The sequence below is a fragment of the Pinus tabuliformis genome, chromosome 7 (genome assembly GCF_031772625.1).
Source record: "Pinus tabuliformis cultivar Carrire ecotype Pingquan chromosome 7, CPIR1, whole genome shotgun sequence".
In the NCBI taxonomy this organism is placed as follows: domain Eukaryota; kingdom Viridiplantae; phylum Streptophyta; class Pinopsida; order Pinales; family Pinaceae; genus Pinus; species Pinus tabuliformis.
The window spans coordinates 431,925,820-431,997,908 of NC_142293.1; the positions used below are offsets into that span (position 1 = coordinate 431,925,820).

The following is a 72,089-nucleotide window of genomic DNA, read 5'->3' on the forward strand; positions in this document are numbered from 1 at the left end:
TGGATACGAATAATCTCAATGGTATCATTCCTTCGTCTATCGGAAAGCTTGCCAATATTGATACAATCACCGCATACTCCAACAATTTCAGTGGCTCTCTACCGCCCGAAATCGGCAATTGCAGTCGGCTGCGAATTTCGTATTTCGACACTGCCGGATTGCAAGGAAAGATTCCACGGGAAATTGGGAATCTGAAAAACATTGTGGAGATGACGCTGTTCGGAAACCATTTGACGGTACCATCCCTTCTTCCATCGGCAACTGCAGCCGCCTCGAAGCCATTGCAATTTATGCGAACTCCCTAGAAGGTACGATACCATGGGAGATAGCCCTGCTGGAAAATTTGAGATTTTTTTGGGTTTATGAAAATCATCTTACAGGCTCCATCCCCCGAGGGTTTTTCAGTAGACTGCCTAAGTTGGAGGCATTTGATGCATCATACAATAATCTGAGTGGGGTTATACCATATGAAATGGGCAATCTGAAGAATTTGAGAGTCTTGCACTTAGATTTCAATAACATGTCAGGTTCGATCCCCTCATCCTTTGCCAATCTTACAAACCTGCAGGAGCTAGACCTATCTTCCAATAATTTTGATGGCACTTTGCCTGAAGGACTCGGCCTCCTTCCCAATCTGGTAAAGCTGTTTCTCAGTGAAAACATGTTCAAAGGTCCGCTGCCTCCTGCGCTTGGGATGCTCAGCAACCTCGAGGTTCTTGATTCATGGTCCAGCGGACTGAACGGATCCATTCCTTCGGGGTTATGCAGCGGTATGTCGTTGACCGTGCTTACCATCTTCGGCAATCGGCTCGAGGGGAACATCACCGGCCTTCTACAAAACTGCGTCTCACTACAACGCGTCCGGCTGCAGAACAACCTCTTCACGGGCTTCATACCAAGTAATATCTCTATGCTTTCCGCATTGTATTACCTCGAGATTTCTTACAACAACATCCATGGAAGTATACCTTCTTCCATTGGACGGTTGCAGAACCTTACAAATCTCCTCCTTGCCCACAACAATCTGAGTGGTGCCATTCCTCCCGAGATAGGAGAGTTGAGAAATCTGGGAAAGCTCAATTTGAGCCGCAATAATCTCAGTGGAACCATTCCTCCAGAAGTAGGGAACTTAATTAATTTGGAGGTTTTAGATTTGAGCGGAAACTCGTTGGAAGGAAGCATACCGGCAGCCTTGGGCCATCTTATGAATCTGTTGACATTAAACTTGAGTGTAAACGCATTAACAGGAAGGATCCCCAGTTCCCTGGGGTATTGCAGACAATTAAGCGAACTATACCTGGCTAGAAATAAGCTGAGCATGACCATTCCTTTGGAGATGGGAAAGCTTGCAGCCAGTCTCAGATATGGGTTGGATCTAAGCTGGAACAATCTATCGGGATCTCTTCCTCCTCAGATAGGAAACTTGAGGTTACTTGAATCCTTGGACCTCTCTCATAATCGCCTGTCTGGTAATATTCCTCAATCTCTCACAGATATGATAAGCCTAGATCATTTCAACTTCTCTTTCAACCTATTCACAGGGGCCATTCCTTCATTAAGGGCATTTTTACAAGGCCCGCAGAATGCATTTGAGGGTAATCCAGGCCTTTGCGGACCACCAACAAGGAACAATTGTTCGGATTCAGAAGTAGCAGGTAAAAAGGAAGAATTAAGCTCAGCCGAAGTGGCAGGGATTACCGTTGCCTGTATTGGGACCCTAACTATTCTCATGCTTGCGCTGCTATACATTTTAAAAAGGTCAAGGCAGAACATCTACAGGAAGCAAAATATTGTTTCATCTGTTTTACCCGAACTGACGAAGCAATCTACATGACCCCATACTTCTATTTTTATAATCTTTTGTAACATCTGTCCGAACAGCCTATAATGCTATTCTTGTGTAACTGCATGTTGCGTCATTGTCCACGAATGCTTATCTTGAAGAGCTTAAATAGTTATATGAGGTAGAGACATGTACCTGAATATAGAAAACCTTATGACATTACCTGAATATAGAAAACCTTATGACATTTTTCCTGTTTTTATTACATTTTTGTGTAGTTAAACTGTATGATGAAGATCACTTTAATTACACTGTTGTCTAACATTTGTTTAACATAATTAAATAGTGTTGTAATTAAAAGTGCATTTAATTAGCATAAGTATATCGTTTTATTGCTATTATGTTTACTTCAATATGTTGGTTTTTATGAAAATTTTATATATTAATTTTTTTTTAACTGCAACTTTTGATTTAATAGTGTAAAATTAAAGATGCCATCATATTCTCATAATACTCTCTTGTTAACAATAATGCAATTTTCACAATTAAATTCTTTACTTTCTAAATCATATATTCATTTAAATTATGAAATTTATAAACTTGATTATAAATTTACTAGGACATTTGTTAATTGACATGTATCACGATTTGTCTGGGCTTATGAAACGTCCTCTTATTGGCATTCTCCTATGTGCCCCCAGGGCTTGTGAAACGCTCTTCAGTTTGCATATGCAACAAACTCTCGATAGCGTTCATGTTTGCATATGCAACAAATGCTCAATAGCATTATTAACTATACTTGCAGTTTTTAATTGAGTGTCATACATGATTACAGATTGTGATGCATTTTAACAAAGTTTGACAACCTAGGGTTTTTAAATATGAGTCCCGCATAACATTACATCATTATTTAATGAATAAAGTTGTTGTAGTCATCGTGGTTGTTCCTAGAAGTTGAGCGATGTGTCTTCACCATCCTGTGATATCCTAGTCACTACATGTACAACCTCATCTCTTATGCTAATTTTGTTGCTAATCTGGATGGCTCCTAGAGTCCCGAGTGAAGTCAGGATAACCATAGTCACATATTCTTCCCAAATCCCAAGAGTCGTCAAAGCTACAATGAAAGGTACATGCATCAACCTCAACCAATGGAACTTAGGGTTATTATAAAATTATTAGAGCATAGGTAAGAACCTAGCTGATGAATAATTGCATAAACTTGAAAGAATTGAAAAGGAAAATTGGAAGAGAGAATGAATTCGACATCTCAATATTGATGAGAGAATCAATACATAAATCAACTATGTTAAGCTTAACTACATGCAAGCACTAACGTTCACTAAATCTAAGTGTGCTTTATGCTATGTTAATGTGCGTGTACACCACATATAAACACTAAAGCTAACTAATGTGTGTGACACAGAATGCCGGCTCTCAAGCTAACTAAAGCTAACTAATGTGCATGTACACCAACATGACCCCTTAAGCATAACTTAGTTGAGTATGATGCGAGATTGATGAGTCCCAACAACAAGGCCATTTTAGGTACCCATTTAATATGCATGAAACATGAAAGAGGGAAAACTTAGGGGAAGAAAACCCCCCCTCAAAATACAATGCAAAACTGAAAGAAAAGACAATTCTTATGTAGTTGTGTCATTCATCTCAAGATGATCTCACAAAAAGTGAAACTTTTTCTCAATGAAAGTCTTGGTGAAGAAGTTGGCAGTCTGCTTAGAATTGGAATAGTACTGCAAATCGACGACCTCATTGTGAATCAATTCTTTGATGTAGTGAATGTGGATCTCGATATGTTTGGTTCATTGTCGCTGCACTACATCTTTGTAAAACTTTAGTGTACTCTAATTACCGCACCATATGACAGTTGGATGATGGACAATGATACCAAGATCAGAAAGGAAATTCTTCAGCCAAATGGCTTGAATAGCGGCATTGACTTCTCCTCTATACTCAGCCTCTGATGATGATAAAGCAATGGCAACCTGCTTCTTGCTTGACCAACAAATGGGGTTGGATCCTAAACTAAGTACATAGATGGAGGTGGACTTGTGATCAAGGTTGTCGCCAACCCAGTCTAAATCTATGAACCCAATGAGATCTAAAGAACAATTTGCTGCATAATGAGTCCCATTGGTGGTTGCCACCTTGACATATCAAAGATGCACTTTTCAGCTTTCTAGTGTAACTCATATGGCTTATGCATGTATCGGGAAACTACTCTTACAACATATGAGAGATCAGGAGAGGAGTGCGTGAGATAAAGAAGATTTCCCACAAGTTAACAGTACAATGTGTAATCAACCAATGATGCGTCTTTTCCATCCTCAAACTTTATCCCTAATAAAAAAAGTGTGGTTGTTGGCTTGCAGTCACTCATGTGAAATCGTGCCAAAAGATCTCTAGCATACTTCATCTGAGAAATGGTAATCCTAGAACCATTCTAATTGATCTCTAGTCCAAGGAAGAAATTGAGCAAGCCCATGTCTATCATAACAAATTTCTTATGCAATACAGTTTTAATCTCAACAATGGAAAAAATTGAACTACCTATTATCAAAAGAACATCTACATATAGTATTATGATCAACATAGAGTCAATTTTCTTTAGAAAATAAACGTTGAAATTAGATTTGCAGCATACAAAATTTTGATACAAAAAATAGGAATCCATCTTTGCATACTAGGATCTAGGTTTTTTCTTGAGGCCATATAGATATTTCTTTAGTTTGCATATAAGAGATGAATATTGCATGTATCCTTGTGACTGCTCCATGTAGATTTCCTCCTAGAAATCACAGTGAAGAAAGGAATTCTTCACATTGATATGATGCACCTTCCACTGACTTGTTGTTGCAATGGAGAGAGCTAGCCAAATAGAATCCATTTTTCCCACTGGAGCAAAAGTTTCATCATAGTCAACATCATGTACCTGCTGAAAACCTTTGGCCACCAACCATGATTTATATTGACTAACTTGGCCATCTACTGCTTGATTAGTTAGGTAAACCCACTTGCATCTAACAAGTTTATGATTGGAAGTTAGGGGAACTAGGTCCTAAGTCTAGTTCTCAATGAGAGTTGTATTTACCATCCATAGTTGGTTCCCACACAAGATGCCCAGTTGCTTTTGCATAAGTTTGTGGATCAAATGCATGCATGGATTTGCTTGTGGAGCTTCCTCAAATATGGAGGCGATTAGGTCGAGGTTACTGGTGGGAATTATGGTGAACAACATAAGGGTTCCGGTCGGAGATCTTCGGCGGTTGGTCGCTTGAAAGGTCGGATGGATGGTCGCATGGGAATTGTGTACGGTCAGTTTTTATAGGGCATTAAATAATCGTTTGCTTGGTAAATAAAGCTTGTTAATTTTGTTTAGTTATGTTAGACTGATGTGATTAGTTATATTTGAGTATTTATATTAATTAATAATAATAATAAGCGATTATAATTAATAGAAGTTAAAAATATTAACTATTAAATATAGTTGAACATAGTTTACTATATTACTAAACCAATATATTTATGCCATAAGGTGTTTCCCCTATGAAAAGAACTCGCTCCAATGCCACTTGTCCCTTTGTATACCTTTGATTTAGGTGTTAGACGATCGAAATCACCTCTACCATCAGATTAAAAATAGTTACAATTTGATATTATTCAGTTAAATTCTCTAAAGAGATTTTCTTACCGCTTCCATAACCCGAAGTTCCTATAACCCGAATTTCCTCAAAATCCAGGCATTGAAGGCAGCGCTTCTGCATGTTCTTTCAATCTAGGCATTGTTGGTGCTCTGACTATTTGATAAAGACGACCTTCGTGGGAGACCGGAAAAGGCTTTCTTGCAGCGGTCTTGACTCGGTCTCTTCTGCAAATGAGGGTTTTCCTCTTCCTCGCCCGCGGTCTGCCCCAGAAGCAAGGGAAAGTTCAGCTAATGCGGCACCTTCTGAAGCAGAGGAGGAGCCATCGCGCCCGACGTCTGGAGTGGTGATACCAATCCTCGGCCTCTCCCTTGGCTTACAAGAGTGAAACCTTGCTCACCTGCTGTCTCGACAATGCTCCTCCATGTCGTCGTTTGGCGGGTAATTGGCTCCGCGAGGGCTCTTCTTCATTATCATCTTCCTCTTCCTCTTGCGGTTGCTCTCCTGGTTTCATGCCTCTTATGAAAGTGGTTCTTCTCCCCTTTTTGCTACGAGTTATCAGCTCTTATGAGACCCATCTTGTTTTCTTGTTCGCAGGTGAGTGAACGGTTCTCAATCCAAGTTTGAAGGTGGTTTGAAATTATCTTCCCATAAATAACCAAGTGCTCCCTTTCTTTTTCTAGGTTTTCCACCAAGTCTGTGGCTTATTTTTTTTTTTATTATTAATGCATGGACCCTGTTTAATTCCTACCCAACAGTTTCTTGAGGAGGGTTTCAGATTTAGCTATGGCCGCTTCAACAACGTTTAGACAGTTTTAACTGCTTATTGTTCTATGCAAAATTGATGTACTGTTATTGTTGTTATCAGACGGTTAAACCCTACCCATTGTATGATATCTATGATTTAAACATAAAATCTCTTAAAAAACACATATTCTTAATTATTACAAATATAAATATAATTTGGTATAAAAAAAATTAATATGAAAATAAACATATCATAAATATAAAAACACTCATTTTTCAAATTCCAAAATTAAAAAAAAAAAAAAACAAAAAAACCAAACATTATAACTAACTTGAAACATAACCTATAATGTAATTCCATTTTATATTTCTGTGAGAGTGGGAGAAAGATCATACTCATTCCCTCACAACTAACCAATTCCATGAAATTCATTGGTACAAAAAAATAGAGTTGTTTAGCACAAATTTTTAACATCACATTCCAAATGAAATAACATCATATATATATATATATAAAGATGATGATTTGGAATAACATGATATATATATATATATATATATATATATATATATATATATATATATATATATATATATATATATATATATATATATATATATATAAAGATGATGATTTCACTTATTTTATTTACATTATAGTATGGAGTTTAAGCATGTACATATATTTGATCTTTAAAAATAATGGTGTTTGTCTAATTATTTTATATCTTAATTCTTAAATGGTGGTGTCTAGTTATTCTTAGCTAAGTTTAGGAGTTGGTCTTTAATGTTTTTTATTTATTTATGTTGATTTATATATATGAAATTTATGGCTTTCTGTATTTCATTTGGTCTTTAATGCTTTTGATTTATTTATGTTAAATATTATTCAATGGTAAATTTTAACATGTTATATTGGAATTAAATTATACCAAGAGGCGTTCAAGCTCAATCTAGCTTGGTATAATTCTTGTGATATTGATATTATTTCTTGGAAATGTTTAGCTAAATGGTTGCTTTGGGGTTTAATGTTTTTGGGTTAGAAACATATCAATAATGAACATTCTCATACCTTTGATGAAGACATATATAATATAACTTTGTGGTAATGTACTCAGTGGTTGGAAAGATGGCTCTCGATACACATTTCCTCCATGTATTGTTGTGAGACTCTCTAAATGAGGGCTTTTATGTATAATTATAATGTCACTAACCACAAATATGCTTTGGTGGAGATGTAAGACTTGGTTTGATTTTTTGGTTATGTACACATCACACTTGTTTTGTCCCTTGGTTAAGGATTCATACATCTGTGTGGAAGATCTTGCTAGCTCTCACAAAGTTTGGTTCTTTTTTACTATTCCAATAAAATATAAATACTATCATAACTACCTAAAATTGGGTTGATATATTACTTATACCTAATAGTATTAACTAGACTTTTACAAAACATTTTAAATAATCATTATCTTTGCAAAGCTTAAAAATATAGAGCTCAAAAATCTCATCATGAAACTGGTCAACAAACCACTAAAGTAGTGATAGAGGTTATTGAGAATATGTAGCAAGCTCATAAATTACTATCAAAGAATTTATATGTAAGACAAACACTTCGTATCAAAGAATTTATATGTAATACGAACACTTTGTCTCAATATAGAAGATCTCCTGCTAATTTTATCAGATTGAAACATTTCTAATTTCAGAGTCTCTAGTTAGAAGACTCTATTTGATTTTTTGTTTGATTTTTTACCTGTTTTCTATACAAAGAGAGAGAGAGAGAGAGGGAGTTTGAGTGATTTTCATTTATTTCTATTCTAGGTCACAACATTGCTCATAATTTGGGGCAATGGGAAGAATATGTGTTAGAATATCAGAAGAATTTGGTTGCCAAGGCAGGCAACCCATTTTTTCATCTTGGGTACAACAACCTCTGAGCTTTTGCAACTATAAACCATCTACAATTCCACTTAACTCCAATATTTTAGTTGCAACATGTTGCCTTAAAAATGTCATCTTTTTAAGATAAATGCATATGACAAAACTAAAGCTTGTTAATATAGGAATTTTACTGAACAACATCACTTCCATTCCCGACAATGTTCACTGAGCTCTCCCCCATTTTTCCAAATATACATTTCTATGAAAATTACTGAACAACATCACTTCCATTCCTAGTAAGGACAATGTTCACTGTGTTCATTGAGCTCTCGCCCATTTTTCCAAATATACATTTCCCGACAATGTTCACTGTGTTCACTGAGCTCTCACCCATTTTTCCAAATATACATTTCTATGAAAATCACTGAACAACATCACTTCCATTCCCAGTAAGGAAAATGTTCACTGTGTTCATTGAGCTCTTGTCCATTTTTCCAAATATACATTTCTATGAAAATTCAGAAAAGAAAAAGCAAACATAGGAAATCATTAGGAGTACTCATGGGAGAGGATGTACAAGGTCTAAAAAAAATGTTCACTGAGCTATTCACCCATTTTTCCAAAGATACTTTTGTATGAAAATTCAATAAAGAGAAAGAAATTATAGGAAATAACTCACCCATTTTTCCAAGGATACATTTGTATGAAAATTCAGTAAAGAGAAAGAAATTATAGGAAATCATTAGGAGTATTAATGTGAGAGGATGTACATGGTATAAAAAGATCGTATTAGGTGAAGAAAAAACACATTGACGGGTTGCAAATACAATGTTGAAACTACTAAGCATTCCCTCAATTGACATAATGTCAATAGGATAGCGAAAGAGGAGTTCACTTTACTTTTAACACCATGTTATTTCTCTCACTCATATTGTAATATATCATGTTTACCTCCATCCATACTCTTTCTCCATACACTACTACATGTAGGGGGTTTTTAAGACAATATTTAAGACATTTTTCAAGTCAATTGTCTTAACTTGAGACAAAAAGAAACTTGTGTATTGTCTTAAATATTGTCTCTAAGCGGGTGTGGCAAAATTGAGTGTCTCAAAATTTTATTGTCTTAAAAATTTGTCTCTATAAAGACAATATCGAACACATATTATTATTGTCTCTATAAAGACACATGAATTATTGTCTCTTAAGAGACAATTTCTTTTGTCTTTCTAGAGACAATTTCTTTTGTCTTTTTAGAGACAATTACATTTTTGTCTCTTTAGAGACAATAGTTGAGATTAAAAACATAGTCTATAGAGATTATAGGTCCATAATTTCAACTATTGTCTCTCTAGAGACAATATGAAAAAATATATTAAAAAAAATTAAATAAAATCTTTTTAAATGTTCTACAATTACATTTTTGTCTCTTCGGAGACATTAGCTGAGATTAAAAACATATTGTCTATAGAGACTATAGGCCCATAATTTCAACTATTATCTCTTTAAAGAGAATATGAAAAAATATTTAAAAAAAAAAAACAAAATCATTTTAAATGTTTTTTTAAGGTGGTTTCAACATTTAAAGTTCCCAAATAATGATTCTAATTAGCTTAAATCTCTGTTCTTTATGGTAAAGAAAATATACATTTTTTTTGAAGTTAACAACAAAGTCATTTTAAATCTAAAAGAAAAACAATTTCCAAAACTTAACAATTCTCGAAAGCAACCTTGAAAATAATAAGGCAGCACACTTAGATTTGCTGAATGACTTATATTTGCTGAAAATATATTCATGTCATTGAATGTCATTGAATTTGAACATGCAAGATCCTCCGTTGGAATTTCATTTCATGATATATTATGAGGAAAAATAAAAGTGTTCAACATTTCTCCATCCTACAAGAGAGTTTACTTTCTCACATATAAAACCAAAAGCTTAAATCACATTAAATGGTGGAAAATTAAATTTATATGCAGTGGTTAGCTCCACAATTTCAATACCCGTGTATAATTGGAATTGGCTTCCTTGATAAGGAAAAAAATTTAAATTATAAAATGTATATTCATTTGAATTTACAAAAATTGTAAAATGTATATTCATTCGAATTTACAATTGATTGGCAATCCTGCGTTCATGAAAGTTGTCTTCATGAAAGTTTGTTTTACAAAAGATGGAAAATTGACACACGTGCTCGCAACATGATATAGTATTTCTTCATTATCACTTGATTTGCCTTTCCCCAACAGTGTCTGGTACAGACTCAAAAATGGTAGTCCAGAAGATATTTTGTGGAATATCCAAAGACACTTGCTTCAACAACTTCATGTCTACCTGTTGTTACTGCTGCAAAAAGGCCCAGAGCTTTTAGAACCAAGAAAAAATTTAGAATGTCAAGAAGTAACTTTAGAGAAAACTATCAAAAGGAACGTCTCTCAAATGATTTTTCACAATGACCATGAAACAAGTTGTTTCCTTTACTTGGGGGGATACATCAAGTTTTAATCTGTTGATCCGTCAACAAAAGTAGAGAGAAAGTGAACTGTGATCATTGAAGGAAAAATATTAATAAATTAAAAATCTTAAAATAATTTATTTTACTGTATACTTTAAAGGAAATAATTTTCATGACATTCTATAAATATTAAATATTAAATGGTTGCTAATTAATCCTAAATATTAAATGGTTTCTAATTAATCCTTTACTAATTTCAGTAATATAGATTTCTAAATAAAATTCCTAAACAAAATTTCAGTAACATAGATTTTTAAATAAAATTCCTAAATATTTTGTTTATGATGAGGACAGATAATTGAAGAGGATATGCTAATCCTCTATGTGAAAATAGGAAATCGTTGATTAAAATTGAAAAACTCTCAATTTTCTCCGTAACTATTCTAAATGCAAATAATATTGCTAGACTTGCACTTGCTCCCATTGCAAGTCCATTAACAAACGCTACGTGAATCAAACATGAAATTTTTTCTTTGCAATTAATTAAATAGGAACATAATAATTGGAGGAGAAATCCTCCTCTTCTATTTTTATAAAAAGTGTTGGAGGGAAAATAACAAGTTAGCGATGAAATCTTAACTATGTTTTAAATGAGAATTATGGAGAACTCTGGTATGTATACTATCTATTATAGTTTTAGATGGCAAAGAAAGCATAATATACATAATCTAATAAACTTCAATTATATTGAAAAGATCCATATAAAATCTAAGAGACATTATTCTTCCCAACGAGAATTATGGAGAACTCTGGTATGTATACTATCTATTATAGTTTTAGATGACAAAGAAAGCATATACATAATCTAATAAACTTCAATTATATTGAAAAGATCCATATAAAATCTAAGAGACATTATTCTTCCCAACATACTAGCACGAGTCTTGAATGACAAATTGCAGTCAATTTTAAAATATGAGAAATTAAAAATGGTATAAACAAAAAAGTGGCAGTCCTCACCAGATTTTTCTTGTATGTATGGATGTGATAGTAAAGCCAGTAGATTTTTTATATAAGCTCGATAATATGTTTGTTTGCAAAAATGTCTATGGATCATGATTGATAACATAAAAGCACTCATAAACAAAATCAGATAAATTAGTTATGTCAATGTGCAGTTGAATATTTGTTTTGAAGAAATAGTGTTGATATTTACTTTTATAAGTATTCTTTTAATCCAAATAGTTATCTTTTGGTTATATATAAGAAATGATGACATATTTTGGTGGTCATTTTCACATCAATGAATAAAATTTTAAATATTAACTATTTTATATTTCTAAATCCATATTTACTTTTTCACATTTACCTAATACAATTATAAAATTATTATGCGAATTATCTCATGAGATTAACCAAATAATACATTATTAAATAACAAATAACGTTGATCTACCTACATCAACCACATTTACCAATGTGGTTGTACTAACTGCCTTTCATATATATCTTTAACATTGGTAAACTTTAAAATAGAAAAACGAATTGGAAAATAGCTAACAACAAGATTAAAATGAGACATAAATGAACATCTTCTACTACTTAAGCTTGCAATATAACAGTCAACTCTTCTGAAACTATACCCAAGAAGTAAAGCTATCATTTTCAAAAATATTGGACACTAACCTGCCTTTACATAATACAATTCCTGCAAGTCTCCCCCAACACAAAATGCTTGCCCAACCCCCTGAAGGATATACAAAGATGTCAATGAATGTTTGAAAGTGGTACATTATTAAAAATTTGGCAATAAAACATTGCAATCCAAAAGAGTAGAGAGTTTTACCTTGATGATAATCAACTCTGCACCATTTTCTTTTTCCCATTTTTCATAGAGCTCAGCTAATCAGATTACATGAATATCATATTAGAGGATTTTTCAAACTAGTTTAAGAAAAATTTCATCTCACTCGATCTCAAATTACATACTTAAAAGAAAATAAAAGGGTGTAAAATCCCCAGTAATGTAAATAATTATTACTGTCAGCTCTTTTGTTTATTTAACTGAGACTTTGGAAAATAGTACCTGTCAGCTCTTTTGTTTATTTAACTGAGACTTTGGAAAATAGTACTTGGTAACAAGTCGGTTGAACAAAAAAAAATGATTAAATGAAAACATTATGTTTAATCAATAAATGAACAGACAATTTGAAGCTACCCAAAATAAGTATTTAAACTTTCTTTTGCAGAAAATGTTTCAACTCCTGATTAGTTTCATAAAGAATCTTCCGGTTAAACAAACAAAAATCGATTAAATGAAAACATTATGTTTAATGAATAAATGAAGAGACAATCTTAAAACTACCAAAAATAAGTATTTAAACTTTCTTTTGCAGAAAATGTTTCAACTCTTAATTAATTTCATAAAGAATCTATGCAAATAGCGTAAGAACTATCTCAGGGTAATGAGAAATTCTTAACAGTAAACCAGGGAAGAAATTATATAAACATTAACTGAACCATTCAAGAATTATTGCTTCTTTATTACGAGAAAAAAATATCTAATATTCATGAACACTACGCAGGGGAGGAACCAGAGGTGTAGTATTGAATTTATAAAGAAACCCCATTCGAAAATGAACAACTTAATCAAGAATTATTAAGGTAAGAACCAGACAATATCAAATATAGAGAGTTTATGCCTAATTAAGATAAAGAGTGCTCCATCTCCACACTCATTGAAAGCGTTGACCCCCTAGGATGAGACTCGTGTCCTGGTTGGGTTTATACTCATGTCAACAGGTGTTGTCAATGATTCCTCTGACTTGCGGATAGTTCAAAACAAAACCTACACTGTCGACCGCAAGGTCGAGTCTGTCCAGTGCTAATTTAATTTGGAAAACACCAATGACAATTATACTTTCTTCTGCTCAATATTCAACCCTAAACTCTGGTTGGTCAATAGTTCTTGACTCATAAGCCTTAGTAATCCTTTAAAGAGAACAAAGAAAATAGTTGCAAGACAATTCGAACCCTAGACCCAAATTAACAATGGGAATCGGTCAATGTGAATTTTGAACCATAGTAATTTCTAAGAATCAAGATCCAACAACAAAAATGAGCTATCAAGCACGAGTAGGCCTCTTAGAAGGGACTGAGTAAGAACCTGATAAATGAAGCAACGAAAACTATGAGAAGATGATGACGACTGTTGGGAAGAAACAAGATTAAAAGGAATTGAAACTGAAACCCCATTTCATACCTACAAAAAAATTACAAGTCAAGGGTCAGTCGCACTTTAAAATTCACAAATATGCTATTAATCAAAGATAACAAAAGAAAATTTAAGATGGGTTCAGTTACTTGAGTGCTGAGACCATTCCTGTAACTGAAACCCCTATTCATGGTAGTAGTAACACAGTTAGTACCCTTGATGATTACTGGCTCATAGAAGCGAAAGGTATCAAGCAAGGTTATGAGATACCTGGAGCCGCATTGGTTGTTTACCAAACGGAGGAAACCCATAACTGTGATGTTGTATTCAAACCCTCGACGAAGTCTGCTATTCTCAGTGGAATAATTAAACGAAGTGTACTCCTCTCCTAAATCAAATAGGAAAGGGAACCTGTGTCATTTTTGGGCTTAAACCCTCACTAGAAATTGCAGAGCTCTCACATCTCAATGGAACCAGCAAAATGAGACACAATTGCCCAACTCAGAATGATTGTGTGGTTACCCTAATCGTCCCTCTCTATCCACCATCAATCTGTGCCCAAAATTCTATAACCGTTCATCTATTAAGGAGTCTCGAGATAAGAGCTACCACCTGGCGATAGATCAGCTCCCTGAAGAACTTTTGGCTAGGTGAGTGGGAAGCCTCTTAGTTTTTTAATCAAAGCTCAAGATTGCAACCTATGGTTGAACTATGGTTGAACTTGGTTAAGACCCAGGACACGGTTACGGCATTAGTGCATTGAACAAATATCTAACCATAATGTATGCCCAAGCTATGTACGTAATTATTAAATATTAACATAACGTCACCCTCTAAGAGCTATACATATATAGGTGTGTAAAGAAAAAATATGGGAACTATATACTTCAGAACCTAGTCATGAGTGGGTATCATCAAACTATGGAAACAATATTCATCAAAAAACTAAGTGATGAATGTGTATAGAATAATATGCTTAGTAAGAAAGCATGCAAAATGATTCTTTGGAAAAAGGAACCTCAAAGAATTCAATTTACTATGTACTTTTACAAACAATTTATCAGTCAACTTGAGTGATCATTAATTTTTTATTTTTATTTATTTATTTATTTATTATGATGGGTTTGTCTAAATTACAAAAAGAAACCAACCACTAAAAGTAAGTCCATTTATAAGAATAAATATAGAAATTTAATTAAATATATTTGTCTTAAGTTTAACATGATTTTAATAAAATTTATAAAAATGATTTGATTAAATAATTAAATTAATTTAATCTAGCAATTTTTATTTAGTTTTGAAATAATTTGAAAAAAAATATATCAATTTGAAAAAATATCAATTTGACTTATTTTATTTTATTTTGATTTTTATTGAGAAAATCATCAATTCTAAAATTATCATTTAATTAATTTGGAAAAAAAAATTCATTATCTCTATTATTAACTACCAAGCCAAAAATGATATGTTTAGTTGAATATTTCTTCAACATTTATCATTCAATGGAACACTACTTAACATTTTGTCTATCTAAGAACAATACTGAGAAAAAAAATATTTTCAAAATGTGTGTTTTAACTCAATTTTTTAATTAAAAAGAAAAAATAAGCAATAAATAATTTGTATATATTCATTAAATTAAAAATTTAACTTGTAAAGTAATATCCATCATTTATAAACCATGATTTATAAAATGAATTGAATTTGAAAAATCCAATGTTATAAATATCTTGATGACCTTATCATCATCCACATGTGATAAATTTAAGCTGCTCATTATGGATGACGAAAGAAATATCATTCAAACTTCCTATATGTGCATCAATATGCAAAGTTACATGAATATGTGTCATTAAAAGAAATTTAATGCAGAATATAAATAAAGACAAAAAAATCAGAGTATAGATGGTTGTGAGATGAATAATTTTGATTAAGAATTCCAAATTTATCATATTTTGTTTTTGAGTTGAGGTTTCTAGCCAACTAATGTGACTTCTTATCATAATGTTTGGATGATAAGCCACACTGGTTGGCTCTAAATATTGACTAAAAAACAAATTGTTGAGAATACTTATATAAAAAAATGAAATTGATAAATCCTAAATACTCCATAACCTAGCTAAGAACATATAAGATAGTTACAAGAAGATCCTAACGATGTATATGTCCCTACTACCAACATTAAAATTGTGAAGTGTTTAAACTCCATTAATAAAACATCTTTCCAAACTTGAATATCAACCTCAAGGTGTTGTTGCAATTTGTCAACCTCGCTAGAATGATAAATGTGGACTATGTTCTTAGAAAATGTCACTCATGTAACTCATGTCAGGTTAATTAATATTAACTTTCATAAAAATAAAATGATGGATAAATATTGAGACACCTAACTACAAGATCAAGTAGCCAAATTTACATACCAACCCATACCCATGCATTGGATTCTTTTGAAAGGAATGCCTAAACAAATATAATAGAAAATGTCTATAAATGATCCAAAACTATATGTTCTTGAGAAAGTTATAGGAAACTTCACCCAAATTACTTGCTACCTTAAAGTTTTAAACTATATTTTGTTGAGATTCAACTTACAAAAAACTTCACCCAAATTACTTTCTCTTTAAAAATATATTTATACCTGCATAGACATTTCGAGCTTTGATAAATCGCAAATTCTGAATGATTTCTGAACTAATTTTTCACTTGATACCACTTCCCAAATTGAAATATCACCAAAATCTATTCCAAGTGAAAAATATTCATGCAAGTGACTATGTTCAGAAGTTATTTCATAGTTACAAAGCATTTAAGAGAAATTGTAGATATAGAAATTCGGTTGAGGACCCCAATAGAGTATAGACTTCTCATAATTGAAAGTGAAGATTACCTAATAAATTTGACTGATTCAAAGGATGAAAATCTATGCTTACTGTTAGGCCTTTATTAATATGTGTTGTGGGCTACTCAAATCCCTGCACATTATTCTGTAAAAATACCCCTGCGATTGCTTCTTCTGAAGAAATTTAGAAAATTTGAAACTCCTTTGAATATTTATAAATATAGGAGCTGAAGAAATAACTTCTTTAATTTGATTATATTTTGAGAAACCATCCAACATTGAAATCATTCAAGGCCCGATTATCCTTTGCAATAAATACCCCTTGTTGGGTAAAGGATCATTGTCCTTCAATGATAGTTCATTCAAATTATTGAATTTGACACATATTCTAATGTCACTATTCGTCTTCCTTACAGAGACTGAGTTTTCCACCCAGGTTGAATATCTTGTAGGAGAAATGATTTTTGCCTCGAGCATTTTCTACAACTCCTTCTAAATTATAGGTGTCAATTTTAAATTCATATGCCTTAGTTTTTGTCTAAATGGGTTGTCATCCTCCTTCAATGGGATATTATGTTGAATAATATCATCGTTGTATGCATTTAAATAATCATAAATATAGGCAAAGAATCTTTATACTTGTCGATAAGGTTTTCAATTGGATTTCTCTCCTCATGCAAACAACCCTTTCCAAGCTTGATTATTGTGGGGGTTACTTCGGATCCCAAATTGATTTCAATCACCTCTTCAATATTGTTGACATCTTTTTCTTTCTTATACAATATAACACTAATAAAAAAGATTCTCTAATGGGACAAGACCATTGGGATACTTTTTCTCCTAAAACTACCTAACCTCAGTTTCATTTGTATCTTCCCCTATCCAATTCATCTCATAGTTGGAAAACTCCTGCAAAATATTAAGGAACCTCACAATTTGAGTATCATAATGAAAGACCTGCCAATGCTAAAAACTATCCAGAACTAAAGGTCGAAAAAAAACCTCCATCCTATGATTGTTGTCAACTATTTCATCACAAATATATATACTAGAGGCCAAGCTAGTCCATGCTCATATTGTTCAGACTGGTTTCAAGGAAAACACTTCCTTAGATATGAAACTAGTTATCACGCATGCTAAGTGCAACAGTTTAGTTGATGCCCTCCTGCTATTGAAGGAAGTTTCCAATAGAAATATGGTTCCATGATCAAGTTTGATAGTGGCCTAGGCTAGCATGGACATAGTGACAAGACCTTGACTCTGTATCATGAGATGTGAGAATCAAACATTTCCCTAAATCAATTCACTTTTTCTAGTGTTCTCCAAGCATGTGTTTGCTTGGCTACTTTCAAACATGGCAAGAAAGTTCATAAAAAAATGATCCAAAGTGGGTTTGAATCCAACATATTCTTAGGGTTTAGCCTCATATGCATTTATGTTAAGGTGGAAGATTTAAGGATTCATGCCATGTGTTTTACAAAATGCCTCAAGAAGATGTTGTCTCATGGAATACAATGATTGCAGTTTATGCGAGATAGGGGATTTTCTAGGAGGCTTGAACCTATTTCACTAGATGCAACAAATAGTTATCCAACCAACTAAATTTACCTTTATAATGGAAAGAAAATGGCAGACAGGTTCATGCAGACATAATGAAAATTGGGTTACACTGTGACATGTTTGTGGGGAGTGCTCTTGTATACATGTATGCCAAGTGGTATCATAGAGGATACTATAAAGAAAAGGAACATATATGATGCAGCCTTAGCCACTAATACCCACATTATGCAAACAAAAATTGCATGTCTACTATGTACCTGTCATGTACATGTCCCAGGAATTACACGTATTCCATACTTAGGGAAAATTTCTCTTAGATCAAGGTTTTACCCAGCGGAAATATAACATTTAATGAAAACTCACTTTATCCAAGGTTAAGTCCTTAAGCAGAAATATTTCATCTAACTATGCCAAGTTTAGACTTTGGTTATTTTTCACCTCTACACATATTAACCATACCCTCTTAACTCTGGTCTCGGATTAACCCAATGTTAACTCTGGTCGCACCGATCCTCTTTTGGAAAGTTTTTTAAATAAGGAGCCAAAGCTTCCAGCTCTAGAAGCTTCATAACGGAAGTCTGGTAAATGGTTGGGACAGATGGAGTCGAGGATGTCAGTTTGGGCTCCTTTCCCCTATTAGGATGGAACTACCTCAAGAGATAAGACCTTGTCCCATGAGAAGAGGAACCATCTCCCATCCATTCATGCTATATAAACCTCCCTTTCTCCCAAGCACAGGCTGGTGTGGAAGGGTTAATGTGGGTGTGCTAGTGTTAATTAAGTCTGGAGTAATCAACAAGTTATTCATAGTTATAGCTCTCTAGTTGTGTGTGAGGGAGAAGTGTGAATTTGGTTTAGTATGAAGAATAAAGGGAAGAGCCTTAAAACTATCATTGTTGAGGCCATCATGGAATGCTAACGGAAGTGTTTGGGAACCCGGATTTGTCGGAGGAGAACAACAACGTCAAGACAATGGTTGTAATCTCTTCTTGATTTAATATATATGAAACTATCGATTGATTTCCTACATAATGTGTCATCTCACATGTTTATGAATTAATGCTTCTTGACTTGTTAAGTAGGTTGAATTACAATTTGTCTATTTCACGATTGTTGTTTGCTGTTGTTTACCTGCTTCAGGTGTTCGAAGAAGGAAACGGGAGATAGCTGGAGCGAGAAAGTAAGGTCATCACCAAACGGGATAAGCATACTAAGAGGTAGGCCCTCTTAATTGGTTCTAACCTAAGGAAATCTTCCATAGAATGTCTTATTAGTGGCTAGACCCGCTATCGGGCTAGAGGAATTGTTTGTGTCCGCACTTAGAATTTTACTTCACCACACCCGCCTACCGCCATCTCTCTGGTTACTTAGTAAACTAATTTCAAAAACCAGGAATTTTTTTTCCTGATGATATGCCCTCAAGGAAAGAAGAAGACAGTGGCCACGACCTCGAGACAAGGACCCTCCACACGACAACAATAGATGGACAAGGTCATGGAGGAGTATGAGGACATCTTCACTTCCCCCCATATCGGTGCCTCTGCACTGTCAGGTCAAGCACTCCATCGATCTGACCCCAGGTGCATCATTAACCAATGGACCAATCTATTGATGCTCCATTTTGGAGAACGATGAAATCAAGAGGAAAATTCAGGAGCTGCTATAGAAAGGTCACATTCGGCCAAGTTCATCACCCTGTGGGAGCTCGATCATGTTGGTACAGAAGAAGGATGGGACTTGGAGACTTTGTATTGACTATCGGGCACTGAGCAAGATCACTGTCCAGAATAGGTACCTGGTCTAATGGATTGATGACCTTCTGGAACAAATCACAGGAGAAAAATATTTCAGCAAGATTGACTTGAAGTTTGGATATCATTAGGTACCAATCGAACCCTCCGATGTGTGGAAGACTGGCTTCAAAGCCAAGGAGGGCCTTTTCGAATGGTTGGTTATGCCTTTTAGGTTGACGAATGCTCTTGCAACCTTCATGAGTCTCATGGATGACATCTTACAACCATTCACCAACTCATTTTTAGTGGTATACTTGGATGACTGATGAGCGCCAGTATTGCAGCAAGGATGCTATGACTCTTGGGCTACTAGCTTTACTTATCAACCCGGGGTTCAAACAAACTTGGAGGTGATAGTGCTATATGCACAAGTAAAAGTGAAGGTCCTACCTGTTGTCACTGTTCACCTGGCGAGAGACCCCAGGGGTTCCAAGCCAGACTTCTATAGAGTCAGAAGAAGATTAATTCTTTGATGGAAGAAGAGCAAATCTATTCTAAGAGAGCTACTCTACTGCAGAAATGAAGAAAACAACATGTAATTCTAAATCACACCATATCCGAATTAACCATTTAAATAGCTATGCTAAGCAGAATTTCTAAATCAACACTAACCTAATGTTGCTATCTAAGTTACAAAAGTAAAGAGCATCAAACCATACTAATGTGTAAGCAAGGAAACTAAACTAAATTTGTTTTCACTTTTTTTGGTGTTTGCGATGATCGGGCAGTGTTGGAGTCTGATTGAATAACCAAATCAAAGCTGAGGAGTGGTAGCGTTTAAATGATACACAGAGCAATGTTCGGGAAGGAGTCAAGCGGAAGAGCAATCGAAGATTGAAATCAGCGAAAGGAAGACGTAATGAAGCAGCAGTGCACAGGAACCGTTGGATCAGTCGGGAACAATATTAACGGGAGATGAGCGGTGGAGATCTTATCGCAGGAGATTATGTGAATAGATGGATGAACAGGATTAACGAAAGATGAGCGGTGAAGATCTTATCGCAGGGGATTAAGTGAATATATGGACGAACAGGATTAACAGGAGATGAGCGATGGAGATCTTATCACAGGGGATTAAGTGAATAGATGGATGAACAGGATTAACGGGAGATGAATGGCAGAGATCTTATCATAGGGGATTAAGTGAATAGATGGATGGATCGATCAACAAACAAGATTAACGAAAGATGAGCGGTGGAGATCTTATCGCAGAGACTAAGTGAATAGATGGATGGATTAATCAACAAATAGGATTAATGAAAGATGAGCGGTGGAGATCTTATCGTAGAGATTAAGTGAATAGATGGATGGATCACGTCAAGTCATGTGTCAGCAGAAGGGTGGAAAATGTGCGGAATGATGGAGTGGTCTTCATAGGTGGTAAGCAGTTTCTCGCGTGCCCTCAAAGGTGTAAGTGGAATTCCTAAATTTTACGCGATTAGCCTAAGTGAGTGACACGTAGCAAGAGAAAACCACTTTTCTCATGTGCTCTCGATCGGATATCGGCCGTGCAAGAATTCACGCAAGATTGCGCGATAGCCGTTGGATCATGCGGGATTGATCAATGGTGGAGATCATCCAAGCTAGTTGGCGATCAGGTGACACGATATTCGTTGGATCAAGCGAGCCAGATCGACGGTGGAGATCAACCAAGCTAGTTGGTGAGTGGGTGACACGATAGCTATTGGATCAAGCGAGGTAGATCGGTGGTGGAGATTTGGAGCGCATAAAGTCAAACATTGAAATGAATACGTCGGCTATGCGACACGCAGTTTAACGGTGATTGGTCAGGTTTGTTGTGGATCAGACGATAAGGAAATCTACAGGTATAATCCGATTAAGACGTGATTTATTAGCTTCCGCTTAAGAATTTCGTGTTGAAGGAAATGAGAATATGCATGAGATCGTATTACAGAAAGAGAGTGATGGAAAGAGATGACGATGAAATGAACCAAGTACTGAATCAAGACAACAAACTCCAAAGCTCATGCGATAACTAGAAATTTGTGTTTTTGGGGTTTTTGAAGGGTCTCTTCCTCAAGTCATGGTCCCAGAGGGAGGAGGTGAGGCCAAGACACCTGCTGACAACCTTATGGGGATCTTTTTCTCCTTGCTAACCTACGAATTGAAAGAAGGCACAAATGGAAGCAAACTAAAACACAACCAATCTACGCTACACTGTTGTAATGGAAATGCAACTACTTAAGCAAATGAACGATTAAACCATGAATCTACGCTAGCATACATGTACAATAAAGAGGAGCCTTAGCTGCTAGGGTTGGGCCCTAAACCAAGAGCTTCAGCCCTCTGAGTTAACTCAATGCTGGCTCAAAACAAAGCTCATTCTTATTATCAAAACAATGGATTACATCAAAAACTGTCACAAGTCTTGTAGCTCAAAAATAGAGTAAAGTTTTACAATCAAAAGTCTGAATCCTACTGAGGTCCTAGGCCTCTCTACTTATACGTCTGAAGTCTCCAACGACTTCCTTAAAATTAGGGAGGCTCGGCTCCCAAACTCGAGATAAACAGGTGTTTTGACTTTCACTTGCTCAGCTGCCTTCTAGTCCTCATGATTTGGTTGTTTGCACTTCGAGCTGATGGAGGAATATTTGAATGGAGGGTAGTAAATGAGGAGGATTTACCTCCTATAATTCCTCTCCCTTGTCCCATTCGATTTTTGACCAAGGTTTTTGCCAAAATTCCTTGGTTTTATCCTTTAATCCTGCGTTAAATGCACATTAGACCACAAAGCAAAATATCCAACTCTAACTCATCTCATAAACAAAATATAATCAAAAGTATGCAATAAGTTGTGAGAATAGTTGGTTTGAATAAGCTAGGAGGTGAATTAAGGCCCATATAATTACGCAATGATGAGGCTTATAAATGACATCCTGATCTTCAGCTAGAGTTAGTAAGAGCACCTTCACCACATCCAACAGGTTCTCCAAATAGTGTGGCAACACAAGCTATGTGCCAATTTGGAGAGATGTACTTTCAGCATGACCTAGGTTCAGTATTTGGGATACATTATTGATGAACAGAGGGTGCAGGTGGATCCAGCCAAGATTCAAGTCATTCAAGATTGGCCAACCCCAACCACTCTAACAGAGCTCCGCAGCCTTCTGGGTCTTGCTAATTTCTACTGCAGGTTCGTGTTGGGGTTCTCTCATATCACTTGGACCTTGAGTCAAGTCACCAAAGGAGGAGTGAAAGAAAAATTCTTTTGGTCTGAATCTCAATAGAAGGCATTCACAGTGTTGAAACATCGCCTCTACTCTGCACGAGTGCTCACATTACCAGACTTGCAACAACCATTTGAGATTGAGACAGATGCCTCTGACTATGCTATTGGAGTAGTCCTTACTCAACAGGGGCATCTAGTGGCATATCATAGTGAGACACTTTCAGACACAGTACAAAAGTATCCCACTTATGATAAAGAGATGTATTCCATTGTGCAGGCCTGCGGACAATGGAAGCATTACATTTTGGGGAAGGAAACAGTCATCCACACCAACCACTGATCCCTGCAATTCATACAGATGCAAGGGAAGTTGCAGAATGATTGCCATCAAAAGTGGTCCACATACCTGCAACAGTTCCATTTGAATATCAAGTACAAGAAGGGCAGCACAAATAATGTTGCAGACTTCCTCAGCCAACCACCGATCATGGTGTTAACTACCATGCTCAACTCTTGTGGGAATGAGACTTCTGATTGGCCACTTCTCTACAAAAGCAACCCAGAATTCAGACACACATACCATATGCTCTTGGGGGGTCAGCAAGTTCCAGGTTTTCACCTCTAGGATGCATTGTTATGCCATATGGGACACCTTTGTGTTCCTTCAAGCGAGCATGCGAAGATGATTTGGGAAGCGCACTACAGTCAGGCCACTGGGAATTTCAGGGTCGAGAAAACAGTGGCAGTACTGCAGAAGTATTTCTATTGGCCGAATATATGAATGCTTATAATATTTAATATATTGTTAAGGAGATTACCCCTTGACTAATTAGTGAAGTATTTAATATTGGATGAGAGAGTTGTAAGGCTGAAATTTTGGCTACCATGGGTTAAATTTGGTATGTGTATTATGTCAATGCAAAATTAGATTTCACACCTCTCCAGGAATCAATCAAAATCATTTATACATACCAATCAAAGGAATTCAATAGATGTTTAAAGCATTGGTTGGGAGGAGTTCATTGTCATATCCATCCAAGGGTTTCCAAACTAGAGAAACAAGGGCATGTGTTTGATTTATGGGCTAACGTTTGAAAAATTGCTACGAGGAGAGGAGTTGGTGGGAGTCCTTCTTATGGCAAGGCCCTGCACCTCTTCCTTTATTTCTTAAAGTATGCTTGAAATAAGTGATTATAGATATATGATACATATAATATGCAAACCACTCACAACACAACAATATTGAACATTTGCATGAGACATAACTTAATTTATTTTCAATATATTTTTGCTTTAAAAAGGAAAGATATGCTACCATGATGCAATGCAATGATTCACCAACATTGGGCACCAAACAAATGACTTGGACCACGGATGTTATGTACGATGACAGTCATCCACTATAAGCTATGATTATTAGCCACTCTGACACCCCTCATTTATGGTCACTCATTGAACATGCTCATGAAATTTGAGATCACTAGACATGGTTAACACAATCTAGTATGGTGTGAGGGTCTTGCCTACAATGCAAGCTTTCTAACACCCTTTACAACAACATTGCTTCATGAAAGGCATTTGACATTGATTCATAATTTTTCCTTTGTATATGAGAAAGAAACTAAATGTTACTTCTCCCTTATCCAAGATAATGCTCTTGATTACAAATTGAACAATGTATCATGACATTGCCTTTCTCTCTTCATGTGAACTTGCTCAATTAGCATCTAGATACCTTGTGAGATAAAACTCAATGTATGTATTGTATTTGGTATTGTGTCAATTATTCATTTTTTATGTCCTAATATTGTGTTAATGGCCTTCCAATGCATGGTCAATCTTGAATTAAAATTTTGACATGGAAAATCCCAATTTTGAAATTTTGGCAATCAGAGGCACAATGCAGGGACAACGTGTATCCATCTTGGTGGACAGTGGGGAAACCAAAATTTTTATTGATGCACAGTTGGTGGAGTGTAGAGGCATTCATAGATTGATATATATCCTAAACAACATGGGCGAGAGAGGATGCCCATGCTTCACCTCAATTGTCTTCTTGATTGTTGGTTCAATATGTTGAGGATATGGTTGATGGGAGAAATGTTGAGGATATGGTTGATGTCTTGATATTGAAGTCAAAATCCTTCCTTAACCCTTTAGCCAAAGAGGTGTCTCCTAAAGTATCTCCAATAATATCCTATGAAGAGTCATAACATTTAACTTGGAATCATGGCCCACCATGATCATCTAATAATTAATTGAAATAGAACTAAACCCCAATTTAGGGATTGGGTGGATCATATGGTGGGACTATTCTAGTGGGAACCCTAAATAAATGACTTGAAAACCCCTTGATTTTCTACCTTGATGTCATTCATCTCCCAAATTTCTTGTTGGCTACACAAGTCCTAGAAAACATGGCAAGGAAGATGAGAGGGAGTTGACAAGGACATTAGGTTGTCCTATAACATCATAAAGTGCATCCACATGGATGAACATGGAATGGGAATTAAGGTCATAAAGTAGACTAGAGTGTTAGAGAAATAGGGTGCATCAAAATATTATTTGAGTGTCCAAAAGGGAAATATACAATTCTTATCTCCTCTAAAATACAATATACATTTATTGTGGTGATAGTAACCACAAGATTCTTAGAACTAGTGGTATAGTGCTTGGTCATGAATGAATATGCGGAAAAGAAATCTAAAGCTTTTGACTCACTGGCATAAAATAGATCATGGGGCCGAATCAAAATTTCAAGGGACATGTCAAGGATCTCCAGTAAAATGGGGTTAGCAACCAAAGACTACCTTCCAAATAATTTAAGGAGAGTAGGGAATATTTAGAGGAGGCCAACTCAAGAAACCATAAGCAAGAAAAGGGGGAAGCTATCTAACAAATATGGTTAGAGTAGGCATCAAAATCCCCATCCTTGAATGAAATGGTGGTTTACACAGGGCTCGTGAGAGAATATGGGATGGAGGGTAGATTGGCATGGTCAGAAAATGAGAGAAGGGTTTTATCTACTAAAGGAATATGGGATGGAGGTTATGTCTAAGTTCAGGGAGGCTTTTAGATTTTTTTACAAGGATGGAGGTGGATGTATCACAAAAAAGGAGCTTGGGACAGTAATGCATTCTTTGGGTCGAAACCCCAATGTATATTGGAAGTTGTCCAAATGTTTTATATTCAATAATCCAGTCCTTAATACAATAAACCACAAAAGAGTAGTTCTAATCTGCCTGTAAATGCAACATATTAAATACACCATTCCAAATTGATTTTACTAAGGAGAATCAAAGAAATAGATGAGTATGGTCATCCATCACCTCCATACAGAGTAAACAACAACCAGGCCCACTCTGTCCTTTACAACACAAATTGTCCCATGCCAAGATGAAGCCAAAAAGATACATTTACTGATATTCTTAGGCAAAGCAAAAATATGAAGCCAATATACAGAGATGCTCTGAAGGACTGCTCGAACTAGAGTCAACTTGCCTCCTAGGGAGAGCCACCTGTGTACCCATGATAAAAGTATACATTGGATTTTCTCTATAAGTCAGCTCCAATCCTTAATTCCATAACAATTAGGTTGGAGTATAAATCTAAGATATTTAAAATTTGCATCCAGTGCAGTGGAGATAACACCAAAAATATGATAAATCTCTAGTACCAATGCACCATCTGGGTAAGAAGAAATCATATGAGATTTAATATTATTCATAAGGAGTCTAGAGACCGATCAAAAGAGGTCAATCTACCAAATAGTAACACATCATCGACAAAAATCAAAGGAGTAACTGTGACTTGTCTACCTACACACTTGCAGCCAAAATTACATTTAATCCATCTACCTCCACACCTGCAACCAAAATTACCGCCCTTGTGAATTTTGTGACTAATTCTTCCAAAATCCAATCTTTTATCCTCAACATCTTCTTCTCGCAAAAGTTGTCATAGATAATTTCCCTCCACCATCCTTGTAGAAATTATGGTGTAGAGTTGCAACTACTCATGAAGTTTTAATCAAAATCATAGGACACAAACCTACTCTAATGCTCTCTGGAAGGTAATTCACAATTTAGAACAAAAATTTCATACATGCAATAAGAAATAACACACATGCACACAAAATTTTTCCTAGGGAAAACAATATGCTAAAAACCCCAATGTATGCTTGCATTAATATGATCAATAGAAATGTATTGCAATTTATTTGCTCAACTGAGCACAACCTACAAGTGAATAACCTGTCTCTCTACTCACTGAGAAGCTCTAACCCAGACTTAGTAAATTTCTACCTCTGCTTGAGCCCATATTTCCTTGTGCAATTCCTTGAGAAATTAGGCCCCTATTATTTAGGAATTTTTACAAAATGGATTGCGAAATTCCAAAGGTTGATCATCTAACTACATGCAACACCTATACACTCAAGGCTAGTCTACAGTTGATGATACACTGCCTTGGAATCTCCACCACAGCTGGGGAACTAGAATTCTCCATGCATTAGATATTTTAGGTTGATTGATCAGTTAACTGGATGATCACCGAGTTTGACTGAAGTCCCACTGCACAATTGGCCTTCCACTAGTTCCTCAAGCAGTTGGAACTAGTTTAACTGAAAACAACTTGAGATATCTAACTTTGATTGCTACAAATTAGAAATCATACATGCTTAACTGAACTCTAACTCCTCCAACTCGAATTTACTGAGTAAACCAGGTGACACAAGCCATGTCACACAAGTTAACTGCATCCAAGCTGTCTGTTGATGTGGAAATTCAATTTTTCTCAATTTAATCAAGGAAAAATCAAATTGAGAATTTCTTGCTACACCTTTCAAGACTCCCTCTCTGCAAGAAAGGGATTATCAACCACCCCTATCCTACACCTAAGAAATTTGAACTTCCCTCTTGACAAATCTTTTGTCAAAATGTCAACATCTTACTCCTTTATTAGAATGGAGTGTAGCAACATCATCTGCCTCTAGACACAGTCTCGTAAATGGTGATATTGGATATCTATATTCTTGGATCGATAGTGAAATATAGGATTCTCAGAGAGATTGATGCAACTCTGATTATCACAATTGGATCCATCATCTGATCAAATAGTCCAACAAGTATCTTTCTCATCCATATCGCCTCACATGTTTCTTGACTTGCAGCCATGTATTATGCTTCTGTCTAGCTGAGCACCATAGATCTTTGCTTCCTATCGTACCAAGAAACAACTACGGACCCAACACTAAAAATTACACTTGATGTACTCTTTCGTTCTAATGGACTTCGTGTCCAATCTGCATCCGTGAAGCCACACAACTTCACTCCCTTTGCTCGTCTGTACCATAGTCCAAACTAGGTAGTGCCTGTGAGGTACCGTAAAACATGCTTAGTTCCCTTCCAAAATAGTTTGGTTGACCTAACCATAGCTTGGCTTAGCTCGTTGACTGCACATCACATATCTGGTCATGTGTTCACAAGATACATGAGTGGACCCACTAGCTGTCGATAAATGGTAGCATCCACTTCACCTGAAGTGGCATCCTCCTTCCTCTAGTTGTTCGTTAGAGGTGTTTCCATGGGTTTACAACTCTCCATGTAGAATCTCTGCAGTATCTCATTTTCATACTTGCCTTGAGAGACAAATAATTCCCCATCAGCTTGTCATACTTCCAACCCGATAAATTAGTGCATGAGACCCGTGTCCTTCATTTCAAATTCCCTTGCAAGGTCCTCCTTGTAAGATATGGTCAATGGCTCATCACTAGTTAAAATAAAATTATCAACATATAAGACAATAATAAGAAATTTTCCTTCTATCCATATGTGATGAGGTTCACATCTGCTTCACTTATGGTGAAGCCCAAACCGGTGAGATAACTATCGATCTTGGTGTACCAAGCACAAGGTGCTTGTTTGAGATCGTACAACGCTCACTTGAGTCTGCACACATGAGACTCTTGATCAAATGTCTCAAAACCTTTTTGTTACTCTATGTACACCTCCTCCTTAATAACCCCATTCAGAAATGTTGTTTTTACACCCATATGGTGGATATTCCACCCCATCTACGTAGCCAGACCAAGAATTGATTTAATGGATGAGTACCTTACTACAAGAGAAAATGTCTCCTGATAGTCAATTCCCTCAACTTGAGAGTACCCCTTGGCCACAAATCTGGCCTTATACTTCCCTATGCTTCCGTTTGTTGCCTGCTTCACCTTGAAGATCCATCTCAAACCCACTATTGATTTATATGTTGTTCTTGGGACCTTTTCCCAAACACGGTTCTTTGCAATGGATTCATATTCCTCCAACATTTCATCAACCCATACAGGTTGCTCTATTTCTTCCTCAAAATAGGATTGCTCAATCTCTATAAGCTCAGTCATAAGAGCCATGTAGCCAGTGTACCTCTCAGGTGACCTCCTTTGCTTACGCAAATTTGAAGGATATCCCACATTCTCCCTCGCATCCTGCACAAGTCTATCAACTTCCTTAGTTATTTTTCTGCCTTCTCTGGAGGTTTTGCTTTAGTGAATGTCTCCACTCTCTGCTCCACAATTTGTGGTTTCTCTACAACTTCCTGAGGTTCCTCTTTTTGAGCTAAAATCTCATCTTTTGGTGGCATCTAAATCTCCCTCTCAAGAGAGCACCACATAGATTTATCCTCATCAAAATTTACATCCGTTCACACAACTATCATTATGAGTGATGGAAAGTACACATGTTAGTTGTGGGGAGTTTCTGTGTAACCCACAAATACCCTGAATTATGCGGTCAACTAAATCTTATTCCTTGAGTCTTTGGAGACATGGTAGTAAACAGAGGCTCCAAAAATCTTGAAGTGCGACACATCCGGATTTCTTCCTTAGAAAGCCTCCTCCAGTGTAATCATGCCAAGAATCCGATGAGAACTTCAGTTCTACAAACAGACTGTTGTATTGCATGCCTCAACCCACAAATGCAAAGGTAGGCCTTGGTTATGCAACATCACCCTCGTTGCTCCAAAATGCTATGGATATTTCTTTCAACCACCCCATTCTGATGTGGGTTGTGGGGTGTTGTCAACTCTCGTCAAATGCCTTCTTTCACACATAAATTTTTAAATTCATTCAACACATACTCACCTCCATTATTGCTCCTGAGAGCCTTCACCTTCTTGCTGGTTTCTTTCTCAACCAGTGCCTTGAATTCTACAAACTTGGAGAATGTCTCATCTTTCTTCCGCATGAAGAGATCCAACACTTATGTGAGAAGTCATCAATAAAAAGGACAAAATATTTGTGTCTGGCAGTGGAGGCTATCAAGAAAGGTCCACAAACATCAAAGTGGATCCTTTCTTGGACTGCATGCACTTTGTTGTCCCAATCATGAAATGCGGATTTTATGTACTTCCCCAAGGTACATCCTTTGCATACATCCTGCTGCTCAAGTGCTCCTTTAGGGAGGCTAGTGGATATTTGTTGTATAATATTCGAGGTGCCATGATGCAAATGGCCAAGGCTTATGTGCTAAAGTTCACCTACATCATGGCCTTGCACTTTCTCTTCCTTAGTTTTTAATGCAACACAATCTTCCACATCTAACTTATATATATTCTTCACACAAACCTCGATCTTCTTCACCTGTCTCATGGCTATGTGTCTTAGGAATGTTTTTCCTTTGTTGAAGATCACGTCATAACCATGGTCTTCCAAAACTGCAATAGAGATGAGATTTTTCTTTAGGCCTAGAACAAACATGACATCCTTGAGCCTGAGAGGGGAGCCTGACTCCCTCTGAAAGGTGACTATACCAATACTGGTCATGTTGTACCTTCCATCATCCCCTAGCTTGATGTGCATCTTGAGATCTTTCTCCTCCAAGTCATTGAAAATGTCTCTACACCCTGTCATGTGGAACAATGCACCTAAGTCCTAGTACCACATGCTCCCCATCACTATTTTGGACATGCATGCGATAAGGGTAAAGTCAAGGTCAAACTATAAATCCAAGGCTTCACCCACTGCTCCTCCTAAGGTCTTCTTGATTGCCTTTTCTGTGGGCACTTCGTGGCATAATGCCCGTATTCATGACAATGGAAGCATTTAATTTTTGACAAATCTTTCTTCTTTCTCCCTTGGTTGGATTTTGGTTTGGTTTGAGATTTATTCCCCTTTTCCCTTCTTTCCCTTTTCAACCAATGCAAAGTTTTCTTCATCCTTGCCCTTGGATGAGGTCCCATCTCTGGTATTCTGCCTTATTTCCTCTTGTACCAAATCATACCATAAGTGTTCCCAATTCAGTAGTTTCTCCCTCCCGTTCACTTAATCTTGATAGCTATGCCAACTCTTGGGAAGGCCCAGAAGGGATATTCTTACCAAGTCATCCTTTGAAAGAGTAACACCAACTCCTGCAAGCTCATCATGAACTTGTGTGAACCTCCTCAGATATTGCAGGATAAAGTCATTCTTCTACATCTTGATATTTCAAAGTTTATCCTTGAGCACCAACTTTTTGTGGTCACTACTATTCTAGAATAGATTTGTGAGTGCCTACCACATTCCATAAGGATTTTCTTTCCCATGGAGATTGCTGACAATGTGGTCTCGTACTCCCTCCAATATTATTATCCACACCTTGGCTACAACTTTCTTCCACTGAGAAAGGTTTTGGGCATCAGATTTTGTTGGTTTTGTAACATCTCTCTTGATGTATTCTAGCAATCCATTTTCATCGAATACCTCCTCCATGTGATCCTTCTAGTCAATGAAATTAGAGTTGCCTTCCAAGGCATACTCTAGCCTTAGCCCATTGAAGGTCATATTTTCAGTTCTTAAGAGATCTTGCTACACTGAACTGCAAATTCGAACCTCCTGAGAAACAAATTCGAAATTCCTGCTCTAATGTGAATCCTGCTATGATACGATGTAGAAATTATGGTGTAGATTTGCAGCTAATTGCATCCAAGTTGTCTACTAATGTGGAAATTCAAATTTTCTCAATTTAATCAAGGCAAAATCAAATTGAGAATTTCTTGCTGCATTTTTTAACAATCCTTCAGGTGAATCTAATCCATGTTACCAATCTAGCACAACAACCAACTGATATAAGTAGCGTTCAAAATAAATAAAACAGTCAAAAAACACATATTAAAACACAATCGATGGAGACCCCGAAAAGTACTCCAACTATGTTACCATCTATTAACGTTCTTCGAAAGTGCCTCCATCACTCCTCTCACGACACACACCTCTGTTTTCGGCCTCCATTGCCCTAAATATCATTAGTTGTTGTCAACCTCCATCGCTCTACTTCCCGAAGAAACCATCAATAGCGTAAAGATGAACCCCTAATCCTTTACCTTTTTTACTAGCGCGTCATATTGAAAATTTTAAGACAAAAAAATTATTTTGTCTTAAAAAATTGTCTTAAAATTCCCCTCCATGTAGTAGTGTCGAATTCAAAAACATACAAGTTGTCTCTAATCGTATCAACAAAGATCAAAGGGACAAAAGAGTAATTAATGTTTGGGAAATCTTGCCAGGGAAAGTTTTCATGTTCTTCAGAGTTGGCTACCCCCACAAAACGAAGAGCCCAACAAGTCGTTGTCTTTATATAAGATAACATGAATGGAAAGTGAAATAGCAACGTTGGTATAGGCGCGATACAGTGGTAGCCCGCAATGTGGTGACTTAGGGTGCACTATGAGAGTCAATTTTGTAGTTGTTAGATAATATTTTCTTAAATTGTTATGTTTTTGTCTTAATTGTTAATTGTCTTAAATGGGTTTCGTCTTAAGTGACCATTGTCTTAAATATAAAGTTGTCTTAAAATATTTTTGTCTCAATCTGTTTTTGTCTTAAATATAAAGTTTTGTCTTAAAATAATTTTGTCTTAAACTATTTTTGTCTTAAAATAAAGTTTTGTCTTAAAATATTTTTGTCTCAAACTAATTTTGTTTTAAAATATTTTTGTCTTAAACTATTTTTGTCTTAAATATAAAGTTTTGTCTTAAAATACTTTTTGTCTTAAACTGTTTTTGTCTTAAATTTAAAATTTTGTCTTAAAATATATTGTCTTAAGTTGTTTTTGTCTTAAAAATAAAGTTTTGTCTTAAAATATTTTTGTCTCAAATTGTTTTTGTCTTAAATTTTATATTTAAGACAATTCAATTCATATTAAATTTTAATGTAAAATAATTAAAATAAAAGTGACTTTTTAAGACAAAAGATTTCTTTTGTCTTAAAAAAATGTTTTAAAAGGTTGGGTAGGGCAGGAAAGTCAAGAATTATGTTGGGGTGATTGAAAGGCTATAAGAAAAGGTTGGGGATAGTAGAGGGCTGATGAAAGAAATAGGAATGGTGGATAGTATTCTTTTTCGGGGGAATGTTTCTCTTCGGGGGAAGAAAGAAAGTGGTTGTGGGGGATGGTGGGTGCGGGGAAAGGCTGTTGGGAAAGGCTGTTGGGAAAGGCTGTTGGGGATAGAAGGATATTCTCTGTGAATGGAAGGAAGGCGAAGCCGATACCTCCATTCATAAAGTGACCCATTCTATAGGACAGACTCGCTACGCTCTGCAACTATGGGTAGAAGGCGGATGGTGGGTGTCGGGAAAGCTAGCGTGCGTTCTCGAAGGTGTGATAGTAGTTGTTGGGCATGAAAGGAAGAAGATCCCTTGGTGTAGTAGTGATATGCTATCGCCTATAGCATTTTCTTTACAACATCTAGTACAATTGCTAGTTTAAAACATATTAATATTAATATTATTAAACATTAAGTATAGATAAACCTGATTTAACTACGAATAAACATCGCAATAGAGTTGGAAATCACACAAATAATTGTGATTCTCCTCCCGAACCGCTGCAAGGAGTCTTGTCCAACTAACAGCTGATCAACTAACCATGGCATTAAGTTAATTAATTTAAATATGAAAAGTTATTTTATTAGACGATGTAATCGCGATCATGGAGTATATGCTTGACAATTTTTTGCCAAGGTTGACATGGACAATAAATTATCAAATATGAGTATATGTCGTCATCAAAGTCTTTTTATTTATTTTTAGGCCAATAGGCCTTCTTTTAAATCAGTACACCTAACTCTTTGACTCTTTCGTCTACCCTTCTTCTTTGCTAGTGACACTTGTGTTGTTCATTAAACAAAAGAAAATATGATCTCCGCCAACAACAATATCGACGATAACGCCTCCATATGATCCGTGTTTGTTCTCTATCTGCGATGTGAGCACCTAATGAGAGCACAAAATACGTGCACCTTCTGGTTCTTTGTCAAGAAAAGCTGCAGTCCACAGGCTGCCAGTTTGGAATACAATTTTTCTTCCTCTTCCACTAATTCAGATACCATCTTTCCCAGCAGACTCTGGTGACAACATTTCACATGGTTCATGGACCTCATATCCAGAAAACCGAGATTATCATATTGATTGACCACACAAACGGTTCTGCAATCTTCCATGGTCACGGTGTCGACCACCACTTTGTCGTCCAACAGAGGGCAGTCTGTCCACGACAAGGCCGCGCTGTTCTTTTCCCGAAAATCCATCAAGCTGATGTTAGCATGATCACTTCGAGGATACAGAGTCGCCCCCAGGAGGAGATTGCTCTTGGGAAGCCACTGTAGCTTCCCTGCATCTCCGAGGGACCAATTGTATACGAAATCCACTTAGTCACATGTACTCTGATCCCACACCCCTACTCTGTATGCGACGTTTAACCCTCTGCAACTGGTGTACACGTGACCGTGGCTGCTGGCGAGCGCTCCGATGGTGAAATTTTTGTGTCGGTCGCCTTGATGCATACGTGGAATCTATGTTGCAGCTTTCCCGTTTTGGTGTGCTGGGGCTTTTCCACGCTGGCACAAGTGCCGATTACGAGGCACTGGGGATTCAGAAAACCAACATCGTTAACGAGATGGTAATCAATATTGAGGGGTTGTAGCTCCTCCATGGTGCAATCATAGACATGAACGATGCTGCCATGTGCCACGCAACATCCTCTGTCATGCTTTGCTCTGATAGCCGTGGCATCTCCCGTGGCTCTTCCATGAATGGAAGCCGAAAGTTGAAAGGCGAATTAGGTTTCCATCCAAGCTTTTCAGCCCATGTGGCGCTATGGACTCTGTCCATGAGACTATAGTAGAGTGCCTCTCTGTAAAGAAACTTTTGTCCGCCTTTGTAAGTCACAAAATTTTTTAATGTATTTGTTTGCATTAACATTTATTTATTCCAAACTAAAGATACCAATAATTGTATGTATATGTTTTTGACATTTTCAATTTGTTCTATGGAAACTAACCGCTATATTAAAAGTACATTAATTTTACGTTTGTTTTATATTAAAAGTACATTAATTTTACATCTGTTTTATTTGTTTGAGTCCTTTGTATCAACTCTTCACTGTTTTATTAAACTATATATTTACCGTTCTCTTTCAATTTAAAAAGGTGTTGTACAATATAATCTACCAAGAATGTTGAATAACGAAAGTGTCATATGACGCTTTGTGTGCCAACATGAGTGACAAGTTTTGTTCTGATTATATCTATCATGTGCGGTTCCCGAATATCTATACATAAAATGGTCGGTATGCAAACGGTGTTGTTGCTTGAAATACTTTTCGTGTAACTGTACAATGTTGTAGTTGAAAGAAGCACGTTCGTTGCAAGTGAAGTTACTAACAACCCCTGTGGTCGTGGCAAACGAAACAACTCTACCGCAAGCTAGTGTTAAAGAGCGGTAATACAAATTGGATATGTTTCCAAAAGAGACATAAACCTTAAAAATTGTTAGAGATTGTAGTGATGTTGATATTATAGCAATGGTACATTTACTACGATAAAATAATATTGGAGATGATGTAAAGATTGGAGATGATGTAAAGGAAAATGATGTGAGGGTCACAATAATTGAGAATAGGAATAGGTATGGATAACGGCCCATCAAAGTTTTCAACTAAATTCATTACTTTATCTACATACTCACCTGGTCTCATTAATTTTAAAGGCTAAATTTATCACTTCTTTTATAGGCTTAGGCTTACTTGGTGTCATTAATTTTAAAAGCTACTTCCAATTAAAGTACTTAGTATTTTAATAGAATATTTAATATTTCCTTGTATAAGTGGCATTGTTTGGTTTCTCATTGGAAGAATTTTGTAAATTGGAATCACCACTTTCTCTAACACCTCGAAAAGTAGAAACAAAATTAATAATAAATTGTTTCTTTATCTATAACCTTTGAGATGTGCGGAGATGATTTTGATTTGTAAAGTACCATCGTTATGTGGCATTGTTTGGTTTCCCATTGAAAGAACTTTGTAAATTGGAATCACCACATTCTCTAACACCTCTAAAAATTGAAACAAAATCAACCATATATTGTTTCTCTATCTATAACCCTTGAGATGTATGGAGATGATTTTGATTTGTAAACTACCATCGTTGATTTCTAGAATGCATGTAACAAAGAAAATGTGGATGTTTTCTTATGTAGAGCCTCATTTTCCCAATAGGTGGTGATGATGAGGTGCATACTTTAACTTTTCAATGTTCAAGATTTGAGATAAGGAGACCTTGAGGAAAGAAATATTAAGGACTTCATCATTGCCATGTCGGATAACATGTGAAGGGGAAAGCTTTAGTCTTTATAAAGAAATGACATGACAAAAAATGGAAGAGAGATTTTAGAGATTTTAGGGCAGTTAATTTTGGATGAATAATATCTTATTTGACCTCATTGAGATTACACAGATTACAATATTATTGTAGAATAAATAAGGTTTTATGCTAGGGTACTACCCTAACCTACTATGGGGTTAGTCGTTTAATGTATGAGACCATCCTCTTTAAATAACCACCATTAGATAGCTAGTAGAAGCTACTTAATGTAAAATAGTTTTCTTTATCAAATATGATCAGTAGATAGTTGGTACGTATCAATGATGAGGCCATAAACAGTTTACCGTGCTTTTAATAATAACAAGTATAACTTACATATAAGCTATATAAGGTAGCGTTATTTTTTTAAAATTATATATATGTATTGTATTGTATTGCCTAAAAATTGGAAGGAAAATTGTTTGTAATGATATGCTCTATTTTTACATTTGATTTTAATCAAATTGTAAGAATTGTTATTATACTATTAATTATATTACAATGAATTAAATGCTTTTCAAATCAAAATTCCAATAAAAAACATTCTCTCATTTGTGGTAAGGATTTTTCAAAAGTATTTAATTTGGATTTAAAAAAGGGTTATGAGATTTTTTTGGTTGAATACTAAAAATATTTAATTTGTTTTTTTTGTTTTTGGGTCATGGGCTATGTTTTTTGGTTTACTATTAAATAATGATGAAAAGATAAAACCTAGATAAATGATTTCCAAATGATGTCCATCAGTGTTGCCTATTCATAATTGTAAACGATAAGGGTGTCTTTGCTCCATGCATTTGCGGGTCCATTAGATGATGTAAAATTTTAAAAGTTTCCTTTGTTGGCAATATAAGAACCATCCTTTGAATCGTTGCCACATCTTATATTGTAGGTGACAAGAAGATCTCATTTTTCGTTGCTAAGAAAAGTGTGCATATGACACCAACGCCTGTTTGATATGCATAGAGAAACTATGAGACTTTCATCATCTCAATATTTCAAATTTTATTTTAATTATGTATTACTAATTTAACACAAACACACTGAACAACCTAAATATAATACAACAATTATTATTTCAAACCAAAGTACAACTTTTCCTGTTCAACAATTCCAATTTAACAATCCTATTAACCTCTTTTTGCACCTTTTGTGGCAATTGCTAGTTTATTACTAGGGATTTTGCCATGGTTGACGTTGACAATAAATTCTCAACATGAGCATGTGATCATTTTTTTTTTCATCTTTGCTAATGTTTGGCATGGCCATACCATTCTTGAACCATGTCGCTGATTAGCTTTAGAGTTTAGTGAGTTCATTTTGGTTTAGGGGAATGGAACGTAAAAGTAAAAACAAAAAATCATATAATTTATGAGTTAGTATTATTATATAAATTAAATGGTCGATAAATATTAATAAATATTAATATATGATAGATAAGAAACACTTATCTTATTTACATTATTTAAAAAATTAACTAAATTATAACTACATTTTAAATTATTTCTATTATTATTAATTAAAAAATAATATATATATATATATATATATATATATATATATATATATATATATATATATATATATATATAGATAATAAAAAAGAAAGTACATAGATATCAATATGAAAGCGGTCTCACCCCGACCATGTTTGTTGACCAATGTTATCACCATATTACATAGAAACAATAGGAGAAGTAGATTAGAAGTCCAAAGCCTAACAGGACAAAGGCACCAAAAGACAAACAAAACTAGGAAGAAACTAGTGACCATACTCAATCCTCAAAAGTTATTGACGTTGGATTGTCCGACCCAGACCCTGGAGGGGGGGAAGGCGATATGAACAATTAACATGTTGCTCAAAGTGATCCAACCACGATTCCAACTTCTCGTCCTTCTTTGCTAGCAGATTTTGCCCAATGCAAACCACCACAATCCTTTCTTTGACATGGCATTGAAAGTAATGGAGTTGATTAAGCATGGCAATGAAAACTTCACTATCTTCCTTTTTAGTCTTGTCATATGCTTCCAGACGATCCAAAACAGACTGAAACATGTCGCGAAGGGTAGGAGGACGTAACTGCTGGCCAACACTTGAACACCCTGAAAGACCCACATGCCCTGATTTGCTACTCAGCCCTCACACGCTTTCTCCATGACCATGAGCCACATTCCTTTCCTTGTCTCCTCTAGCTGCACGTCCAACCCGCTCGGAGCCTGCACCATCCTTTCCACCTCGAGCTCCAGATGATGCCCTGACCACACCACGAGCTGCACGCCTGTCCCGCTTGCATTCTACAATAGTTCTTTCTCCTCGCGCCGCCTCCAATGTGTTGTCCGAGACACCCCGATTAGTTGAGACACCCTTCCGCAAGGGTTGGGAGAGAAAACTTTGCAGAACTAGATGCATGATGAATGCACAGGAAGACACCCCCAAGATGAGACCTACTGTGTTTGTAACACCCTTCCGACATATCATAAGCCTAGCAAGCCTCATGCCAACCCAAAATTAACCAGCGAGATCTGCCCTTGTGAAACTGACCGCCACCACACACATGCCAAGAAGGAGAGGTTCTCGACCACAACTGAATTCCGCACTAGCCAGACCAACGACTCTTTGTCTACGCTGATAGGGGAAAAACTGGAAAGCAGAGTCGCTGGCCAACTGGCTACACCCCAGGGCCTAGAACCCCGAGAGCCTAACGAGAGCTAAGTTAAATATGGAGTAAACACCACCAAACCCCCCGGTGACCTTTGAGTTCGAATGGTAGTCACTTGAGTGAGAAAAAAACTATCTAAACTTCTGACCACTCTAGAAACAATCCAACCCAAAACCCAGCTACCACCTTTACTATCGAAATTCCTCCCCGAGCCCTAGGAAATTACACCTCGACAGACATGCATCATAGAGGGCCAGAAAACCGGAGAGAGGAGGATGACCAAAAGACTCAATGCAGGTGAAGGACCTAGGCACCACCCCAACCACAAAAAACACTCACACAACAAACTACCAAGGACCACAATAATGGACACCAAAGCTAGTCATCCAACCTTGCAAAATGGCCATAACTCGCTGACAGGAATGACAAAATGGGCACAAGCATACAAACTTGAGGTTTTTGATGACCGATCACAGTGGAGGGAGCAACATCCTCGTTTTCGCCACCACTCCAAGATTACCAGAGATCCAAAGAAATGAGGCAAACTGTAACAGATCATACCAACATCGAGCAAACTCCACTTAACAAGCCCAATATCATCTACACCAACCCCAACATGTGCAAATAAACACCTTACCTTACTAGCACGACTTCCGTTGAAGGATGAATGAGGTTTCACACACCGCACAGATCCTTTCATCTTACAATTTACGTAATGGGAGGTTAGATGATTTGTCCTTTTGCCTATTTTCCATATACGACTTTTCATTTCCCACGCGTCGAGCATGTCTCGAACAATGACACCCCCACCGGGGAATATATTATGAGATTTTCAGTTAGAAAGATTTATTTCCATTTATCATGAAGTTTCTTAACTTTTAAATATGTTTTGTTACAATAAAATTGGTCAATATCATGTCATATCAATACCACATTTCCAAAAAGACATTCCACAACCAAAACATTTTATATTTATTTATTATATTTTTAATTAAATTGAAAAGCAAAAAAGAAATAATTACTTGTGAGATAATTATAGACCCTCTATCCTTCGCTATTACTATACATATTATAAATATTATATAAAAATTAAATCCTTACTATTTAATTATTAATTCTACTTAATTGAATTAAAATTATAAATTTCCTATTAAAATAAATATATTTATCCATCTAATTATTAATATTTCTTAAAATAATAAATGTGTAATATAGTAAATATTTTTTTTTAAATATATAAATTATAATAAAAATAAAATAAATATATATCTAACTCTCTTTCTATGGACAACAGCCAAAGAAACAAAGTGACTTATTTCTGAAAGCAATTCCATAAGCAAACATATACTGACAGTGTGTTTTTTTTTTAATCTTTTTAGAGACTTTCTATTCCATGTAAAAAAGTAACATCATAACTACATTTAGAGTTTCTAGTATGAGCCAAAAGGTTGACACCATAAACAATATTACCAAAAGACCAGGAACAACTGGCTGACCAGAATATCATCTTTATCCTCGAAGAGACAACATCAATACAACAAAAACCAACATTATACAATGACGAATGCATTCACAGGAAGGAATAAAAGTGCGCATCGCCACCAAATACCAAATCATCACCATATTGGCCACGGAAGAAGTGCCACCTGCTAAACAGTTGACCAAACAACTAAGATCCCAAACATCTTGAGTAATAAGATGCCCACAGCAAAAAATCCATAGCCACAGTATCACCAAACAACTAAGATCCCAAACGCCTGAGTAATAAGATGTCTATAGCAAGAAATCCATAGCCACAAGAAATCCATAGCCACAGTGCCGGAGCACAGAGCACATCCATAAGTCGTCGCATGAACCAAAACACGATTCCCAGATAAACAGTAAAGTCCACAGAAAAGAAAGAGAGCAGTCCCATCCATGCCGTCATAGCGAAGTGCATTTCCATGTGAAACAAAGGCAATTCAGACCACGTATAACGGTGATCAGTACCCATGACAAACAGGAACACCATCAAAGTTTAACACCAAACGGAGTGTTAACGCAACGAATGTCAAGGTAATTATTCCCACCGGCCTAACAGCAACCCTGCCGTCTTTGAACAGAGACTGTTCTACCTCTCACACAATGCTGACCACAATTATTTTCTGAGCGCGTGAGATTCTTGACCAGAGTACTTTTCGTACAAGCCAGAGTTCAAAGGATTTCTGTGATCCTCACGAGAAATGGGCATGCCAGTCCTTGGTAGACTGTGTACTTTTCACTTCTTAAATTAATTCAAATTGACCCGTATTCGTTGATATAGAAATTACAAAACTGGTCACGCATTCCATTCGTTGATAAGAAAAACTGGTCACGGGCATTCCTGATCCCCTGGTCACGATGGTTGATTGATTCTGCTGCGTGACGCAAGTTGAACGGCATTTCACGCGTTAAACCAAGTTGGTGTTGTCGCCTTAAATGTTTGATCGCTTCAAGCATTGATAAGTAACAGCTATAGGCTTCACTGCCCTTGATAAATACTCCTCCGACGTTCATTGTAGTCTATTGCCGTTTCCTGAAGTTTGTAATTCATTCAACCTCGTAACTTTTTTTTTCTGAATTCTGTTGCTTACAGAGGTTTAATGGGCAGAGATTTGGGATCCATTATGACCGTGCTCACACTCATAATCAGTAGTGTGTTCGCATGGAATCTGATACACCCCTCGGAATCTCGTTTCCTGGGTAAACACTGCATGCTTATTCACTTGCGCTTTCTCTTCACCCATCGCTTATATATCCGTGAAACTTTTGTTTTTAGCGATTCGCCTATGCTTACGAGTACCTCATTCGAGTAATTTTCTAACACATAGATTTCATTTGTATGATTTGCATCAGTTGATATTGGCGTGGGAAGTAAAGAGGCAGTGCAGCAGCAGGTACCAAACTTGTCCACTGCTCTCGTCTTTTAAATTAGTTCTTCCCAGTCATATTTATGTCTCTATTGATGGATGTGCGAATGAAAACCGCAGGGCGGAGAAAGCACAATCCATAATACGAAGAAACAAATGGACGTATTACTGCTCGCGGGGATCGAAATCTCACCTGCTTCATCTCCCGCTGCCCGTCCTAAAGTGCTGGAAAGCCCTGCAGGGGGTCCTGCTCCTGTCCCAGAGGGTCCTCCCCGAGAATCGTGTTGGTTACTGACTGTCAACCAATTATGGGATTAAGTATGAAGAAGTTAGTGTATGATAGTCATGACATACAGCGCATGACGAATTTGTAAATTCTCAATATCGTGAAAAATAATTATTTAAGTAATGATATAATGATTAGGTTATTATTCTTTTAGTATTCATTATATAAAGATAACGTAAAATTTAATTAAAAAAAATTAATTGAAAAATTCTAAAAAGTATCATGTAAAAACATAGGAATTATTGAAGCCCAACCAAAATCAGATTTATTCGTGCATTTTTTTCTCAATAAAATATATTCTCTCTTATTTATTCGTTGTTCTTTCTCTTAATGAACGTTTACAATAAATTCTCAGTGATGAGGTTATGTAAACAAAGTCCTTTTTGATTATTTCTTTATATATTATTATCAATAGACTATTATTATACTAATATATTGTAATAATAATAATCTTTATTATAAATATTATTATATTAGAGGGGAGAGAAGAGATAGTGAGAGAGTTAGGGGTAGAGAGAGGAGAGACGGTGAGAGAGGATAGGGAAGAACAAAGAAAGACATAGCCAGGTGGAGAGAGAAAAGGAGTAAGGGAGAGATGGAGAGAGAGTGAGGAGAGAGGAGAGGAGAGGAAGAGGGATCAGAGAGAAGGAGAGGAGAGAGGGGGAGACAAGGGGAAGAGAGAGAAGGAGAGGAGAGAGAGGGAGACAAGGGGAAGAGAGAGAGAAGGGGAAGAGAGAGAGGGGAGACACTGAGATGGAGAGAGGAAGAGAGTGAAAGAGAGAGGGAGCAAGATAGTGACAGAGCTAGAGGGTGGAGAGGAGGAGACCGGGGGAGAGAGGGGGAAGAACAAAGACATAGAGAGATAGAGGTGCAGAGAGAGGGAGTGACAAGGGAGAGGTGGAGATAGAATGAAGAGAGAGGAGGAGGAGGGATGAGAAAGAGAAAGAGAGGAGAGAGAGAGGGGGACTGCATGGGAAGAGAGAGAAGGGGAGACACATAGATGGAGGGGAGAGAGAGAAGGACAGAGGGAGCGAGATATAGAGAGAGAGGGGGGGAGAGAGAGAGGGAGAGAGAGAGAGGGAGTTGGAGGGGGAGATAGTGACAAAGTTGGAGAGTGGAGAGAGAGAGAGTGATGGGGGGAGAGACAGAGGGATATACTATTGTTTATTTATCTGGTTATTTCTTTATATATAATTATTGGTATAATAATAAATAATATTAATTATTATTATTCCAATATATTATAACCAACCTACCAAGGGTTAAGAGGAATCAAATTTCTAGATGCAAACCACTTTTAGAGTGCAAAAATATTTGATCCCTCTCACTGCTACGTAGATCCTAAGTTGAGATGAATCTATGGTGATGTAACTATTTTGCATTACTAGATTTTAGTCATTGCCATACTATTATGGAACTAATCCATGATTTGGTGAGTTTTTTTATTTTATAAGAATACACTTGAGTGGAATAGAGAAGATTATTATAGGATTTAAAAATTATGAGTATTTTTTAAATAATAATATAATATTTTTAAAATTATAAATTAAATATTATTAAACTATTATTTTAAAATTGACATAAATGTATTGATTATATTAATAATATATATATATATATATTAAATATTAATATATATTTTTTAATTTTTAATATGTGTGTGTGTGAGATATTAATTTAATAAAACATTATTTTTAATGAACATTGCATAATATTGTTAAGTTAATGGTGTATTATATTTCTAATTTGGAAATATTTAGGTTTAAAGTTAAAAAAAGAAAGATTATATTTTATATGTTCTTTCATTTTTCCATTTAGCATTTTTGGAAAGATAGATTGGATTTTAGGTATACAAGTATAGAAGTTATTTTTGGTAAATAAAGTTTATGTAGTAGATATAATATGAAAGTAATAATTGTGCAAATATTTATAAGGATGCTTTCCTAATAGAAATTTTATAGGAGGTTAGATAGAAATTATCTAAAAGAGTAGAGACAATGTAATAAGATTTCTTATAAAACAAAGTGTAATTAGAGTTCTAGTCAACTACAGGTTCTCACTTGAAGAGGTAAGTAATAATAATCTCATTAACAAGAGCCACATGATGGCATGTCACTGCTTATTTGTATACATGATTCGTGTGGATGTAGTTTTTAGTTTATTTATTTAAAATGTTATGTGTGAAGAAGAAGATGAACTTATAGCTCAAGTTCGTATATACAAGGAAAATCTAGGCCTTACTAATTGCTAGAAACAAAGATAAAATAAGGCCAAGTATTTTGAAACTAATTCCAAACTATTTCATTTTAGTTTCTAATTTCAAAATATTTAATCTTAATTTCTAAGTGTAATTTAATAGAATATTCTTAATTGAAGAAAAAACATGAGGTTTTGATAATATCATTTTTTTTCTAGAGCTCAACCTATTTTAATTGGTATTAATTTATATGGAATGGGAAAACAAGTCTTTTTGTTGCAAAAATTACTTTTAGCTATCTTTTTGCAAAATGACATTTGTGTCTTTGTTTTTTTGGTTTAGCTACGTATTGATATTTAGAATTATTAGTTTGACAAAAACATTATTTCTTAAAACAAATGAGTAAATAGTTAGATCAGTTTGACATTTGCTTCACTTTGCATGAGATCAATGAACAAGAATAAACAATAGAAAAGGGTTTTTGCTGGTTATTAGTTTTCAAGAGTTTTATTGTCTATGTGACAGTCTCACCCAAGGTTATAGTATGAGCTACATTGTAAAAATAATGTACATATGTTGTAATATTTGGAATAACAAAATAAAAAGGTGGCTGAGTCCGAGGACATGGATTGTAGAGCTAGGAAGGGAGAATTCCTGGTAGGGATGATACTGTTTAATGTACAAAGAAGAGACCTGAACTTGACAATAGACATTAATTGTTGAGTGGTCCATGAAGTAAAGGGGATGGTTCGTGAAATTAAATGGTCTAAGGAAAATATTCAGGCCCATGCTTGTTTGAGATAATACAAGGAGCAAAAAGGAACACACTTTATGGACTGATTGCAAGAGCAAGGATGTAGTAAAAGGGAAGGGACAAGAAACTTGCTTAGGAAGAAAGAGAAGAATTTGGAAGAGAGGATGTGGATAGAGGGACAAATTTAGTTTTACTACAAACAAAAAAGATAAATATTGTATGATTACTATTTCCAATTAATGGGCTATGCTGTATTGTCGTTGTAATCGATATGGATAAATAACAAGTGCAATATGTGTTGTTTTCAATATATCTGCGATGCAACTGTTAACCGATATTTTCCTGATTTGTATATTGATTGTGGTTATGATTATGCATGGGCACATGTGTCCTATGCTTGTATGAAAAAATAAATAAGTTAATATAGTAAACAATAGTAATTATAGAGTGCCTGAAGTTCAGACTAAAGAAGAGTCCCATAACAGTTTTTTCTTAATGCTTAATGATATAAAAAATAATTCAATAAATAAAGCTACGAACCTCACCGATCTATTCGAATTGCAAAACAAGATCAGTTAGAAGAACTGGGTTCTGAGACTCTTTGTATTAATGTACAAATCTATAATAGATACACTTTGTATGACAAAGACAGTCAATGTGTACGTCAAGATATATGTTTACAAAACACTGTCCTGACATGAAAACAATATGTGAAAGATCAAGCGAATGTTCTCGGGCCGATTATGCCTTGTTGTGGTGCTTCCATAGGCTTTAACCTTTGTTTTGCATGAGCCTCCATTCTTGCCACAGGGAGCTTAGCAATGAGGGTCACAAGCCCCTTTCAATAGAAAAATGCCCTCGCTACCAATGAGCAGTCTTGAGGAACTATTGAGAGAGTTTGTGAGCATTCTAGAATAGTTGGTGTGTGGCAGGTGAGGTGGAAGCCCTACATAAGGTGGCGCCGAGATTTTTTCAGATAAGAGTTGTAGGAGTGCCTATGCCACCATGCGAGGAATTCCCTACCTGAAGGCAGAGAAGTGCCACGGAATAGTAATTCCTTAATTTAGCTATCACCCAAGCTCGAAAGGGGTAACATCATGGAACGTCTTAGTATGACTTCGACAGAGTGGTGAGGTTCTCATTTATATCTACAAGCGGAATGAATGCCTGAGAGTAGGCCACAATCGAGAGGATTAACTTGAGGTAGTTTATGCAGCAGTAGATCTGGTCTTTGGGGAGAGTGTAAAAATGTCGAGTAAAGAATTTGCGTGGTGCCGAACCAAAGTGCCATGACACAATCATTCTTGAAAAATAAGAAAGGATGTTTAGTGTGGAGCAAAGGGGTGAAATGATGAATTTATAGAAAGAATTAGATAAGGCTTATCCTATTGCAGTTAGGATTGTGGGCAGGAAAACTTGTGATTGGGGTAGTAGGATTCTCCTGTTGTGCGATTGGACATCAGATAAGAATTATCTGTAGGGTTCAAGCAACGAGGTGGGTAACAAAGAGCTGGGAGGAAAGAGTAATAGTTTCATAATATCATAAGAAAAGTGGTGCTGAAAGTGATTTAGTCCAAGCTCGGAAGGTCAGGACGTATGCGTTTTTAGTCATCGCGAATTGGTAGTCGCGTGGTCGAAAGATTGGATAGTTAGGAGGTTACAATTTTTTTTTTTGCAAAATATTTCTGGATCTGATCTCCGACTTAATTATTGAAAAAATAGAACACTCATTTAAGGATTTTGTTTTTATACATTTTGTGATTCACAAAAGAAATAAAGCCTTCTTGTAAACCCGAGGACATGAATGCAAATTATTTCATGAATTTTTGAATTATGTTTCATATCAAAAAATTATAGAACAAATAAATAAAGAAGACTAGATTTTTAGTAACTAATTCTCAAAGCACGAAAAGTACAAAATTAATTTTGAGGCTGTGAGCGATTTTTTGTTGTTGGAAATATTAGGCCGATTATACAATCGGGAGGTCAGACAGTCGGGTGTTTTTTGTTTTATGACATTTATACTATCGAGACCCCAATTATACCATAGTTGGGTGGTTTCATTAGGTGGGGTAGTTTGATAGTCAGGCAATGATGAGGTCCGGAGGTGGGTAGTTTGACAGCTGGGAAATGGTGAGGTTAGGAGGTCAGGTAGTTTGACAGTCGAACAATGTTGAGGTTGAGAGGTCGGGTAGTTTAACAATCAGGCAATGCTGAAGTCAGGAGGTTGGATAGTTTAAAATTCAGGCAACGCTAACGTCTGTAGGTAAGGTAGTTTGACAGTAGGGCAATGCTGAGGTCAAGAAGTTAGATCGATTATTTATAAAAAATCATAGTCACCCTGTGTTGCAAGTCGGGTGGTCAAAAGGTTAGGTGTTCGGAAAGTTGTATTTCTTTTTTACAAAATGTTTATGGATCCAACCTTTGACTTAATTTTCAAAAAAGAAAAAAAATGTTTAAGGCTTGTTGGTGTCCGAGTGAGAATAAACTATTCCACCCTTTTCCACATTTGTTTATCAATCTGGGTGCATACAATTTTCAAGGTAACATGCAAGGTATATGCAGGGGCAAGGTTACAATCTTAAATTAACCAAGGATTCACAACTAAAGAATCAAAGCATCGTTGTAACAGTAATGAGAAATAAAATTGTAGAACTTAAAAGGCATTCACAACAATCGATAAAGACCTATAACAACAATAAGGAAGTAACACACCATAATACAAACAACACACATAAAGAAAATATGCAGCACCTGATCAGAAGAGTGGGCCCAACTCTCTGATCAGGGCTGCGTTAACTCACAACTAAGAAGAGAACAACAACTTGCTTGTATTTAATATAAGAGAAACTGTTACAATATTTGTCTCTGTGCGGCTAACCCCTCGCACAGGAATAAAACCCCTTTTATACAAATACATGGGAATGACATATTCCCCAAAATCTGGCAACTAATGCCCAAAAATATACAACTGTTAGAACAACAACTAATTTCCGAGAGAGCGAGAACAGTAAAGATCCAAACTAGGCTTTGAAAACAGCTGCGAGTTGGTTATGTTGTTGCAGCATTGCCAAACAGTTGTTGTGAATGTGGGATTGCTGCTGCAAGATGTGAAGGCGATACCTGTTCACCAGAATCTACGAAATAACAAGGTTTAGTAGTTCACATATGCAAAACCCCCATGACCTTCCTTCATTAATTAAATATTCCAAGAGAAGTTAGAATATGAAGTTAGAATATTCTCATTATGGGACTGGGTTAAACTCTTTGTCATTGCGCAGGAAGTATCCATACAGATAAAGCTCACACATCAAATGTTGGGTTACCAAATCATGGATTCTTAGTATATGGAGGAATTGTACAGAGTCCTCAATCTCATGACTGACCTCCTTCTTAATACTTTCCAAACAGAAGAAAAGAAATTGCTCATGCAGGAATAAGGCATAACTAGAAGTAGAAGGGCAACATGCCATTACTTGTTGTGCCAAGCTGAACATCTGTTCTTTGTCAGTTTTCAATTCCAGCACTTGCCTTTCCAGTCATTCTACTTTGAGCTGCTGCTTTGCATACCTCAACCGTAATATGTCCACTCACTTTATATACTCGAAGATAGCCTTGGACGACTGTTCTTGGACCCTTTTCACCTCGTTATGACAGCGGGCCATGGTGGATTTCAAAGTTTGAATCTTGGCTGTTAAAGAGAATTCACGGGTGTCAAACAAGTGCTCGATAGGATCCGTTTTAGTAGTAACAGAGGTTGTAGGCACATCATCTACCTGTGTTGCTGCTTCAACCACCGTAGCCTTAGGCTTCTTAGCCTACCATTTATACTTTCTTACTTGCTTCTTAAGTCAATGCACCTGTCTTCTCAGCCTTCGAACCTTTGTTTTCAACCACATCATGTCTCTGAACTGTAGCTAATATTTCTTTTTAAGGGGTGGCCTCCTCTGCTTGCACAGTTCTATCCACTCCTACTTAACAATCACTTCATCTGGCCCTGCAGCTGGTTCAGTAGGTGGTGGATTACTCAGAGGAGTATCCACTGGTCCCTCTACCGGGTTCTCCTTACTTGGTTTCTCTCTCTCGGGAGCAATTTCTTCTTCTTTGACAACCAACTCAACCAACCCTACAGCTCGTTCAGCAGGTGGTGGATTACTCGGAAGAGTATCCATTGGCCCATCTATCGGGTTATCCTTACTTGGTTCCCCTTCTTTGGAAGAAATTGCTTCCTTTTTAACAATTAACTCAACCGGCCCTGCAGCTGGTTCAACAACTGGTGGATTACTCAAAGGAGTATCCACCGACACTTCTACTGGGCTTCCCTTACTTGGTTCCCCTGTTTCAGAAGCATTCGCTTCTTCCTCCCTTCTAGGCTCTAGGGCATCTATTTCCTGGACAACAACTTCTTCATCCATTCGCTGTTCCTGTTCCTCTGCAAAGTGTTCCTCCTCTCTCTGTTCTTTGGAATGGCCATGCTGAGAATCAACAACCAACAAAGTAACAAAGGCTGAACCTTTTACCGAACCATAAAACTTTAAAATGGGAGGGACAACAACCTCCTTTTCTGAGCATTGGGGAGAACGAGACACTCTCGCTCCTCTTGGTATGGTGGCACAAAAAGGAGACTAGAAGATTTCCTCTCCTTGGTCTATACCGGCTCTGTCTGTGACCTTGAGTTCCTTTCCCTCACTTGCGACAATTCTGCTCTGGCCTGAGGTTTCCTCCTGTGTTAGCTCCTGTCCCTCGGTTGACACTAGTTCTTGTGGGGCAATGTCAACCTCCAGATTCATTCTTTCCACATTTTCTGGGATCAGATGGGTTGGTGGTGGTTCTTGTGTGGCACCATGTTATGTGGAATTTTGCATCTATGGATAAATACAATTTCCCTAAGTGGGTAGCTACACCTAGAACAACATATTTAAAGAGTTTAACCTTTTTCTAAAGAAGATAAATAAGACAAAGGACCTACTTGTTATCTTTCACTTTCCCTTTGTCTCCTTTGTATGGCTCCCATCACTCCTCCTCGAACTTAATCCGCTCGAAAAGTACCTGCAATCATAAACAGAGGACAAAAATCAATCAAAGCAAGAGATCTATCTACTATAAGCAAATGGAATTGAAAGAATTTACACATATAATCATCATACATAAAGGCAAGAATATGGGAAAAGGTGTAAACAACTTTATTAAGTAGAAGGAAGAGTTACAACTGTGAAGTTTGATCCAATGTCACTCCTCCATCTTGGGTTCCAACCAACATCACATCAAAAGCACGACACTCTGTCAACATAACAATAATTTCTTACAATCTCAAACCTCACACCAACAGTATCTCCTTACAAATTCTCAAAGTCCAACCCCTGATCACTTAGATGAGTGCTCAATTTATAGGAAAATGGAGGAGGTTTGGTCATAAATGAGGGTATTGAATGGCCTTCCAAACTTAGAGTTAGTTTCCATGGAGGAAGGGATGAGATGATAGGAGGTTACTTAGCTCATTCGCTACCCAATTTCGAGGTCATAGGATATAATAAGTGTGGCAATTTTGTAGAAAGCTCTAGAAGATAAGAATATTCCCAGAACCCTATGAGGATTTTGCTCAATATCACCCAGTGCAAGTCAAAGTGGGCCTAAGTGCTCTGAAATGCACCCTGACATAGGCCTACCTGCATTGAAGTGCATTTACCCCTAACCAAGGCTGCGTAGGTCCCTTAAGAAGGCATTTTTGGAGGGCTTCAGGCCAGGAAACTCTTAGGGAAGGAGGCATTCAAAGTGATGACTTGTCTAGGGCATGTAGCAACTGAATTAGGTTTTGATGAGCCCTAATAGTACTGATCTGAATGATGGGAGTGATGTGCCCAAATGGGTCTGTAATAGTTTCCCCCCTAAAGCATGAAGTCGAAAATGATAATGTTGAGTGATATGCTTTACGATGTGATGAGGAGGTTCTAAAGCAGATGGTGACATGCATCAATTACAATACATAATATCATGATATTTTGGATTTTTCATGAATTGTTGAGGGAAGGCATACCCATGCTCAACAAATAAACTTTTCATTACATGTACATAGATAGTTGTCTACAGATATAGACCCATGATGGGATGAACATCAATGTAAAGCCATCATACGGATGATTTGGTACTTTCCTGAAATCGCAACCCAGATGGATGAAACTAGATCCGGGGTCTTCTATCTCGTTCAATCATTCACTCAAGTACGAGTCTAATCATGTGAATATGTGATTTGAAGTTGAACATGAGAAGACACCGTTTGATTACCAGCCAATGATGTAAGATGTTAACGGACGCGAGAGAAATCATTGATAATGATAATGGTCCTCAAGGTACTGCAGTACATTCTACATGGTGTGAATGGATGTTTTGATGTCGAACACCATACAAAGTCTTTTGGTCGAAGGTCAGTGATGTCAACCTATCATCTGAAGAGAGAAAATTTCCATTGATGTACGCAAGCCTCAAGGTACTAAAAGGGTGTTTCTAAGTCAACTTCTTGGATAATGTGCTGATGTCGACAAGAAGCGACTCATCACGGGAGGGCCTTGATGTATCCCACATCAATGACATGAAACGACTGTAATGATTTTTGGAGACGAAATGTGACTGATGACACAAGGTTTAGGAATGGAAGTCATGAAAATGAAGGTTTATGAGTATTGAAAAGGATGAATTTTGACTGAGTGACTTCTCTTGAACATGTCGGTGACAATGAATGAATTGGAAACATTGACCCAAAACAAAGTAATGGATGGTATGATAGACCAAGGTATGATGACCATCAAGCATATAACCCAACCCATGTAGTCACAATGATGAAGTGAAAGTGTCATGTTCAAGAGCGACTTGCTGCCATAAAGTGGTCTACCCATTTTCCCATTTTCCCCAGTCATTACTGACCAGTACCTTTTTATTTTGATCAAGCTCGAGGAGGATAACATATGCTTGTTGTAAAATTCCACCCTTCAGGTGAATCCATTGTTATGTGATGTTTTAATGAGTCTAGAGAAGGTGAAACTCGGTCTTGTCATGATGGACAAGTTTGTCGCTATTTGATGTTTTAACGAGTTTAACGACAATGATAACTCAGTCCTTTTCATGTTTAGAGAGTTTGAAAAGGGACAAAAAGAAAACTCCACAAGTTCTTTTTTGTAAGTTTGTCTCTCAAGTCCGAAAAAGCATAAAATAATACAAGAGAGAACCTATTGACCATGTTCAATCAACGTATTCCTTTTTCGTAAATAATCTATCTCAGTCTGGAAAAGGGTTAAAATTATACTGAGTAGATGTTGTTTCCAATCCATTAACGAGCTGAAAAGGACAAGCGCTCAACAATCTTTTTATATTTTGAGAGTTTGAAAAGAGCTTAAAGAGGACTCCACTTAGAGGAACGAGTGGTGTCTAGGATAGAAACTGGTTCCAGTGATGTTGGAACTTCTCAAAACATGTTGATTTATGTGAAGAGGCTGGCTAATAAGATCACTCATTGCAACTGTTCCTCAAAAAGGGTAAAATAACCAAGTGAAAGCATATGATCGTCCAAGCAGATAGTGACGATGGAAGGAGAAAAACCAAGGCTCATCTAATGGAAGAGGCTAATAGAATGGCAATCATGAGGGTTAAAATGGAGATGGGTTCATTTTTACACAAGCTTGAACCATAGGGAACTATGCTTGGATTCAGTTTCATGTTTACACAAGCTTGAAATGAAAAACTATGCTTGGATTCAGTTTCATGTTTACACAAGCTTTAAATGAAAAAGTATGCTTGGATTCAGTTTCATTTTTACACAAGCTTGAAGCAAGAAAAACTGTGCTTGAGATTGGTTACCATGCCGCCAACATGATGACTCGATTCTAGGTGCATGCCCCCCAAGCTTCATTGCATTCACCTAAGTAGACTACTCGTGGCTATGAGGTGGATGGAATGAAGGTTCATATACGAGATCAAGTGAAAGACTCGACTGGGATTTTACGAAGACTTGAATTGGAACTTTTCTCCAGGGGACCTTGTTTAATTTTTTAATGAGCTTGACACAAGACAAGGAACTCTTCTCAGATTCCTTGTTCATTTTTTAACGAGCTTGACACAAGACAAGGAACTATGCTCTGGGACCTCTTTCATTCTTTAATGAGGTTGACACAGTGATAGAACTATCCTCATATTCCTTGTTCACGACCCATAAGAGGTCATGACTTTCAAGAGGTTCTCATCAGATGGGAGAACAATGCTCTGGAAGGGATTCATAGCAAGGAATTCATTAGAGAGATCTGGTTCCAGTGCCCCCAATACATAATGTACAACATCACGGAGTTGATCGTTGGTTGATGTAGGGATGGAACAGGCTGCCACATAATTGACCCGTGGCGGGGAAGATACCATTGGTACAAAAGGACCATTTAGGGAAGATGGTTGACTGGAAGCCATATTTGGGCCGGGAAATGAAAGTTGGTCAACGACGACAATTCTGTCTTCATGCGGGAAACACATCACTCAAAGAGTGTTGAAACAATAGCTCCCATGTCATAAAAATAGTTGCACCCAAGAAGTAAATTGTAATCTAAAGGACCTGGGACTACCATCACATTGAGATAAACAATTTTTCCTCCCAAAGTAATAGGCAACTGAGGAAGGATCCCTAATGGTTGACTGGTTCCTCTATTAAAATCTAACATATTTTGGGTAACAGGCACACGTGGCGGCGAACCGAGCATCTTCCAAGCAGTGGAGGAAAGGATACTCACTGACGCACCTTCATCTATAATAGTTCTAGGTACAATCATATTACAAACCTGTACTATGATCTGGAAAGGCACATAAGAAGGAAGACGACGTCCTTCCAATTAATTCCAATCAAAGGAAGTCACCAGACTACTTGGAGGGCATACCGTAAGAATGGGAGAATTACCCCCTTGAGTTATGAGAACGGGAGGATTTTCCTCCTGTCTTGATGGAACAGGAGGATTGCCTCCAAGCTCATTAGAATCTAAAGAAACGAAAAGAACCTGAGTGGTATCATACTCACTCTCTACGGGAAAGGCACGATTAAATGAAGATGAAATCGGGTCAACTGATTCCTTTATTTGTGATTGGTTAGGTATAGACTCATGGGATTCACATTCAGAGAGAGTGGGTTTGACCGACAGTTGATTTGGGTCAGTCACTTCATCAACTAGTGAAGGATTAAGGGAGAGTCTTCGGTAATCAAATGGAAGTCGCTGTAGGGAAGCAGGACGATAATCCAACACTTTTTTGGCTTCATCCAGATAGGGACAAAGGTGAATGGGGTGATTCCCTTCACATAACCTATAGGGAAACTTAACTTTACCCTTCTTTCCATGAACTTTACTACCACCAGTTGATGGTGTGTCGGCAACATGATCTCCAGAAGTTGATGACACAAGACAATTTGAACGAGAAGACCATTCTTCTAAGATCTAAGGAATATCAGGACAATTTCGAAGAAGATGGTCTACCGTACAAAGTTTGCAAGGATATCAAACTTTGTGAGGCTTATCAGATGGTTTCTCATTAGAAGTTTCATTCAAGGCAATGGTGGCTTGGTTTCCCCCCTGCTGAATTTTCTTCTTCTTCTTCTTCCCTTTCTTATTCTTCTTAGCCACCTGGTTACTAGTACCAATACTTTCACCAGGCGAAGAGGAAGAAGGGGAGGAAGAAACAACTGACGAAGAAGGAAAAGGGTCAACTTTAGGGTCAATTGGAGGTTGATTTTGTCTAGTTGTAGGAATATTCAGTTGTGGGGCCAAGGAGGTTGAGAACAACCATATTGGCAAGCCAATGGTAAGTCCCAGAAGGGACAATGTATCCATATAAGGAGCACCAATATTTCCGAAAGGAGGAATAGGACTAAGATTCCCATCAAAAGTAAATCCTTGATCGATGGACTCTGGAGTTGTTGCCATATGTTTCAACCTAAGATCAACTAAGGAGTGATGCGGAGGGAGTTATCCGCGGTCAATTAATTTTATTTTAATCAAAATAACTTAACAAATCAAAAGAGGGATAATCTAGGCAAAAGGATTACCAAGCAACTATGAATTGCAATATACTACCAGTAAACCAAGGACTTAACATACGTGTAGGAACTCTCCCTGAATGTTGTGTTTAGTGTATCATAGTGTACAAGGAGGCTGACTCGGTTACCTAAGGATGGATAGCAACCTAATGTAGTCCTCCCATATATACCCGAAAGTACATGGAAGCCCACTCCGTGTTAGCGTTGTCTAATGCGAAACTGCATAGTGAGAGAATTACTTTATACTTTATGTACTATAACACTGCCCTATATACCCGAAGGTACATGGACGAGCTACAATATAGTTATGTAAGTGGAATGAAGTATCACACTTGGAATTTATTGCAAACAAGTTAGCGACAACTGCTATGTTTAACAATTCTGAAACACGTCTCTAGCCTTGACCTCTAAATGTTATGCGTTAAGTTACAATGCTCCATTAGGTTAATTGAGATAACTTTTAAGTTGATCTTCTTTAGAATTTTCCTTTCAAGGTTCACCACGTGATGTATGTTTTCAATTCCTAGAATGAAACTAACATGAGAAACATTCTTTCATTCAATTAACAATGAAAACCTTAGCTAGTAGGGATAGAGCAATCAGATTCTTTTAATCAAAGAACAAAGAGCACATCTAATGCAATTTCCCTCAACTATTCCTATGAGCACACACAAACTACAATATGAAAAATGCAAGTTTTTTTTTTAGTCCTTTTAATGTTTAGATGAACAAAAGGAAACTAAATGCACATACACTCAATCAATATTTTTGCAAGAAACGAAGACTTTACGATAGTTCCTTTTCGAAAGAAATGAAGACTTTTACGACACTTTATTTTGACCAAAGATTAATCGACTATAAACTAACTTTGACAATGAATTGATAGTGATAAAGAAATCATTTAAGAAACACTAAACAATGAAGGCCAAAGTAGGGCTATGAGAGGAAACACAAATTGATTTCAGAAGCACAACAATCATTGATCTTTCAGCAAGCAAGAACATAAGAAAATTTGGGGAAAATCAAGTCAAAGGTAGGATTTTTGACCTAAGGAGGATCAGCACAGCCCTGAGTGGGAGACAATTCACTTCAGAGCACTGTCCTCAAGCCAAGGGTGCTTTGCAGTGCTGTCTCTTGACCAAACCTGTGCTGGTGCTAGAGAGGCCATCCTAGGGGCTTTCAAGCACAATTTTTACCAAAACACACTTCAAAAAGGCTAAAACAAGATCAATGGAAGCAAGTAAAGTCTACTAGGGTGTACTAGGGTGAAGGTAAACTACTCGGAATGATGATCGTTCCCTAACGGAGTCACCAATTTTTTATGAGTAATTTTGCATCTACGGATAAATACAATTTCCCTAGGTGGGTAGCTACACCTAGAACAACACATTTAAAGAGTTTAACCTTTTTCTATAGAAGATAAATAAGAGAAGGGACCTACTTGTTATCTTTTGCTTTCACTTTGTCTCCTTTTTATGGCTCCCGTCGCTCCTTCTTGAACTTAATCTGATCGACAAGTACCGGCAATCATAAACAAAGGACAAAAACCAATCAAAGAAAGAGATATATCTACTATAAGCAAATGGAATCGAAAGCATTTACACATATACTCATCATACATAAAGACAAGAATATGGGAAAAGGTGTAAACAACTTTATTAAGTAGAAGGAAGAGTTACAACCATGAAGTCCGATCCAATGTCACTCCTCCATCTTGGGTTCCAACCATCATCACATCAAAATCACAACACTTCGGTAGCATAACAATACTTGCTTACAATCTCAAACCTCACACCAACAGTATCTCCTTACAAAATCTCAAAGTCCAGCCCTGTTAGGTCCCTATAATACTAGTGATTCCCCCATTACTATTGTCATTGTATCCCTTATTGTTATAATTGTTCCCCTATTGTCCCCATATTGTTATTAGTGTGCCTCATAGAAACCCACTATTGTTATTGTTGTGCCCTTATGTTATTACTGTTAGGTCCGCTTGATTATATTGTGACCCCTTAGAATCCTATATATAGAAGGGAGGTTTAGTCATTTGTATCATCCAAGAATTCTTCATTTGTGTAATGTAAAGGAGGTTTCCCCCTTGAAGAGGCTGAATTCTAAGGCGTTGATTTATCTTTTCTGTCTTTTTGTGAGCTGCTTTCCTAACATTTGGTATCAAAGCTTTGGATTCTAGGGTTTCGCTGCTCCAAATAGGTCATCGTGGCAATTTCACTATAATTTTTTTTTTGCAATGTTTTAGAAGCTAAAAACAAAATCCATTTGAGCCGAAATCGTTTTGAACTTCGTGTCCGAATTTCAGAGCTTGTATCACTATATTTTAGGAGATATGATCTGTGGAAGTTGGGGTTTTTTTAGACTCTCGAATTACATTCCAAACAAGTGACCTGGGGAAAATTATCATAACTTTTTTTCTCTGAGCATTAGATTGAAATTTGATCAGAAGTAGCAGAAAGTGGATGGCCTGTCATTTTATGTATATCATTTTCAGGTATTAAGGTCGAAACAGTGACATGTGGCACTTCGTACAAGTTCGCTCTAATGAACTAGTCTATAATCAGATCAACGTGGGAGATTTGGCATAACTCTTCCTTGGATAATCCAATCTTGATCAGACTTGTGGGGTTGGAAAGAGGACTCAAAGGGCTACTACAAGACACAATTTTAGATATTCGAGATCCACAGTTACAGAGATACAACCGATTCAATATCAAGCTCTTACGAAGTGAAAAAAAGGTGTGTAGTTTTTTTTTAAATTTTGCATAAGATTGGTTTGAAAAATTAGTTTGAAGGAATTCAAATGGAATAGTGAAGAATTATGAGCATTAATTGATGCCCTGATGAAAGAAAATGGAAACACCTAGTAAGAAACCTGAAAGATCTAGCATGACTCGTGAAGAAGAGGAAGAAATGCAACATGATATATCAAAATTACAAGACCAAGTACAACAAATTTCAATCTCACAAAAGGTAATTGAAGCCAAGATGAACGGCGTGGAAGTTAATATGAATGGCATGCAAGTTAAGATGGATGGCATGGACACTAAGATGAATGGCATGGATGCTAAGATGGAAGAATTTAAGATAAATTTGAATAAGTTGCTACAAGAAATTGTTACTAATAGTGAAAGGGTAGTAAAGGAAACTCACGATGAGAATAAAAGAAATGTTAATCATGATTTCATAGAATATAATGTTGGATTGAAAACCCACCATGTTCCAAAAATAGATATGAGGAAGTTTGATGGCAAGGATCTTGGAACATGGATACTACAGATGGAGCAATTTTTCAATCTCCATAATGTGCAAAACACACAAAAGGTACGTATTACAACTTTATATTTGAAACCAAATCAGTTTGTATGGTATCGATGGCTTTGCTCTCGTAAACAAATTGTCACTTGGGAAATTTTTATGGAAGAAATGATAGCACATTATGAGGATACAAAAAACAACACCTTTTTTAGCCAATTGATAAATCTAAAACAAAAGGGTTCAATGATGGAGCACATTGAGGACTTCCAAAAATTGAACATAAGGGTAAAAGATATTCCAAAGGAGCATAGGATTGATGTGTTCATAGGGAATTTAAAGGATAATATCCAACATGAGGTTAGCCTTTGGGAGCCTGATTCATTGGAGAAGGCATTCAGGTTAGCAAGAAAAATGGAAAGCAAAATTATGGCAACCAGGAAGCCTACGATTGATCTCAAGTCGAAGTTGTTGGGGAACTTAATCAAGTAACCATCAGACTTTCATCAAACCCTAAAGTTTGTCAAGTCATTGACTTGTGGCTGATATTATTGAGTTCTATGGCTTAATCCTTAATAGAGACTGGTCAGAAAAACTTCATGGTTATTTTGCAACTGACTGGTCTCACATGTGACTTCCCTATAATGGCAAGCCAAATCAAATAAGGGTTGATCATGAAAAACATAAAAGTACATAGTGTTATGAAACCAGCTCAAGAAAAGATAGAAAATATAGATCAACGCCTTAGAATTCAGCCTCTTCGAGGGGGAAACCTCCTTTACATTACATAAATGAACAATTCTTGGATGATTCAAATGAAAAAACCTCCTTTCTATATATAGGAGTCTAAGGAGTCACAATATAACCCAATCGACCTAACAATAATAATATAAAGCCACAAAAATAACAATAGAGGGATTCTATGGGGCATAGTAATAACAATATGGGGATAATAGGGGCAAAACAATATTAATAAGTGTTGTGGGGAAAAGTATCCGACTCGGAATGACCCTATCCCGACTCTAAGGGTGACAGTTCCTTAGCAACAACTGAAAGTAAAGCTTTGATATTTTCCTTTATGAAAGTACAGAGAAGGAAGAAAAGATTAACCAACCGGTGTCTTTCGCTTTTGTCGATCCTGTCCTCTCTCTTTGTCTCTTGTTCCCAGCTCCTTGCTCTCTTTGCCGGCCCAGCTACACACAGATCCTGCACAAACAAGAGAGGGAAACTACAAGAAACAGGTACTCATAACTGATGCATGGATTAGAGTGAATCAGATATACAAGTAAATACAATACATCAATGCAATACAAGTATATAGGAGAACATTCAAAGCTTTATTGATAGAAGTAAAAGGGTTCTGAGAAGGTTACAACCATCAATGGCTCCAATCCAGCAGCAAGAAATCTCCTCTTCACCTCTATAAAAGCAATCACCCAATAGCTCTAACTGTAAACCAACAGCACTTCCTTGCTTTGTACAAAATTCCAGCCTCCCTAGACCTCATAGAAGAGCTCTATATATAGGAGATTTGGAGAAAGGATGAGTCATCTTGAGGCTGGCTTCAAGCTGACTAGTGTCCTCTCCCACTTCAGTTATACTTCAGTTCTTGAGTCCACTTGGAGATCCTTGCTTCCACTTGGAGTTTAAGAACCTCTTACTCATCACTGGGCGAATTCCCTGATCCAAGTGTCATTTTGGAAGCTTCCTGGGCATTGACACCTTGAGAAATGAGCCTGCCACTTGTCCAAACACGTTCAGCGCAGGTAGCTAGTGTTGGAGTTGACATTCAGCGTAGGTAGCCAGTGTAGCAGTTGACATTCAGTGCAGGTAGCCAGTGTAGCAGTTGACATTCAGTGCAGGTAGCCAGTGTAGTAGTTGACATGATCCAGAATTGCCTTGTTTTTGAGCGTTTTCAGGTGGAGAACTGATTTGAAGTGCTGTGGTTTGCTGACCTTGTTCCTCTAGGGGTAAGAACAACATGTTTAGGGACTTTGGATCCCTTTGATTATGGACATTTCATGCTTCATGCTGTAAGGCACAAAAATGTCTATAACAGTTGCCCCCTAAAGTATGAGGTCGTTTATCGGGTGAAATGCTTTATCCAGAGGATCCGAAGTTCATTCAAGTGCTGAGAGGTGCCCTGTAATACGATACAATACAATACATTATTTTTCATTCTGTTTTCATGATCTAGCTGAGGCGGGCATTCCCATGCTCAGCTTTATAAATACATTTTGGTACATAGAACAGACGATCGTCTGATGGTAGACTGATAATTCTCTGCTGAAATTATCATCCTTTGAATAGGATGATCATTTGCTGCAATGACGTACATGACAAATGTTTTTATATTTCTTGAATATATTTCGCAGCCCGGATGGATGAAACTAGATCTGGGGTCTTCAAACTCGCTCGATCTTCACTCTAAGTACAAGTCGATCCATGTGAGAATTGCACTGAAGTCGAACATGGAAAGACATCGCTTGATTACCGGTCAATGATGAAAACCGTTAACAAGCGCGAGAGGAATCACCGATAATGATAATGACCCTCAAGGTACTGCAATACAATTCACGTGGCGTGAATAAAGGACTTGGCGTCGAACGCCACGCAAAATCTTCTGGTCGAAGGTCATTGATGTATACCTGTCGCTGGAAGTGAGAAACTTACCATTGAGGCATGCAAGCTTCAAAGTACTGATGGGGTTGTTCCTAGATCAACTTCTTGGATAATGAGCTGAAGTCGACAAGAAGCGATCCGTCAAAGGAGGGCCTTAATGAATCCCACATCAATGACACGGAACGGAGCTAATGATTTTAGTGGAGGTGAAAACAAACTGTGACATATGATTCAGGGTGGCGATCATGAATGGATGAAGGATAATGTATGGCAGTGGATGGGACACGGTTGACACTTTCAGAATGACCTCTCTTGAACATATAACGACACTGATGCGATGGATCGGTAGCATTACCCCAAAATGTGGATGGTTTGGCGAAGACCATGGCGATGAGACCGGTGAATGAAACAACCCAACCCGATGTGGTACGGAGGAAAAGTGTCATGTTCAAGAGCGACTTGCTACCATTAAGCTTTGATGTTCTCCCAATTTTTCCCCAGTCATTTCTGACCAGTACCTCTTTATTTTTGTCAAGCTTGAGGAGGATAACATATGCTTGTTCTATAACCTGCCCTTCGGGCAAGCCCATCGCTATGTTTTAACGAGCCTAGCGATAGGGAAACTCGTTCTCGTCTAAAGACAAGTTTGTCGCTATTTAATCATTTTAACGAGTCTAACGACAAGGAAAACTCGGTCCTTTTCATTTTTAGAGAGTCTGAAAAGGTACAGAAAGTTAACTCCAAAATTCCTTTTTCGTCATCTAATCCCTTAAGTCCGAAAAAGTATAAAACAATACAGAAGGGATGAGTGTTCAGTACTTTTAACGAGCTGAACAAGACAAGCGCTCGATCTTTTTGTGCAATAATCCCTCAGGTCCAAAAAAGATTAAAATCTAGAGGAGGGATAGCTCTTCCGGTTGTTTAACGAGCTGGAAGGCCAAAACTCGGCAAACTTTTCATATTTTACGAGTCAAATGAAAAGAGCTCAAAGAAGACTCGTCTTTTGAGGAATGAGTGATAAACAGGGATAGCAGCAGATTCCAGGTACAGGTTGGAATTCTCCAATCACGGCAGTGTCACAAGGATGGCTAGGTGAAATCACTCTTCGCAGCTGTTTCTCAAAAGAGGTAAACACACAAATGGAGGTGAATGATCGGCCAAATGAAAAGTGGAGGTGACGGTGCACAAACACGACCAAGGCTTTTATGGCTGATGGATTTACGATCTCATAAGGTCATTTACCGGGATAGGTTCTTTTTTAGATAAAAATGAGCTTAAACTCTGGAGGGAACATTGCTCACTGCTTTTATTTATTTTTTAACGAGCATGAAGACCGCGTTAAAACTGCTCGGATCTTGCGTTTATTTTTTAACGAGCATGAACCATGTGCTAAAACTGCTCGATTAAGTTTGCATGCCCCCAGCATAATGTCTTCAAATCGAGGTGCATGCCCCCCAAGCTTCATTGCATTCAACTTGGTGATTGGAATGAAGGTTCACTTTTGAGATTTGAAGAGGGGATTGTTTCATTTTTTAACGAGGTTGACACAAGATAAGAACCGTCCTCGGGTCCTTGTTTTCATTTTTTAACGAGGTTGACACAAGATAAGAACCGTCCTCGGGAATGATCCATGTCGACAAAATATTTAGGAATCTTCCGAATCCAACCAGAAGATTGGATTAGATTTCATTTTGTAGGTTTCCACCGTGGCCACTCCCGCCAGATTACTTGGAGGCGGTAGGGCGAAAGTACCCATTAAGGCAGGGTCTTTTAGGAGACCTACTCCGATATTTTGGAGCAAATGATTCCTTCCATGGATCATTGGAATGCTTCCTGTAACTTGTGAACTATTGTGGAGAAAAGTTTGTTGGTCGACGATTGTAATTCCTCCTTGGAAGGGGAATGCAATCTTCCTGAAGTAGGTCGACACAACTGCGGCCATGGCATAGATCCATGGTCTTCCAAGTAGGATGTTGTAATCGAGGTTTCCATCAATTACTTCAACATCAATTCCTACTGTTTTGCCCCCCAGTTCTACTTGCAAGTTACTCAAAATCCCGTATGGAGTGTATGATCGTCCATCAAATGCTTTTAACGTCGTTGACAATTTCGACAAGGGTGGTGAGCCTAAATCTTTCCAGCAACTCATCGACATAAGACATGTAGATGCCCCCTCATCAATAATTGTTCGATGAACAGTTTTGTTGAGGGCTTTCACTTGAATAAGGAAAGCTAGTTGAGCTGGTAATTGCGGGTCATATCCTTTATGATCAAAGGCCACAAGATTGGAATCCATTGGGCCAATCCCACCTTTTGCTGATAATAAAGCTTGCTCTTGGGAGGGGTAATTTTGTGGTACCTCAAGTGTCGACATAGTGGACGGCGATTGCTGTGCTTCTTTGGCACGAGGATTAAATGTCGATTTGTGTACTACTCCCTTTGGCGACTTTATCATTGGCTCAGGAACGATGGGTGGCACAACTTCGGTCAAAGTTGTTGTTGAACTACTAGGTCGTTCATTAACCTTGTTGTTCGACAGCTTTGGATTCCCGTAATCTTTATTCCTTGTCAAAGCATTATTCTGTTGCTTTGAGGTAGACAACATAAGCACTTGGGATCCTGAAGCATTTTGATTAGCAACCAGATTTTGACCTGGATTAGGAAACGGATCAGTCAATACTGCTGGGGTTTTTGAACTCTTAAAGAGTTTCTTAACTTCAGCTATATGTGGACAATATTTCGTCCAATGATCCTCATCGCATATATGACACCCTGCCGGGGGTTTCCTTTTTCTTCCTGTCTTTTTCTTCTTGCCCCCTGGTTGCTTCAGTTGTTTGCCCTTGTCGGTCGACATGGCATTTACTTCTGAGGTAAGAAGTTTTTCATTTGCATTTTGACTATAAATTTTGTGCTTGCCAATCACGTTCTCGCCGATGTGAGAGTTATTGTTTGATTTAGGAGGAGGAGGAATTGAGAATTCCGGTCTAGGGGCGTCAGGTATTTTGTCGTAGAGCGTGCCAGACTGAGTATAAACCAAGTCTAGGTATTGCGCACGAGCTATAACTTGCTCTTCTGTTACGATTCCCCCTTGGCCACATCTTCCGTTATGGACGGAAGTGATGACTTTATAAACCATTCAGCTAATAGCTGATCGGGAACATATGTTTTACCATCCTACGACGACGTCGCCATTCATGTATATGATCAGATATATGAGTGGTTGTTGTCTGTTTGAAGTTGGTAAGGAGTTCTGTTCCCGTTTCATACCTTATCGGTAATTGAAAATGGGTTAAAAAGGTTGTAGCTAAGGCACTGAAGTTGTCGAACGAAGCTCTAGGCAATTCAATGTACCATTTTGCCGCTGGACCCGTTAACGTCCTCTGAAAAAGGCGAAGTCTTATCGAATCATCATTCAGGGTGTTTGATGAACACCATAGATGGAATGTCATCACATGATTCGACGGGTCTTCACCTGGATTTCCATTAAATTTAGGAATGTCTGATGGAAGTTTATGCGGAATCGCTGGCCACCAAGGGGCATAAGCAATTGGATCATTCATCAGCCGGTTTAGATCTAGTAATTCTAGAGTTGCTACAAAGGGCAACTGTTGATTCAGGTTAGGTGAAGCATATCCAGGATAAGATGGAATCGCCTGAGCAGTGGGTCTTTGCATACCAGCATAATGTTGGCAACTTTGACAAGGTTGATGGGCATAACCATTAAAGTATGGTTGCCCATTACTTACAAAGACTTGTTGCTCAGGTCCTTGATATGATTGCTGGAATTGCGGTTGTTGAGTTCGAACCAGCTCTGGTTGTTGGACCATTTGCTGATGCCCAATACTAGATGATTGACCAAGATGAGGAGTCACAGTACTTGTTTGATCCTGAGTCGCTCCAGATAAGGAGGCACTGCCCTGAGGTTGCGATTGAGATGTCGAGACAAGAGGCTGTTGTATGGCAACCTGAGAAACTTGGGGTTGACATACAGTAGGCAGCGCTTGTACTTGCGACGCAATCACCATACCAGGTATAGTGGCAACATTCGACACAGGGTGGACTGGTTGCATTGAATATGCAACTCTTGGTTGTTGAGGCAGTATTGGTACCCATCCGCTGGATGTATTTCCAGTTTGACCTGAATTTTGTTGTAAACTCCCATATGGTTGTTCTCCAGGGGGGAACAATGAAAAGGCATACTGTCCTCCATATGGTGGCAATCCAGTACTTAAAGGGCAGATTGGCCTTTGAAGACACGTTGGATTGATTTGTTGAGTTTCAACATAAGAAATACCAGATGATAATCCGGATGAAGAAATAGGAACTAACCATGTCATCGTCCCTGATGGGACTCCGGCTTGTTGTTGATAACTTGCCGGGACAGATGGTATACCATCGAACATTGTTGGGATAGCAGCAGGAGGCTCTGCCGCTGCTGTGTCAGATGACACAGTCCTGGATGTCGACGGTTGTTCAGACATATCTAGTCTATCCAAGAGATTTTCTCGCGATTCTACAAGAACTTACACTTGTGGTAGACTAACTTCGAAGACCAACGAGGGAAAGGTGATGATTATTCCGCTTAAAATGAATTTATTAACGACGCTTTAGACACAACTTGCTTTTTCATTTTTTAAGAGTCGAGAGAAAGCTAAAGATGACTCTAGTCTCCTTCGATGTATTAACGAGCCCGAACTGACAAATGCTCGGTTGGACTTTTTCAGTTATAGAGTTTGAAAAAGGCCAAAAGAAACTGCTCTGGAGATCTAGTCAGAGGGTGTGCCAAACCTTTCGGAAAACCACGGAATACGTTTTACGGTACGTGTGGTCAATCTTCGTGAATGCTGTGTTCACTGCATTGCGATCAGTAGGGCGGTCGACACGGCTTCCTAAGGATAAAGGATATATGCCTATAGGGGTCTCCCAATATATACTCGACGGTACGTGGGAGCACAAGTCCGTATTAGTGCCACCGACTCTCAGGAGGAATCACCCACCTTCGTAGAGATCGACAGTCACTATGTTTAACGACGCCGGAACACGTCTCTACCTAGACCTCTATTGTGAGCGTTATGTTACAAAGTGTTTTTAGATTCATTCAATATATTTTAAGTTGATCTTGTTTAGAAGTTTGTCTTTCAGGATCACCACGAGATGTATTGGTACAAATTCCTAAATGCAGCTAAAATGATAAGCAAGCTTTACAATCTTTTTAGCTTTGAAAATCCTAACTACTGAGGGGAGAGAAAAACATTATCTTTCCACATAGAGCACAAAGCACAAACTAATGCACTTTCCCCTAGATCAATCACGCAAACTTATCAAAAAATGCAAATGCAAGATGCATGTATTTCTTTTCTTTTCCCTTAATGTTGATGTAGACAAAAGGAAACTGTCGTATAATTTTCGAATTCAATTTGAAGCGTAAACAAACAAGTTTTGTCTAAAATCAAAAGACGCCTTACAGGTACTTGTTTCGACACTAAAAATGTATGAATTCAAACCATAAAATGAAAAACAAACAAACTCAAACAGCCATGAACAGTAATAAAACTAGCTCTTAAGATCACGACGACACTTTTACAGTTCAAGATCTAAGAGGCCACAGCTATACTGGTTTTCTTTTCACAATGGGAAACTGTAACTGAAACAAGAAATACTGAAAGAAAAATCACAGTTTCATCACACAACTGAGGCGGAATAATGTCAAGGAAATTTGGTTTACAGCAAGTACAAATGACAAGCAATCAGCAGCAAAACAACAGTGAAAACAGGGCCAAGACTCAGTAGGAAAACTCAGCAAGACACTGGCTAACTGGTCCAGCGCAGGCTCTGGTCTGTCAAAATGACTTTCAGCGCAGTTCCCGAAGGGAGTACTTGCACTGAAATGCAGACTGCCTTTGGGCAGCTTGCACTGAGACACGAGAGTTGCGTTTACAAGGGTTTCCGGGTCATAAAAAGCTCAAAAATTCACTGTTTTTGCTGAAATAAAAAGCTATAGGTCAAGTACAAGCTAAGGGATGATCAAGAGGATGAAAAGCTATCACAAAGAGCACAAGAGTCCTTGTGGATCAGCTCTTCAAATCATAAACTTGCTCAGAAACTGAGCCAGAGCAGCTGTCCTCTACTTTGCAATTGAAGGACTCAATTGCAGTTCGATTTGGTGCTCTCCTTGTTTATGAGATGAATAGCAAGAAACACAATAAACCAACAAGATACTAGGTTCCCCAGCGGAGTCGCCAGTTTGTTGTGGGGAAAAGTATCCGACTCGGAATGACCCTATCCCGACTCTAAGGGTGACAGTTCCTTAGCAACAACTGAAAGTAAAGCTTTGATATTTTCCTTTATGAAAGTACAGAGAAGGAAGAAAAGATTAACCAACCGGTGTCTTTCGATTTTGTCGATCCTGTCCTCTCTCTTTGTCTCTTTTTCCCAGCTCCTTGCTCTCTTTGTCGGCCCAGCTACACACAGATCCTGCACAAACAAGAGAGGGAAACTACAAGAAACAGGTACTCATAACTGATGCATGGATTAGAGTGAATCAGATATACAAGTAAATACAATACATCAATGCAATACAAGTATATAGGAGAAAATTCAAAGCTTTATTGATAGAAGTAAAAGGGTTCTGAGAAGGTTACAACCATCAATGGCTCCAATCCAGCAGCACCTCCCAAGCAGCAAGAAATCTCCTCTTCACCTCTATAAAAGCAATCACCCAATAGCTCTAACTGTAAACCAACAGCACTTCCTTGCTTTGCACAAAATTCCAGCCTCCCTAGACCTCATAGAAGAGCTCTATATATAGGAGATTTGGAGAAAGGATGAGTCATCTTGAGGCTGGCTTCAAGCTGACTAGTGTCCTCTCCCACTTCATTTATACTTCAGTTCTTGAGTCCACTTGGAGATCCTTGCTTCCACTTGGAGTTTAAGAACCTCTTACTCATCACTGGGCGAATTCCCTGATCCAAGTGTCATTTTGGAAGCTTCCTGGGCATTGACACCTTGAGAAATGAGCCTGCCACTTGTCCAAACACGTTCAGCGCAGGTAGCTAGTGTTGGAGTTGACATTCAGCGCAGGTAGCCAGTGTAGCAGTTGACATTCAGTGCAGGTAGCCAGTGTAGCAGTTGACATTCAGTGCAGGTAGCCAGTGTAGTAGTTGACATGATCCAGAATTGCCTTGTTTTTGAGCGTTTTCAGGTGGAGAACTGATTTGAAGTGCTGTGGTTTGCTGACCTTGTTCCTCTAGGGGTAAGAACAACATGTTTAGGGACTTTGGATCCCTTTGATTATGGACATTTCATGCTTCATGCTGTAAGGCACAAAAATGTCTATAATAATAAGGGATGCAACTACAATGGTAATGGGGTAATCACTAGTATTATAGGGACCCAACATGCCCCTCTCCTTCAAAAAAGTGTTTTCCTCAATGCTTGAGTAGTTCTGGATGCTTCTGTATAAAATTCTCATCCTCTCATGTGGAATCTTCAGCGGATAAGTTCTTCCACTTGATAAGATACTCCGAAATTGATCGATTTCATAGCTATCGAGTTCTTATTTCTGTGACTGCTTCCGGTTCCAATATATTTTTTCCTTCCTCGTCAAGCTCTGGCAATATTGTTTGAACTGGGAGCTTGTTGCCTATAACCTTCTTTAAACATGAAACATGGAAAACTGGGTGCAATTGAGAAGCTGCAAGAAGCTCCAATTTGTATGCCATAGTACCAATCTTTTGCAACACCTTGTACGAACCATAATACTTTAGTGATAATTTATTATCCTTCTTAGCTTGCTTGAGGGACATTTGCTTATATGGTTGTAGCCGTAGGAATACCCAATCACCTACATCAAAATTTCTTTCGCTGGGATGTTGATTTGCCTGTTGTTTCATTCTATTTTGTGCCAACACAAGGTTATCCTTTAAGAGTTGGAGGACTTGTTGTTGATGTTTGATGTGATGTTCCACTGCTTGAACCTTATAATTTTCTCTTAAATATGATGTGATGGATGGTGGCTGATATCCATAAAGTGCCATAAATGGGGTCATTTTTGTTGCTATATGGAAGGAAGTGTTATACCACCATTTAGCCAGAGGCAACCATTTGACCCATTGTGTCTGTTTATCAAATACAAAGCAACGAAGATATCCTTCCAAACATTTGTTTACTATCTCAGTTTTCCCATTAGATTGAGGATGATAAGATGAGCTATGAGCTAACTGAGTACCAAGACAATAAAATAATTCTGTCCAAAAAGTTTCTAGTGAAAATGGGATCTCTGTCACTAACAATAATATTTGGGTTTCCATGTAGCTTTTGAATTGTTTCCATAAATGCAGTAGAAATTGTACTGGCTTTAAATGGATGTGATAATGCACAAAAGTGTGCATACTTGGTAAGTCTATCAACTACCACCATGATGACACTCTTTCCCTCAAACTTGGGTAAACATGTGATAAAATCCATTGAAACCTCCTACCAACGTTGGCTTGGAATGGATAAAGGTTGTAATAGACCCATCGTCTTAATTGTTTCAACTTTATTTTGTTGGAAAACCAAACATTCCGCCACAAATTTTTGAATATTTGATTTAAGGCCATCCCCAAAAAATTCCTTCTTAACCCTGTGGTAAGTTTTTAAAAATCCTGAGTGCCCTCCTAAGGGAGAAGTGTGTAATTCCATAAGAATCTTTTGTTTTAGTTGGGAATTCTTACAGAGGTATAAGCGATCTTTGTACCATAAAGAATCATTTTGCCAGCTAAATGTATCAGACGTACTGGAATCTTGTTGTAACTTTCGAATAAGTGCCCACACTTCTTCATCATTCTTCCATTCCTCTCTTGCTTCGTTTATCCAATCTGGTTGGAGAATAGAAATGGCGCACAACAATGCTTCCACATCCTCATCCTTTCTTGAGAGTGCATCTGCCACCACATTTTGCTTCCCTTTTTTGTAGATGATTTCAAAGTCATAACCCAACATCTTTGTGACCCACTTTTGTTGCTCTTCAGAGGATAGTCTTTGTTCTAAAAAGTATTTAAGGCTATCATGATCCGTTTTTACCTTGAAGTGTCTTCCCATTAGGTAGGGTCGCCATTTCTTAAGTGCATGGAGTATTGCCAACATTTCCTTCTCATAAATAGCTTTGTGTAAAAACTTTCCCTTGATTGGACGAATTTCAAAAGCAATGGGTCTTTCATCTTGCATTAAAACAACACCAATTTCATTTCCTGAGGCATCACATTCCACAATAAAGGTTTTTGTGAAGTCTGGTGTAGCTAAGACTGGTGCTTGGCACATTGCCTCTTTAAGATGTTCGAAGGCCTTTGTTGCTTCTGGAGTCCATGAAAATGCATCTTTCTTCAATAATGTTGTTAGAGGTGCTGCTATTCTCCCATAATTCTTAACAAACTTGCGATAATACCCTGTCAACCCGAGAAATCCTCGCAGATGCTTTATGGATTGGGGATTTTCCATTCCTTAATGGCTTTAATTTTTCTATGGTCTACCTTAACTCCTTCATGAGATACAATATGACCCAGATATTCCACCTCTTGTACTCCAAAGAAACATTTGGATCTTTTTGCATATAATTGTTTCTCCTCCAATAGTTGTAGCACCCTGTCAACATGTTCAACATGATCCTTCCAAGACTTGCTGTAGATTAGTATATCATCAAAAAATACTAACACAAATTTTCTAAGGAATGGTTTGAAAATGGAATTCATCAAACCTTGAAATGTTGAAGGTGCATTGGTAAGGCCAAAAGGCATGACCAAAAATTCATAATGAACCTCATGAGTTCTAAATGCTGTTTTCGGAATGTCTTCAGTCTTCATTCTGATTTGATGATATCTTGAACGAAGATCCAACTTGGTGAAGTAAATTGATCCATGCAATTCATCCAGTAATTCATCAATGACAGGAATGGGAAACTTATCTTTAATAGTGAGCTTGTTGAGCTCCCTATAATCCGGACACATGCGCCATGATCCATCCTTCTTGTGCACTAATACTACTGGAGCAAAGAAAGAACTTTGACTCGATTGAATTATACCAGCCTCTAGCATTTCTGCAACCATACGTTCAATTTCACTCTTTTGGGCATAGGGATATCTGTACGGCCTGATGTTTGGAGGAACACTTCCTGGAATCAGATGAATAGCATGATCATGATCACGAATAGGTGGGAGACCTTTGGGAGTCTCAAATACCTTGGAATGATTGTCCAAGACTTTTTGGAGATCTGGAGAAATAGATGATTGCAATGTGGAAACATCTAGCGAACATAATTGTGCAATTACACCCCTTTGTTCCTTTTTTAGAAGCTTTGTCATACCATTAGAGCTGATTATCTTTCCTGGTTTCCCTGCAATACCCCTTAATTCAAATTCCTTTCCTTCCATAGAAAATTTCATGAAAAGTTCTTGAAAATTAAAAGCTATTGTACCCAAGGATTGTAGCCATTGGACTCCTAGTACAACATCAACACCTCCCATTGGAATGGAAAGCATTGGGCTAGTCAATACATATTCTCCCATCGATAACTTGATATTATGGCATTTTCCAGAGCA

The 72,089-nt window shown here is 37.3% G+C and overlaps 1 pseudogene; it reads right to left on the reverse strand.

Moving 5' to 3' along the window:
• Nucleotides 1–34,232: 34,232 nt before the first annotated feature.
• Nucleotides 34,233–35,351, reverse strand: LOC149247808 (BTB/POZ domain-containing protein At2g24240 pseudogene; annotated as a pseudogene).
• Nucleotides 35,352–72,089: the final 36,738 nt, after the last annotated feature.